Source organism: Diadema antillarum, unplaced genomic scaffold (assembly GCF_040938485.1).
Source record: "Diadema antillarum isolate AM-2024a unplaced genomic scaffold, OU_Dant_1.0 scf00000057, whole genome shotgun sequence".
In the NCBI taxonomy this organism is placed as follows: Eukaryota; Metazoa; Echinodermata; class Echinoidea; order Diadematoida; family Diadematidae; genus Diadema; species Diadema antillarum.
Genome location: NW_027270946.1, coordinates 4,707,388 through 4,779,476, shown reverse-complemented (window position 1 = coordinate 4,779,476; position 72,089 = coordinate 4,707,388). Strand labels below are relative to the sequence as shown.

General features: G+C 37.5%; 2 protein-coding genes across 2 annotated transcripts; one reads left to right on the top strand and one right to left on the bottom strand.

The window, feature by feature from the left end:
* Window positions 1–2,363: 2,363 nt before the first annotated feature.
* LOC139715950 (interleukin-17C-like) lies at window positions 2,364–5,113 on the top strand. The gene is made up of 4 exons (XM_071627499.1): window positions 2,364–2,387; window positions 3,407–3,783; window positions 4,217–4,372; window positions 5,038–5,113. Exons 1-4 carry the CDS (start codon window positions 2,364–2,366, stop codon window positions 5,111–5,113), a joined length of 633 nt encoding a protein of 210 aa, XP_071483600.1.
* Window positions 5,114–30,898: 25,785 nt separating this feature from the next.
* LOC139715948 (uncharacterized) lies at window positions 30,899–52,431 on the bottom strand. The gene is made up of 6 exons (XM_071627498.1): window positions 52,417–52,431; window positions 47,278–47,810; window positions 46,369–46,527; window positions 41,983–44,161; window positions 31,417–31,793; window positions 30,899–30,992 (listed from the first exon to the last, which is right to left on the bottom strand). Exons 1-6 carry the CDS (start codon window positions 52,429–52,431, stop codon window positions 30,899–30,901), a joined length of 3,357 nt encoding a protein of 1,118 aa, XP_071483599.1.
* Between the last annotated feature and the right edge of the window lie 19,658 nt (window positions 52,432–72,089).

Here is a 72,089-nt window from a genome sequence, read left to right as displayed (position 1 = left end):
CTACATCAACAATAAGGGCGAAAGTAAGATCCAAGCGAAAAGCCCTTGAGATTAATGTAGTCCTACACACTTATGACGTCATCCGGCTCCAGTCAAAACTCCTCGACGGTATTACATCCTTGACAGGAAGTAAGGTCACTGGTACTATTTCACTGAAGTATTTTTTATTTGTTATTTTTAGGGCAAGGAACCGGGTAGAGAGAATCTTGCTAAGGGTTTTGCAATATGGATATCATTTTTCCCCTCTTAGTCGATAAGAGTTATAGTCCTGATTTCGGAATTTCTCAATAAGCTCCTTAAAGAGGCCCAATTCTAGTGATGTTTTACATGGCTGTACTCGACATGCGGGGAAATACGCGGGACATTGCTGAACAAGGAAGCCGCCGAGTTGAAATGGACAAGAGACGACTCTGGCTGAGAATTTGATGCCGTAGAATTGGTAACATCATTATCATTTTGTTTGTTTGAGAGAGAGAGAGAGAGAGAGAGAGAGAGAGAGGGAGATCTCGCGGAAACACTCTTCAGAGATGGCTGTCTGATATTTGAATGATTACTTCCGGTATTCCCGATTGTAATCACAGATGAGAAAAAAAAAAAATCCGCGTCCTTTACATTCCATTGACAGCAAAACGGATGTGTGGGAAACTCGTTTACAGCTGTGATGTCGTTTAAACAAAAAAGTACGATGGACACATACGCATTAACAAATGTTCCAAGTAAGACATGTCTTATGTACAGATCAAAGAATACTCAATCTGTGCTCTCAGTGACCATATACCAATGAGATATCTGATTTTGCGGTAACTTTTACTTTCTTTCCATAACCCCCCCCCTCCCAAACAAATAAACTACCTGGCACAACCAAAGAACCAGAAAAAAGAGACGGCTACTACATCATTCAACTTATAAAAAAACGAGCTCGCAATGATGCTCAGGAAGCCGATGATACTGTACAAAACGCACCTTACAGCTTTACAAGCGCTATGCAATGTACTCTGAATAGATACAAAAGTCAAAACATGATAAACAAAGCAAACAATGAGATAAATAACAAGAAAGAGATCTCCAAGAGAAGAAAAAAAAAACACAACAACAACCTTCAGTGACTACAGTAAGTTTGTCGTGAAAATCAGAAGGGGATGAGCTACAATTAATTAAGTCATCCACAAGAATATTAAAGAGAAATCATTCATCTCTGTGTGTTTCTCTCTGGACTCCCGTGTCTATTTTAATTCTATCTTTGGAGATTATTACCTTTTACCACAAAACATAATCCAAAGCTAAGTTCACTATACAACAAGAGAAAGTTCACGACTGCCGTCTGATGACAAACGGAAGCAACTCTGAAGAATTAGTATTTTCTTTGATAGTAAACGAAGAAAATGTCATTGTTTTATGAGGAAATCTGCAGAGTTGTTTCCTTTTTGATGATATGTATTTCTAGTTTTCGCCTATCTATTCTAAAAAAAAAGAAGAAGAAAGAAAACGAATCAATGTTACAACTTGAAAATGAATTTAATAGCTAAAACATTACCGACGATGAACAATTTCTATGTGCCGGAGCTTCCGCACGCCACATCATCACTCCCCCCCCCCCCCCCCCCCACATACGAACACTTTTAATTGAGTGCACCCGTAAGGGTTACGTTGTTTACTCTCTCCATTATGTTCCAAAAGGAAAAGTATGATCCGCAAGATAACATGCTATCGAAGTTCATCATTTGTATTAATAGCATAATGATGCTAAACATTAATATGAGACCTTTATTTAGATATTTGGAACACATTTATCCAAACATTGGGAGCACAGTCCTTTCCTATGATCGAATATGAAGAACAGCTACACATTGATGTTTTATGTCGAAATTGCGGAGTGATGAATCATGCGATAAAAAAAGATATTTTCTAGTATAATTACGCTCGCTAACTGACACAAGTGACGAAATTACTCTTCAAGTACCGCTGCCCTCAATAAAACTACGATAATCACTACTTCAAACAATTAATTGTCATCTCCTTAAAGCAATTATTCCTTCACAGTCAACAATATCAGTATCAATATCAGTAGTTATCAAGAAGTTTCGGCAAGGGCTGTAAGTTGTTACCAATGGTATGGTCCTGAGCAAGCCACTTTCGTTAAGAGTCTACTTCTTATAAAGAGATGAATCTTTATATAAGTCAATAATTCGCCTTCGTTGGTCAGAACTGCTGGACAGAACACATCATTCGCTGGAGAAGAGAATAATTGCTTTCAACAGTAAGAAACTTGTGTTTTAAATTGTATTTCTCTTGAAATTTTAAAGTAAAGTTACTGTTGCTGAAACCTTTCGTGTTGCATTCACCATCATCACCGGGAGTGAAGTATGCGAGTGATGCCCTCAGTCCAGGTGAGTAGTATTAGCTATGTAAAAAACGCAAACAGAAAAACTGGCCAGAAATGAATATAATTTTTTGGTGGAAAATTATCGAATATAATTTTCTTTGCTAAATTTTTCACTAATAGTATAAACTATGATTAAAAAAAGGGATATGATTTTTTATAGTGATGACATTTCATTGTATTAACATTTCATTTTATCAACACAAGATAACTAATTCTATTTCATTATACTCTTCGTTTTAATCAAATACAAAATATACACCTGAAGTCGAAATTTAAACTTTCAAACTGCGCAAAGTACATTCGCAGTCACCTTAAAGAGTATTTCTTCATTTCCTTATCTTTATGTTCAATAGTGCAAAAATTCTCCCGACAATCAATGAATTACAATTACGTTCATATGATTATATGTTTTACATACGTTTTCTTCCATTTTTATTTATCTATGCCGTGGTACAATCCTTCCGTTCTTACACAATGTAGATATGTATGTGCGATTCTCCATATTTTATGAGGCATCTGTAGCACGAGTGAGAACGACTTACTCATTTTTGACACAGACTCCCAGGAAACCTCTCAATCTTCTCTTTAAAAGCTGCCAGCCTTGAGATAAGGTTTTATCAACTTTTCCTTAAGACGTTAACATACTCAAATGTATCAATCGATAATAGAAGATTCTAAAATGTTTCATTCTGCATTCTGCGTTTATGGGCCAATCCGACCTTGCAGAATACTCGCCATTAACTGCGGTGTCCACGTTGCGGTGTCACGCGTATGCTGAATGCATGATATACGTACATTTCGACGGGCTGGTCGCCATAGCAAATCATGCATTCGCCATACGTGCCCGCGCTTCACACACCACAATAATGGCATTTTGTTTGTTTGTTTGTTTGTTTTTCAGCCATAGAAGGCCGGACTGGTCTATAGACTCATAATAGGCACACATTGTTATTGTGTTGTTATGATTATGTCTCTATGAATTCAAGCAAACAATTCTATATCTGATCATTTGTTGTTTATCAGATTTTTAGTTTGATAAGCTTCGTGGGCTTATTCCACGTCCTCGTTCACGCTCCGGCTGGAGGGGATGCAGTCCCCAACAACGTTCGCTCCTTTGCGAAGAGGGGAACAGAATGTGTCGATCCAGACGAGTCTTCACTACGCATCATGCTAGAGGTCGATCTTGCCGAGAACCCGAACGCCTACGATCACTCCCGGATGGCCTTCTCGGCAACCTTCGGGTCCACGAACGAAGCGATTCTCCTCGAGACGTCCAACTTTACGACCCACCGCCATGCACTGAACCAGTGTCCGAGGTACTTCCTGAGCACACTCGATACATCCATGGAGGAGCGCACGCTGTGTCCATGGCGTTACGTCATCAATAACAACCCAGCTAGGTAGGTCAGCAAAAGCAGTCAAAATTCACTCAGTTAGAAACAATCCAAATTAGAATTAAAAAAAGAAATACCGTAAAACATCACGTATTAGTAGGCATATTATTACATACGAGCTTTATTAGTTACGAAATGTACGTTATGCAATCCACAATAATAGAATTCATTTTCATATAATGATTGATGGATAAGCGTTTTCAGAACAAAAGAATGGACACATGTGAAAAATGCAATACACGCTGCAGCAAAGAACTCCCCCCCCCCAAAAAAAAAAGCAATGCCAAAGAAATAAAAGAAAAACAGGAAAAAGAAGCCTATACGAAACAGTGGGTCTCCTTAAAAGAAAAAGAGAAGACACGCAAAACAGATGGAAAGTGGTTACATCAGATCAAATAATTTCCTTTAAACTAATCGTGATTTTTTTTCCCGAAAAAAGGTTGCCGCGGGACATCCCGTATGCTCAGTGCGAGTGTCGGGAATGCATCAACCCTCAGATGGGAGACTTTTCCCGAGATCTCGACTTCTGTCGACCGGTGATTCACGAGATACTCGTTGCAAAGCGCACAGGGGAGTGTGAGAATGGATTGTACACGTGAGTAATAGCTAAACACGAGTCGATCGTAGATAGCTGTCTAGCTCTGTATTTAGTCTTTTGATCAAATTCTTTGACCTGGGGAACAGTTGATTAATTGGTATTACCGCAGCTACCAGGATGTCATACCCGTAGCGCTTTGAGACGATGACAATAACAAAATAGTTTTAAAGAATTTCGGACAAGCCGATCGATATTCCTGTAGCACACGTTTGCTATTAACACCTGTCTGAATGTGCTAAGGACTAGGCTACAGCGTTACTTTCCTCACCAATTTCAGCACTCTCTCCAAAGAAACCAGACCAACTTACTGCGAAGTCATTGAAAACTCGAAATTCAAGTGAGATTCCTATTTGTCTGTTTCTTTGTTCCTTTTCTTTATTAGCTGACTGAATTTCAGTTTTGATTGTTTTTTTCTACAAGTTCCTATTTTCCAATTAAAAAACACGACCAGTGAAACAATAAGTCAAATGCAAAACATTCGCTTCAAGCACGAACGATCATAACAACATTTTTTTGAATTAGGTCTAAATTTTACTTAAGCACAATCACTATCAACGTTAATTACACTCATTATTATACAACTGATAACGTACACACAAAAGCTTTAATATAATGTATACGTGATACAATTATCTCTGTATCTTTCTTTCTTCTTTCCACAGCTACAGGCGAGAGGTTGAACTCATTCCGGTAGCCTGCGTGTGCTCCCGATTCGAATCGCAACTAGACATGTTCTAGGACCAAAGTGAATAATTATTGTACAGTCGTTCTCGCTTGATTGGGACCCGAATAAAGGGGAACATCAACCGGTCTTGTTTTAGATAGCGTGATGGTATATCCAAGACAGGTTATTTATTTTATAGTAGCCTAGAATTTGTCGCCTAATGGCGCACCATATTACGTAGGCTACCAGCACTGTGACACTGAACCCCATTGACCGAATTTCAGCTTTCCGCGATCCGTATTTTTATTACAACTCACAATTAGTGGCAAAGTTTCTTAGGAGCTCATTTTACGATACATATAATTCGAGTGTCTTCAGTTCCTAAGAAAGAAGTGAATTTCCCTGTATTCAAAGATGACCCTGTACGTACAATGTATTATCAACCTTTGTATTGGACAATATCTATTCCAACTGTTGAATTAGGATTTTTTTTTAACGAAAATGATCTTAAATGGGAAGCACGTGCTGATGTCGTAAAGTCATCTCTATTACCAGGGAAAGTCCAATGAAAATATAAGGTATATGATAGGACACGACCGTGTCCTTAACCGAAATATTCACACGATCACGTGATGCAATGTATCCAATCACAAGGCATGTTATACTTAACCTATTTATCATAAAGATGTCCATATCTTGACCTCTTCATTTTAGTGTCAGTCTCCTGGTGACCGCTTTTTCTTTCCCCTTTTTAATCTTTCATTCTCTCTGTTCCTTTTTTTTTCTAATGAAAGAACAGCTAATTTAGATAGGTCGGGACTTTATTCAAGTGTCTGAACTTGGAAACATTATTTCTACTGAAACGTCGCCGTTGGGGACGTTTTTTTGTTTGTTTGTTTGTTTGGTTGTTTTTTTTTTTAATTCTGTTCGCCGTGGGATTTTCGTTGATTTGTTTTCTTATATGAAGAGCTTGCAACCAAAAGGCGCTAAATCCATTGAAAAATGATGGATTTAGCGCCTTTTGGAAGCAAGCTCTTCATATTTATATATATCTGCCCTAAAAAAGAAAAACGATTCCTGCCACTTCAATGAACGTCTGTAGCATCCGTTTTAGCCCTGAATACAGACCAAGCTTGTACGTATGTTGAAAGCGGGGGGGGGGGGGGGGGCACATTATTTAACGATGTTTTGCCTAGCCTGAAAGAACTCCAATGTTTTAACGAGGAAAGTTAAATGTAAATATTTCCCTCATCTTTTAAGAGAAACATACAAATTTGAAGAGTAATTTTCCCTACACAAATCTTTCATAAGCATCTTTTCAGTGATACTGATATATCGCTGTGTTGTGCTGGAGGACGGACGTGCCGGAGCGGAGCTCCATCTTATGCTCTGATTTCAGCGCCTTTTCGCCTCACCAGAGAAACTTTTTCATATGCCTGGATTGCACTCATCGCGCTGATTCCGCGGATGTCCGGTATGTGTTGCGTAACTTGAGTGTTTGCGAGTTTTTCCGGGTTTTTTCTCCGTTTCTGGTCGTTTCTGTCGAAGAGGTATAATAAACTTAGCGTCCAACAATAACAAATATAAACAAAAATACGCTAAGTAGACGCGCAAATAGTCCTACGCAAGGATTTCAGCCTACTATGACGTCACTATAGATATCAACATTAGTATTAGTATCGCGTACCAGTCAACAATTCTCAGTGTGACGTCACCATTTACAGTGCAGTCAACGCAGCTTTACTAAGGAACAAGGCGTATACGCTAGAAACATGCAACAAGTGCGCATCTTCAGCCAACAAACCTTGTTGTGACGTCATCCCCTACAGTCATCGCAGCTAACTTTCAGCAACGCACACAAAGCACCCGTAAGCAGCTAGATATGGGCCACTGAAGGAGCGTTCACGTCGCGGTCCCTGACAGGTGTTTTACACTTGCGAATCCTTCAAACACACTACGCTATCAACGATTATCACACATCATTATCATGACTCAACTAGGCCTTAGAACTGTTGATGATGCCCAAGGTCGCAAGCATGGGCCCTTGTCAGGGCCGGCCTTGAGTATAATATCATCGAACATCGAAGGTCTAACTGGCGCCAAACAAGATCTTTTGGCAGATCTATGCACCAAGCATAGTTGTGATATCCTCTGTCTCCAAGAGACTCATCGCGGACCTTCACGGGTACGTCCTCGCATCTCGGGTATGACCCTCATTGCTGAGAGGCCACATGACCAGTATGGAAGTGCAGTATTCTTACGTAATGGGCTGTCTGCTGACAAGATATCTATTTCTGATACGGATAACACTGAAATCATTACCATCAACACCAAGGGAGTATCTGTCAGTTCGGTGTATAAACCTCCTTCCATCATATTTGACATTCCCCCTGATGTCACCAGCGGTCGCATCAATGTTGTCATCGGAGACTTTAACAGCCATCATGTCAATTGGGGTTATGCTGAAACTAATGAAGATGGTGAGCTAGTCGAGAGCTGGGCAGACTCCAACCAACTGTCTCTCATTCATGATGCCAAGCTCCCCCCTTCCTTCAACAGCTCACGATGGAGGCGGGGGTACAACCCAGATCTGATTTTCACATCCAGTATTGTTGCCAATCAGTGTGAGAAGATTGTTCTGGATCCCATTCCCCACACACAACATCGGCCAATAGGTCTCAAGATCACTGCAGTCATCTCTCCCCGTGCAGTTCCCTTCAGGCGACGTTTCAATCTCAAGAAAGCCGACTGGAAGGGCTTCTCTGATGACCTAGACTCTGCTATTCTAGATCTTCCCGCTACCCCTGACAATTATGATGCTTTTGTAGAATCAGTTAAATCATCATCGCGCCATAACATTCCTCGTGGCTGCCGCACAAGGTACATCCAGGGCTTGACTGATGACTCTAAAGCATTATATGATGACTACATCTTGCGTTTTGAGGATGACCCTTTTAGTGATGACACCATTGAGCTTGGTGAAGCCTTAGCTAATTCCATCACTGAAGAAAGGCGGAAGAAATGGCAAGAGCTCATTGAAAGCACAGATATGACTCATAGTAGCAGGAAAGCCTGGAAGACCATCCGCATCCTAGGAAATGACTACACAAAGCCGCAGCCAAGGCCGCAAGTCACCGCTGACCAGGTTGCCCACCAACTCCTCTTGAATAGCCGGGGAAATCCAAATCACCGTCCTCAGAGGGCTAAACTTCCCAGAGCTGCTAATGCATCCTCACAAGACGCCACAAGTTTCACAAGGCCATTCACAATGAGTGAACTGGAATCTGCAATGAAGTCTATGAAAAACAACAAGGCTGCAGGTCTTGATGATGTCCTAGTGGAACAGATCAAACACTTCGGGCCAGGTGCACGCAGATGGCTTCTTGACATGGTCAACGAATGTGTTAAGTCCAACAAGATCCCAAAGATGTGGAGGAAAGCAAAAGTCATTGCTCTACTGAAACCTGGCAAAGACCCTGCCATCCCTAAGAGCTATAGGCCGATATCCCTACTCTGCCACATGTACAAGCTGTTTGAACGCCTCCTCCTGAACCGCATAGCATTGTTCGTTGATGATCACCTTATCCCGGAGCAGGCGGGTTTCAGACCGGGAAAATCATGTACAGGACAACTACTGAACCTCACGCAGTACATCGAGGATGGTTTTGAGAACAGAAAAATCACTGGTGCTGCCTTTGTCGATCTTTCTGCAGCATACGACACAGTCAATCACCGTATCCTTGCCAAGAAACTGTATGAGATGACCTCAGATGTTAGACTCACAAAGTTGATCTGCAACATGCTATCAAACCGCAGATTCTTCGTAGACCTCGGTGGTAGAAAGAGTAGATGGAGGACACAGAAGAACGGACTTCCTCAAGGGAGTGTGCTTGCCCCTTTGTTGTTTAACATCTACACAAACGATCAACCTACTCAACCAGACACTAGACGCTTCCTCTATGCTGATGACCTTTGCATTGCATCTCAAAAGGACACCTTCGAAGAAGTAGAGGACTCCCTCTCCAGTGCACTGGACTTACTCATTCCCTACTATGCCAACAACCATCTAAGAGCTAACCCAGACAAAACACAAATCAGTGTGTTTCATCTTAAGAATAGGGAAGCCAGCCGTCAACTACGGATTAGTTGGTATGGGAAACGCCTGCAACATGTATCCAAGCCAGTCTACCTGGGGGTGACACTTGACAGGTCCCTCACTTTCAAGGATCACATCATTAAGACCAAGGCAAAGGTGGCATCAAGGAATAGTATCCTCCGAAAGCTCACTTATACGAAGTGGGGTGCTGACGGGAAGACGGTACGTACAACAGCACTGGCTTTATGCTACCCTACAGCTGAGTATGCGTCACCTGTCTGGAGTAGATCAGCTCATGCCACTAAGATTGACACTGTTCTAAACTCTACATGTCGTGCTATTACTGGTTGCCTAAAGCCCACAAAGGTTGAAGACCTCTACCTACTGAGTGGGATTGCTCCTCCAAGCATCCGTAGGACCGTTGCATCCCAGAAGGAAAAGCTGAAGCAAGAAAATGACCCTCGCCATCCTCTCTTCAATCATGATCATTCAAGAAAGAGGCTAAAATCCAGGCGCAGCTTCATGCATTCTGTAAAGGCCCTGAACAAAAGCCCTGACAAGCAGCGTGTATCCATGTGGATTGAACGTCTTACCCATACACCGCATACAGTGTCTACTACCGGCCCTAAGGAAACTACACCATCAGGTGCCAGTGAGGCATGGCCTTTCTGGTCTTGCTGCAATCGCCTAAGAAGTGCTGTCGGCCGCTGCAAATCTAACCTAGCAAAGTGGGGGTATAGTGAGAATGATGACACCACCTGCCTGTGTGGAGAGGAGCAGACTATGCAACATCTCCTGGTCTGTCCACTTCTACCAGAGCCTTGCACAAAGGAGGATCTGGCAGCTCTAACGCCCTGTGCCAGGCAGTGCATCCAACATTGGACTGGACGAATCTAACGTTCCTTTCTGCGTAGTGACTCGAGAAGAAGAAGTGATACTGATCGTGGTTTACTATCTTTTTTGTTGTTGTTTTATCGTAAACCACAAAAATAAAGGTTTTTCTATTTGTCTTTTTGATTTTTTTTTAATGCAAGCACGTCACAAGGGTGTCATTCCCAGGGTCAATTGCAAAGACAACCTGTTGAAGAATTAAAAACAAGAAAAATGTGTTTCTCTGTTTGAATTAAGGGTCGTTATCAAAACCTCGAATAGATTGTGTGGAAGGGACGTCCTTTCGGAGTGACAATTACCAGATTACTTAGTACATTAATCGACACCCTTCAACGTGGCTCATGCAGAAACACAGACACGTCCATCAATGTGTTGCTCATAATCTCCTTCCTGAATTATTCATCGTAGTTCTTTACCTGAAGGAATCTTACGTTAAATTTTGATTGTATTTGAGTTTGAGTTTGAGCTTGATTTTATTTATTCATAATAATAACATGGACACAAAAACTTAAATACATGATGAGAATTGAACATAATACTTTTGAGGTGCCATCAACGTTAATACATAGCACGCATAACAGTATCACCAACTACAAAACATATCAAATACATAATGAATAAATGATTAAGTAATTCAAAACTGTTTATATATAAAAAAGAAGAGCTTCATTGAACATACAATTGATGGTAATAATGTACCTAATGAGGTTGCTAACAAAACCAAGAGATAGCGCAAGCTCCAGTACGTGTGTGTCATTTAGCAAATGTTACACAATGAACAGATGAATATGTAACGAAATATTTTCAGCGTTATTGATTTAGCGTTATAGTACAAATGTCTCTACAGATTTAATGTTATTGTTATGTATTTTTTTGTTATTTTCTCATTTTGATATTTATTTCTGATTTTAATGGAAAGAGTTCAAGGTCCACAGAGAAAATCTAGGCAACTGAAAAACATGTGGTCTATTTATTCATTTTCTATGATTATGGTACAGAATGTATGTATTTGACAGTGTATTATTATAAAGATAGACTTGGAATGGTTCAACATTTCCAAATGACGAAACACTAAACACTTGATAGTTTTCCTTTTGAATAATTAAGATCTTTTCATTGCATTGTTAATCACGATAGTTATTTGCTCTTGATCACTATATCTATTTGAATTCTGCAACGTGACATCAGAATGTTTTTTCATGAGGTCCGTGATCTTTATGTGCTTATTCTTTTGTATCTTTTAATTACATTTCCACTGAGTGAGTGTTGAAACCATTTTTCACATATCCATTTAGAAAGTGTTGAAACTTTCTACAATGAAATTACTCAACATTTATCAAGAGTATTCAAATCTTCCATTAAAATGTATCTATCAGAATGGAAATATCTGATCTTACATATCCATTTTCTTGTTGTGTTGGTTTCTTGTTATAGTTGTTACTGTAACTATTGTTGTAAGGTATAGGTGATAGGGGAGGGTGGAATTTCAACGATTTCCTTACAAACCGAACGAAATTTTGTTCTGATATAAAATGTACTGATATCTGCGGTGAAATCGTCACTGTGATGTCATTATAGGGAAAGACTTGCAAATGTATTTGATCGACGTATCATCGGACGGTCGGCCGGACTTGAGCGGGAGACTGAACTCACCACAGGCGGCGAATAGACGGGTGCAACTCCGGGTGGTCTTCGCTTCCTATTTTCCCCTCTGTTTTTTTTTTTTTCGAGAGAGAAAGACTGGCTGTGTGTGTGTGTGTGTGTGTGTGTGTGTGTTTTATGTGTGTGTGAGTGTGTGTAAGGTGTATGTTGTTTTACCATAGTGGTGCTGATCTATTCAAGAACCTTCTCAATAACTAACTGTTTGATACAATTAACGCTAATTAATAACATATCACATAGCAACTTACGCGCTGATGTAAACATTCTGAAATACATTACAGTCAGGCAATTACATTGTGTTTGTGATTATTCATATTTTTGGTGAAAATGAAAATAAATGCAAGGAAATGAAATTGGTGGAAATAATTCAAGTGATTCAATATCAAAAGACATCAATTAAAGTTTGATGACAATGGGACAATTATTAATTTTAAAAAATAAGCATTTTTAAAGTTTCGGTGTTGTCATTGCTGGATAAGGAAACTACTACACTTCATGACGTCACTACGGACAACAATATAAAGAAAATAAAACAACAACAACAACATGAATCCTCATTCTCTAGCATAATAACAGAGCACTTGACTTACATCTTTCATAAAGCAGGAAGAATAACATCCTCAATATATGCTGTCAGTAACAATTCCATAGAATGTGTACTTTCCATGAAAAAAAAAGAAATTGTGTGGAATTCTCGTTATATTGTCGTCATGAGTTGAAGTAGAGTGTTCTTTAATATCCAGCCATGAGACGTAACTAAGACTCGAAATACACACACACACACACAAACAAACAAACATAATTTTTCAATTGATTGTCCATTTTTCCCAAAGCTTTTACTGACGTGCTCTACTTGTTTGCTTCTTACACTCAATTCACATTTACAATACATAAGAAGAGTTTGTTCGCAAAAACCGATAAGTCCATTTTTGAAGATTGCAAAGTTTGGTCTCTGTCATAAAGTACAAAATAATGCTTTTTAAATTATATATTGGTCACTACATATAAAGGTACATTTTTTTAAGTTATGGTCAAAAGAAGCAAAATTTTTCTTATAATTCTCTTTATTTTTCTTGACCTTTAATCCCAAATATCTCCATTTGGCAAATATGGACTTATCGGTTTTTGCAAACAAACTCTTCATGTATTCCTTTCAACACAGGACAGAAATAAACTCTTCTCTGTACCGAACATAACGTCATATCAAAAGAATTCAACAAAATACGAACGAATAGCTTTCCTTTAGCATCCAGCCTAGCACTTTATTAATAACACATATGTAGTGTACATTAACAATCCATTTGCCATCTCAATATGAAATATCTTAAAAGGTATAAAATACTGAATAACATTCACAAAATGTATTCTGTACACATTAATATGTGCGAGAAAAAATATGCTCATGCATAAACCGATGTCGATTCTAATATAGAATAAATACGTCAGAATGAGATAGATGATTCAGTAGTATACCAATTAACACGAGAGACTTCCCTCAAAATCGCGCAATATGCGCTTTAGGTTTGACATTACCGTCACTTGATTTCAGATGTTGCCTAGTTATAATCCTTGGCTAAATTTCAGCCAATGCGGAATACATGAATAAGGCATGTTATATATCTTAACAAGATAAATACAATGTACATGCAGCAAAGTCGGAATATTTGCATAGCAATAAATAACAATATATGGCGCGAAGATAAAATGTTTAATTAAAGGACAAGTTCACCTTCATAAACATAAGGATTGAGAGAATGTAGCAATATTAGTAGAACACATCATTGAAAGTTTGAGGAAAATCGGACAATCCGTTCAAAAGTTATGAATTTTTGAAGTTTTTGTGCAGTACCCGCTGGATGAGAAGACTACTGCTGTGTATGAATAACTTAGATGTCACATGCGTACAACAATATAAGGAAAATATAAAGAGAATTTCACAAAATGCCATCTTTTGAAAAAAGTACACATTCCCCTGACTCGTTACCGACAAATGGTATGGGTAATATCATTCCCCCTGCCTTTAGAAAGAGGCAAGTCAAGTGCTCTTTTATTATGCGAAAAAAGTGAAAATATGTTGAATTTTCTTTTACATTTTCTTTATACTGTTGTACGCATTTGACTCACAAGCTGTAGTAGTCTTCTCATCCAGCGGTTCTAACACAAAAATTTAAAAAATTCATAACTTTTGCATCGATTGTCCAATTTTCCTCAAACTTTCACTGATGTGTTCTACTAATATTGTTGCATTTTCTCAATCCTTATGTTTATGAAGGTGAACTTGTCCTTTAAGATGAGTTCACATAAACAATGTTTATGTGCAAAAAACACACAATAATACCAACTTTGAGACAATTTACCAAAAGGCTAGAATACCCATCCCGGTAATTGTCGTATGGGTATAATGTTGTGGACATAATCGTGTCAGCAAGTAGTCTTGCTGTCATTCGATATAAATATTATAAAGAAAACAAATACATACACCGCAAGATCAAAATCAAATGTAAGCGTGGAGCGTGAAAGGAGACTGTATACATGAGAGAGAGAGAGAGAGAGAGAGAGAGAGAGAGAGGTTATCAAAACTTACTTATTGACCAGAAGTTCCTGACTGACCAGATTTTTTTTCCACCAAAGATGAATGGCACTATTTCGATGGCCGATAATGATGCGATGAAATCGAAATGTCACAGAGGTCTCAACCTAACCATTATCAACTACCGCGCAATGAAAATCGTATTCTTTTTTTTTATCATTTAACTACAGGTCGGAAAAAAATAACACACTTTATCTCCTGTTCGTTATCAATTGTGTATGAATATAAGAACGACCCAAGTCCAATTTTTGGCCAAATTCAGTTTGACATGGGAAATTGTAGCTTATGCATGGACTCATCTTGTGTATAAATGATAAATCCTAATTACCCCCGGAAGTGCCTGAAATGAATGAGTTAAATCTTATATTAATGTAAGAATGAAGGACTTGGGTCATTCTTACATTCATATAATAGCGCCCTCTCTCATCCTTCTCCCATCTCTATAGCAGAATATCATGTATATGAATCAAAGAACGACCCAAGTCCATATCAATCAAAGAACCACCCAAGTCCACCACACAAAATGGCCTCTCCACAATTAATGTAAATGTTAATTGTCATAATAATATATGTTCTAATTTGTATAGACAATGTTGCCTTCCCATCACAGTTAAATAGAATATTATTGGACAAATAAAAAAGATATGAAGTTTTTTTTAGTTTACTCGAAATGATCTTCCATGGACTTGGGTCGTTTTTATATTCATATACTCAATTAACGATGATTATGAGAATGCCTGATGGAAGATGCTGGCATAGGCATCTCCACAATTTTACCAGGCTCCGAAGATACACTGTATTTATTTCAGCAGTGAATACAAAGTTAGAAACAATGTAATGCTATGACGAAACAGTGAATGAGGTGAGGAGAATTCTCAAAAGTATGTAGACCTACATTAAATTTGATACATATCTGTCAGGTATAAGCAAGAAATGAATAGGAATGAAGAACAATACAAGATTGAAAGCCACAAGACAAAGATGCAGAGAACTTATGCCCAGCCAAAATGGGAGTAAATTACGATTACTAAGTATCAAACTATTTCATGACTTTTCGTTCCTTAATCGATTAAACGCCTACGCTTGATCCGCGCACCAGCTGAGCTACATTTAATGGCAGCAAAATATAGCTGAAGCATTCAACAAATAATGCAATGTAATGGCCAGATTATATCAAGGTGTTTTTTAGCTTGGCAAGCTGTTGTACATTATACTTTCAAAAGGCATTTTCCCCTCCATGGAGAAAGTTGTTGCAATCTTGGAAGGACCGACGTGCGTTTTGTTGGTTTTTAATTTTGTGTTAGCGTATAACGAAAGTTTATAATAAAATTCATAAAACGTCAGGCCACATAAATGGACACACATGTCAATAAATACTTGACTTTGCCAAACTCCGTTGCACTGATTTGTTTAGCAAATACACTTCATCATGGATAGAACTATTGAAATGACATCTCCATGGAAAGACAAAGATATTTCGTTTCTTTTTTCAGAGAGATATCCTCATTGGGCCATTTCGTGGGTTTTTTTTCTAATTCAACCAATTGCAGCTTTTTCCTTTCCTTTGCGTTTTTATTCAACTTTCTCAATGTGGGAAATTACCATTTGAGCAAAAATACATGATTAGATAGCGAGTCTTCAATAGTTTCGATTACATCACATGATGGAAAATTCTAGACGAATCCATGGGATCCACGTTAACACAGCATAGATTCAAGACTCAGACAAACATACAACCTCACATACACAATGATAAATACGGTGGTACTCGCGGAGTAATATATCAATATGATCATCACGCAAGTACCTATAAAGTTGACTTGCTGTACATCAAGGTCTCTTCCAGGAAAGCAGTAGACAAGTGGGAATCGGGTAACATTTCAAACTGATACAAATAAATGGCTATCAATTAAATAATCAACACACAGACGGGTATGACAAAACCGATAAGTCCATATTTGCCAAACGGAGATATTTGCCAAACGGAGATATTTTCGATAATAGGTCAAGAAAAATAAAGAGAATAATAAGAAAATATTTGCTTCTTTTGACCATAACTTCAAAAATGTACCTTTATATGTAGTGACCAATATGTCATTTTAAAAGTATTATTTTGTACTTTATGACAGAGACCGTACCTCAAAATCTTCAAAAATGGACTTATCGGTTTTTGCGAACAAACTCTTCAATTGTGTCTTTTGGTGGTAGTCATTTTGATTTTTTTTTTTTGGTAGCCTCAAAGCGTATAGCTGAGGTAGATATGCGTGTTTTGACGTGATTGTGTCCAGTGCGTCACAGGAAATAGAATCCATTGCAGAAATAAATCATGAAAGAATGTATATGGAAATGTTATCTCACCAGTAGAAAACACCGTAACAAACCTGAGATTAGTTGGTATATCCACTGGGTTCTAGTGCTCAATTGTCTACACTACACCCTTACAGAGCCATTGATTTGAAATACCATTGATATTGCATACAGTGAAGGTGGTGTTGGTGAAGACAACGTTAGGGAAGCCCGAAGCTGTCAGACATCGATTTTTAATCCGGTGATAAAGAGCTGGTATCGCCAGTGAGTCTAGACCAACATGTGTTTATGACACTGACTGCCGGCTGCACACACAGGCAACAGGGATCCTCAGTTTCGTCGCCTTGTACCTACATATGAAAAATGAAGCAAAGTAAAATTAACTTGACAACCTACAAACAAACGTCCTTCACACGCTCCTACTTTCTTTAACTACAGTAGATTTAAATGCACAGAATTAAAGATCATTTCATTCTGTAGTTATTTTTTTTCCTTCAGATTATACACACCAAGTATACTATAGTTCGCAGTTGTATAGGTTGCCCGCAAATTTTTGTTTGTTTATTTGTTTGTTTGTTTGTTTGTTTTATTTTAGGAGAGAGTTTTGCAAACAGTTCGGGCAGCCCTCAAACCACGTGTTCTCAAAAACATTTTGATGTCGGATTGAATTTTATTTTTTTTTTTTTTTGGAATTACGGACAGTACTTCGTGAATCTCATTCAAGTACGTACTCTAGCTAATTCAAAGATGCACATTTGGCGGCACTTTCGTTGGTCAGTGGTAGAAACTGAGATTGTCAATTAAAGGGAAAGTAGAAGGTGGCCGTAGAGGGCGGAATCCACGTACCTGTACACGCCATTCTCACAGTCCCCTCTCGTGAGAACGGTGATCTCCCGCTCGACGGGTTTGCATTGCCTAAAGAGGGCGCTAGTGTCGTAGTTGTATCTCGTTGATGACTCGCTGAACACGGGCGTTGGGTTGATACAACGTCTGCAGCCACACTGAGCGATCGGAATGTCACGTGGAAATCTGACAGTGATGGAAAAGAAAAAGGACCAAAACCTCATAACTTTAAAGCATTATAACTTTCAAATTGAAAACCGTGTCCGTTCTATCTTTCTCTTTATATTAAATTGGTTGCACCTGCTGCTGATTGACATGCAAAAGATTTGAATGTGGTAAGACCATAATATGCATTCCTACGCATTATGCAAGAGAAAAAGTGTATGGGGGAGGGGTCCCCCTCCCCTTTGCACCGGCCCTGTTGAGTGAATGTTATCGTTACACTAAATTCATTTGTTTTCGTGGCCTTCGTACAGCGCCGAGGAATTTCAGGTTATGCATTTCTTCTCCCTCTTTCAAGGCGTACGTCTGTAATTCTCTCTTTCAAAACGATGATTGATAGTAAGTATAGTACCTAGAAAGTTTATTGTAACAGGTGCACGGGGAAAACAAACCAGGAATCTCTTCAAACTTTCTCCACTGGACACTCACCTGCTCGAGTCGTGATCAATGACCGTCTTCCAGGGGCACAGTGCCTTGTTCTGGATGATTTGTAGGTCTCCCGTAAGATAGGTCGTGTTACAGGTGTCAGCAAAGACGTGTCCCAAGTGCCTAGTTGTCCCACTCGTCAGCATATCGAGACTAGCGTTCCGAATGGCTTCCATTTCAGTCGGTTCCTCGCAATGTCCGGTGGACTCGTCCGAAGGGGAAGAGCGCCTTCCACGCCCACCTTTAAGCACCTTTCTGAGCGTGTCATCCGCAGAGACCCTTGTGGCTGCAATGGTCGCTAAGCTCACTATGTCCTCCACGGAACTCCTAGATTCTCCTTCGGCCGCTTGATCCTCGACCCGTGCCTCAGACGTCGAGGTAGACTCACCGTCTCTGCTAGGCTCCACAATCCCCGGTACAGCGTGTGGCATCCTGTCTACTTCTTCATTACGACCGCTGCTTGAAAGCATTGGTTTGTTTTCCCGCACGTTTTCAACACCAAGTTTTTGGTTTTCCGCCAAACTCTGAGACTCCGCCAGCCAGGCGTTGAGCCTAACTCGGGACGACTCAAGCAATGCTTGAACGATTGATGACGACTGGGTAGCAGAGGCTATTCCACTCCTCATCGGATAGCTCTCCTTTTCCTGTTGGTGCTTCGCCTCGTAGTCTGCTACCAGACCATGTTCTGATGATGATGTCGTGAATACACTTTCTGAATCTCTCCCCATGGTGAATGCACTTGTTATTGTCGCCAGCATAAGAGCCAGCAGTGCGGTGCAGATAAGTGAGAAATTACCCTGTTGGAAGATAAACAGAGAAAAGAACTGTGCTGTTGAAACAACAAAGAAAGTTACTTCCACTAGCGTGGAAATGAAGACATAATACACATATCACAACAAAACAAAGCTTCAAATAACCTGTTTATTTGACATACAAGCGTCCACTATTGTGGACTAGCTGCAGTGATTCCAAACATCAGCAGACTAACATCAAATGTGGTAGAAAAAAATAACCTAGAAAGTGTCCGTAGTAGTGAAAGAAAGTTAAAATGTTACGAAGTTCTTGATATGTTTATTTGGCGCCATTCTAATTTTTTTTTGGTGAATGAGTCAATATCACCGAAACTTGCCTCGACTAAAACGAGTAGAATGAAGTGAAGTGTAATCAGAACATGTTTCCACATTGTTTTCATCACTCTTACTATTGATTTTCTTTATATCATTGTATCGTTTCATAACTGTTGTTTTTCAGGTGTTTTTTTTTTTGTTATCTGAAAAGATCCGCATTTGAAGTAACACATTTTTCTTAATCGTATTGAATCGAACAGATAACAGTTCGGTATGGAACATAAAGTTATACCAAAGACAGTAGCTGCATTGATAGGATAATATTCGAAAACGTTCAGCGCAGTAAACTACCACTTTTGAATGCATTCTCCACTAGCAAAATGAAAGTAGAAAAAAAAAATCAAAACACGCACACACACAAACAAAAATGTATACAAAATAAACCTTATCTTACCATTATAGTCTCAAGATGGTTTAAAGGTGAATACAGATAGCAGGGATTTATTCTTTAAATCTCTATCGTTGTTTGTCAGATCTCTAAGACGTGCGGGCGAAACGGCGCTTCTCAAGGTTGGTATGAGACTTATTACGTTCCTTCTTATACACTGTGACGCTGTCTCACGTATTAATGTAGTGGGATCTCTTTGATATCCCTGTAGTCATGAGGACGTTTGGGTAACTGAACAAGTTGTCACTAAGAGTCACATTTTATAGACAAAAATTGACGAGGAAACAATAGTTCTCCTGATCGATTTAGTTACAGCACAAAGTATGAAGCCAAGCTATACTTTTTTTTTTTCAGTCAAGGTTGACATTAGGCTATCGATTCTGTTTTGCCGCTTTCAAGAGTGTCTAAAAATAGCATACGGCGGGACGGGAATGTTCCATGGATGTTTCCGGCTTCTGGTGCGAGCATTATTCAGGCCAGTATAGATATGAGTGTCAAATTGGACTTGATGATACCTGCCGATCATTTTTTTTTTTCTATTATTCTATTTCTTCCTCCTTTTTTTTTTGGGGGGGGGGGGGGATATGAATCCATAAGTCCTGCAAGTATCCCTAATGGAATTTACCTGAAATTCCTCTTCGGGATCCTCCTCAGAAGACGTCATCCATTCAAAACGGATACTTTTAAACGTTTTTGGTTGTTTTTGTGACTTCAACTCCGACTTAAATTTCACTTCAAGTTCATGTTATTTTTCTTTTACTTTCTCCCTATCTCAAGATAATCAATATGCCTAACACATGATGTTTATAAAAGTAATGAAATATCAAAGAATATCACTTCTCAGCTTTTAAATTGGATACCTGAAAATAAGAAGTTCAAATTTGGCTATCGCCTTTGGAAACCATTTACGAAGTCATGCAAATACAGATAATTGTTCAAGTGACTGTTTTATATTCAAATTTATATTAATGACATCCCAATAACTGACAACACTAAAAGCAGTAATAAGTTATTCATTCGTTTCTATTTTTCCTAATTTTCTCTAATGGACTTGATTCGTTCTTATATTCAGGTATTCAATTGTATATGAGAAAAAAAATATTGTATCGCATAAATAAAATTTTTGGAAAACACACGTAGAAGTATAGAACAATTAGCCCTGAGTAAGAGAGGCTCTAGCATGGTAACGTGTCAATAAATTAACAAAATTAACCGGACATGAAGTAAGTTGCTGCAGGTATTAAATGACCGTAGTGTGATTTCAATGTTAAACTGGGTGTATTGTGTGGTGCTCTGTTGCAGTCTTATATACCTAATACACAGGCCACCAGCTTCCGGTAGGGAACGGGTTAAAAGAATGATGGAAAGGGGGTTTTCATAACTCTGCAACCAAAAGAATAACATAAGATGAGGCCAAAATTTAAGACATATTCTTTCCCTACCCAATGAAGCATTGAATTGTATATAAAAAAAAATGGATTGATTCACAACATCGTACCACAGAAATTTGGGGACTAAACACGTTGGAAAAAAGAACCCCGAATTAGCTTCCTATGGTCCGTGAATATATCCTGTTGCAAAATATCATATCCGCAGGTCCTTTTTGAACAAAGTGTATAAATACCTTGGCATCTTTAGATGCCAATAAAAATAACATTGTTTTCCCGAAGCCTGTCCATTTTAATCCATTGAAGACTAGCCCCGGGTGTACTCGGGCGGGTGTCCATGGGAAATTTGTGTTATAGCAAAATCAGCTCATCTTCAACGGGTTAAGTGAAGTGACTACTTTGGCAAATGAGCCCCTCTTACTCTTTTTTTTTAAGCGCTGTCCTCCTCCGCAGAAATAATGGGTATTTTGCGAAACTGCGAACGAAGGTGATTTTCTTATTTCAGTAACGCTGTTATATGGTTTTAAGACACACAATCTTTGCAAAAGCAAAACATCCCAGATTAATCAAATGAATATATCTCAATAAAACATCATGTCAACATGGCCTCAGTGTGTACGTTTGGATAAGACAACGCAGTTGATAAAGTGGTCATACCTTTTGTAACAAATATCTTCAACGGTAATTAAGATGTTATTTCCATATTATATGAATCTTCTTTCCCTGCGCATATCGGCTTGTAAGTTTGAACTTCATTTTTTTCCTCAAAATTGTAGTGCAACCAACTCATTACATGTTTAGAAATGTGAGAAGATAATTTAATGTAGCATTTCTTGAATTGTATGCGTGTTTATGTTTTGTTTGTGTGGTTACATACATGCGCACCAATTATCAATTGCCATCTCTGTGGAAACGTAAAACATAATATACATTTGTGACCCTGCATCACAAAACAAACCGAAAGTCGCCAGAAATGAGATTCTAGTTAAGAGCATATCCTGGAAGAACAGACTTTAAGCTTTAAAATGATGTTTAACTCAAATCAAATAATATCTTCTAATATAAAAAAAAATAATATAAATATTGGAAAGAATGCACACATTCAGGAAAAGTGTGAACTGAGAAAAGAGGCTCTGAAGTACAATGTCTATTCAAGTGCTTAATCTTCACCAAGACGTGTTGGCGGTGCGATGAATGGGATAAAAAAAAAATGTGGTAAACCACCGGAGTAACAACAATGAAGGGATTATCAAATTAAACTGAAATTGAGCATGCCTTATCAATTTATTCTACAGATAATTAATAGCAACATTCAAAGCAGTGGCTTCATTGTTTCAAAAGTTATTAGAGATGAAAGTGAAGAGTGTGTACAGGGTTTTTTTCAGAAATGAAAAGAGGACTATAAAGACACACCTAATCACACTATTCTAACAAAAATGTTCGAGATAAACTGCTAAAAAAACACACTTTCCTGCCCGTTTTATGATCCTTAATTTAAACATGATATAGAAGAAGACTTGCTCTTTAAGAAAAAGTCAAGATCGGTTAGGTTGACCCATTTCACCTATTTTCAGTCCTCACGCAAAATCAGTGTGTGCGACTTTTTGTTCGTTTTGTGATGCACGGTCACATTTATACTTTGATACTCAAATTATCTATCAAACTCTCTCCAACGACCACTCAAGAAAAAAAAAAACCGAACAATAGATTAGTAGAGAATGTAATCAGGTTCGATGCTGTAGCCATTTACACGTTCAATGTCCCAGAACGAGACATGTACAGTAGACCACGACACATTTCAGCACGTGCATAACATATACACACAGTAATGTAGAAGAACGAAAGAAAACACAATGGATAAGATGTAGAGGCTAAAGTGATCTTTTTTTTACTTACCCTTTTCATACTTTTAAGATACGTTATAGATACAATATTTTATGGATACAATATTTTATCAACATTATAATTAACTATACAGTGTGCTTAGCATTTGAATTTGTTTGCGATTAGAAAACTTTATAGAATTTTAGTTTTGCTTTATTTCGTTTAGAGGTATTTTGTGTAGGTATGAATGTTCTGCATCTTTAAGATTTCCCATAGGATTTAATAATTTCGATCATTTCTTGTCACTTTTTGCTTCATTTATTAAAGAGTTAGGTTAGCTCGATTGAAGCAGTCTCAACATTATTAAAACTTCTCACTCAGTGCAATGAGCCATAAAATAGACCATTTTGGATTGTTGGGAAAAAATTTCCACGGGTAGAAATTCCCGGGGAAAGGATGCTGTTGGTTTTGTTGTTGTTGTTGTTTTTTATTTGTTTAACGTTCTTTAAAGAAAAAAAAAATCGAAGTAACCGACGTGCTGCTTGAAGGAATTACACACGCTTTACAAACATCTAATTGATCATTTTGGTCATTTGCTCAAATTGCCAAAGTTCTGGAGCCTCACTTTTTTTTTTTTATGGGAAAGGGGATAGTGGGGAGGGGGATTTGCAAGAAGTTGCCTTATGGGGCACAGCAAAAATGAACCCCGATATATTTTTGTTTGATGATCCAAAAATCTTCACTCTCCAGGTCCGGGAGAAAGTTTGGCCGTGTCTATTTATATATTATTAAGATATTACCGCCTAAGACATACCAAGATTTTTTTTTCTACCATAGGTACAGGCTACCATATTTCAGACATGTATTCACCCGCCTTACCTTATATCCGCTATCATCGTACTTTTCGTTATTTCGTTACACACCACGGATGTCTGCACTTTGGTTTTACTAAGAGGAAATTGCTTTTCGATTTTTTCAATCTCTTAGTTCTGTACTTTTTTATCTAACTTTCATCAGTGGAAAATAAGTTATCTATATTATCTGTAAAGAAAAAAAACAATTGTAAAATATCAGAAAATTTACTTTAATGATTTTTATAAAAGAATACGTATTATGCGATTATGATTATCCCACTTTGCAAAAATATGTTTATAAAAGATGGGACATGATTTATACACTTCTTCCATAATGTGATATGTTTTGATAATGAATGGAAAACATTGGCACAGAATCGATCCTTTTTGGACTACCAGTTTTAATATTTTTTGGTAGAATCAGAGGAAAAGAATAGGATTGTTAGCCTAAACTGTGGGAGTTTTGCCAACTCCAAACTTTTTTTTTCTACCAATAAATGCATCCAGACCGGTAGTTACAAAGTACATCTAGGCACCAAAAGGGGAAACTCCCCTCGAGAATAAACCACTGCAGGTGGATTAGAACCAAAGTACTGAATCAATAATATACTTTCCCTGTTTATATGTCTGTCTGTGTATTTCGCAATTCTGCTAAGATGACGTCAAAACTTACAAACAGATTTGTGACGTACGGTGAATTTTGGTGAGTTGACGGACAGCACTCCATTTGAGTCCATTTTTCTTCTCGTTGGAGTGGAACCTTTGAGAAAACAGGTTGTGGAATAAAGTGTTTATTTGAAGTGATGTAACTAAACGCTACCTTTCTTGAGCGTTACGGAGGAGATCTAAGAGATTTAACGGAATTTAGTACTGTGTCGTTTCTGTGGCAGAAACGCACAGCGAATAGATTGTTGCTTAACCAAAGACATTGCGTTATGTTTTCTAAGTTCCAGTTATTGATGATAGTGTTGATGATAATAATGATAATGAGGGTAATGATGATGATGATGATAATAATGATAATGATGATCATTGTGCGGATGATACTGGTAACGACAATCTTGATGCTGATTGCAATGGCGATGATGATGAGGATAATAATCTATTATGTTGATGATGATGGTGGTGATGGTGATAATGATAAACTTATTTACTCAGAGTAGCCTGTTCAATTTCACCATTGTTTTCAGTGACACTGCCATTGCCATTACCCCCAGCATTGCCAGGTGCGGATTCCCACATCTGGGTTAAGAAAGAGATAGAGGGGGAAAAAGCTCGTCTACTATTAAACGTAAACACTTGGCGGGACCTCTGCTTTATTAAAGTCATACGTCCTTTCTACACAATCCCCCTTCTGATGCTGATCTTATGATAATCGTTCTAGTTCTATTTTAACTCACACTGATGTGTTAAAGATAAGGATATTTCTAAATCTGTAAACGGTATCTGTTGTATGTGCATGCTTGTGTGTAGAGCCTATGTATCATACGATAGTTACACTGCTGTTTGTATTTCTCTTTACTTTATGCCATTTCACCTTCTTTCCCAAATCGTTAGTGTTATTTTGTCATCATTTTGCATTACTTGAACATTGAAAATGATGATTTTTTTTTTCATTGTGTTGATATTCTATTCTTCAGTATAAATTTCTGTAAGGATCAAGGGCAACACTTTCGTTTTCCTCTTCCATGTATAACAAGGATTAAACCTCATACCAGCTAAACACACAAAATACGAGTCTTGAAAATATTTCAAACCACTACGAATCTTTTAAAGTTGAACTAGACAATCTATTGCTTATCGGAGGAAAAGAAAAACCGTGAACATCCATTTTCGCGACTTTAAGTGGGTTCTTAAAGAAAGTACATGTAAATTCCTACTAAAGTGTATGTGTGTGTGTGTGCGTGTGTGTATATGTATGTGTATGCGTCTGTACGTGTGTACTATTTAGTGTATAACTGCGAGGGGAAATCCACCTTACCCTGATGTTTGCACACTTCCCTGTTGTGTTTTCTAGGCTTCAGTGACGCGAATATCCGCCAACGGCTGAGGTTGTCTTCCTCCGGGTCTCTATCAGTTTGTCTGCTAGACTGGTTGGCTATAATATAGCTCCGGTTTGACGTCATTCAACAAACTTTACTGGAGGAACTTAGGACGGAAATACCAGGCTATATTTGAAACGCTTTGCAAGGTACGCACTGTATCCATGTATAAATATGTAAACATATTTGAACATATCTGAACATATAAACATATCTATATTGCCGTAAAGAATGCCAACATCAGCAGTATGGGGCGCCAAGTGTCGCATAGTCTCATTCCTCACGAAATGACAGATTTCGTAACGGAAGTGACCATGCGACACTTGGCGCCCCATACATTAGAGCATTTAAATCAGAAGAACTAGTAAACATTGCAATGTTGCTTTTACATACGACAAGGTTATCACAATTTCCTATATTACAATCAATCAGTTAATAAACGTGAATTATGCCCTTGGCGATAGGACATTTTCCCTGCATAGTTGTGTGTTTCCTTCTTTTACTAGTTGCAAAAACGGAATATCATGGTAAAAGGTACTGTTTACCATTGGGAGCAGCGCTATAAAGAATGCTAAAATAATTGTCACTTGGGCCTACGATGCATAGTGCAAGGCAGCTGTATCACAAAACGTGCTAACATGTATGCACAATTTCCCAATAAAGCCTAAAGATAAGGGAGATATCACTATTTTTTCGCAAAAACTGTGAACGGTGTATTCTGGAAATAATTTCATTATTGCTAGCTGTCATATTTTGTATATCTAACAATACGTTATATTGATTATACTGACTGAAATGTTTAAAAGGTTTTTTTCCCCCTACCTCACATCTTGGAATCATTTTGTTTTATCTGGAAATGGTAAATAATGCCTTAAATATAATAGTTCAAAAAGAAAAGTGCCGATTATTTTTCCGGTAAATCTACGAAAAGCCTCTTACCTTGAATTTGTCATCATTGAGTATTTTTAAACCCTTTTCTATCGCGTTACCTTTTGTTATTCGATATTATTTCCATCCTAAATGTTTCTAGTGTCTTTACTAATTGTTATAAGTATTATCTAATTGTTTCGATATATTATGATTTCGATAACTTGTGTGTATGATTTCGACTTTCGATATTTCTTTTTTCAACAATTACACCATTTTGAAGAAGTTTTTAAGTATATTTTGAATAAAAAAAGAACATAATAGTATCCTTTCAAAAAACATTGACCTCTCAGATCCATCCTTTTTTTATCGATATAGCTTAGTCACGTTCGAGGAATGACTTAGAAAGAGAGAGAGAGAGAGAGAGAGAGAGAAAGGTAGTGAAAGAGGATAGAGTGCAAGAAACCAATTTATAGAAAAAGAATAAAAAGTGTTCCATGAAAAAAAAAAAGGATTTTACTAAAGTACCCAGGGTAGCTGCAATACCACTTTCGTGGTTTCCGCTATGGTAGTACACCGTGGAGTCTTTCCTATGATACCGTAGACAACAACAAAAAAAACCCAAAAAAAAAAAACCGGTGTGTTACTTTTGTATTCTCTAAGTGGTTACCGCGACACTTTGCGGTCCCATAATGCGGACGCGGATGTTAAAAATGGGATGAATCATCGTTTTGGTTTGCAAAGCAAAGATTGATATTGACGTCATAAGTTATATCTCTCTATCTCACTTTCTCTCCAGACTCATTCGTTTTCCCTAGAAACTGGAAAGGTGAAAATCTCTCTGAAAAAAGCACGTGGTGAGGAAATATAATACTTATAATAACTGAGAATACGACGATACAACGAGAAATATATGTAAGGTTAATGTCATTGCATTGAAATAAAAGTAGGATCAGTAAAAATAAAAATGAACAGTACAGGCTTCGCCAACCGTTTATCTCTATAAACTACCAAGTCCCTTCATAATAGTGGATGACCATTTTGGATAGTCTTAACAAAAGTCAATGTTAAGCCGAGATGATAATGTGTGTCTTGGATTATCAATGTGTGGTTATAGCTGTACAATCTATTTATTTTATTTCCTTATCATTTCATTTCCTATATTTGATGCAACAAATATGGAAAAAATTGTATAATATATATAATTTGGAAGCAAAAGAATACTTGGGAGTCTTGCTTAGAGTATTTCAACAGTTTATTAACGTTGATTGCGTGATAATTACCTGTAAGGGATTTTTTTTTTATATGTCTTCTTTTTTTTTTTGCTATGGATCATAAAAACTCTCCCTAGTAGTTACCAAAAACTAGAAATGGACGTTTGAGTGTCTTTCAAACTATATAAAGACTGTTTTGTTTTTAAATCCGACAGCGACAATCTTCGCTCAATCCGGTCAAAAACACCCTTTAAAAACTTTCGAGCTCTTTTTGAGCACAAACAAATACTCCTTTTCTTTTCATGTCAGTTGAATTTGTTCAAGTTGTTTCCACTGTGCTTGATTCACACTTACACACACGGACATAAACACACACACACACACACACACACACACACACACACACACACACACACATACACACACACTTTCTCTCTCTCTCTCTCTCTCTCTCTCTGTGAAAAAGCCGGAGTTTCACCCGTCTCTCCGCCGCTCCTGTGGCGAGTTCACTCTCCCTCTCAAGTCCGGCCGACCATCCGATGACGATCAAATACACATGCAAGTCTTTCCCTATATCATTGCAGTGACGATTTAAACCCAAATATCAGTACATTTAATATCAGAACAAAATTTCATTTGGTTTCACAAGGAAATCATTGAAATTCCACCCTCTCCTTTCACCTACCTTTAGAACAACATTAGCAACAGCAAGAAATATAACCAAAACAACAAGAAAATGAACATTGTGCTCAGACATTTTTTCCCATTTTGATAGGTAGATTTTAATCGAAGATTTCATTACTTTTGATAAATGTTGATTAATTTCATTGGAGAAAGTTTTAACACTCTCTAAATGGAAATGAGAAAAATGGTTCCAGTACTATAATTGGAAATGTAAAAAATACATAAGAACATTGAATAAGCACATAAAGCAAGGACCTCCTGAAAAAAAAAACACAAATTAATCTGATGTCACGTTGCCGAATTCGAATAGATAGTGATCAAGAGCAAATAACTATCATGAATAACAATGCTATCAAAAGAGGTCAACTAAAGGATAAGCATAAAATGTTTTGTCATATCAAAATGTTGAAAAGCAAACAGAGTAATAGAAAGACCTTGATTTCGTTACGATCAAACAACAACAAAAAGATATTAAACCACAATCAGTAAATCTGAGATGATGTCATATGAAAGATTTGTCTAGAGAAAATTAATCTATAGATTTGGATGATTCTCGTGAAATAGGGAAATATTCACCTTTAACGTTTCCCGTCACAAAATTCAAGTTTTTTTTTTTCAAGGTATTAAAGCCAAACCATTTATGAACCCCCCCCCTTTCAACATATATTGCAAGCTTGTTCTGTATTCAGGGCTAAAACGGATGCTACAGACGTTCACTATGAAGTGGTGAGAATCCTAGCTATTTCCTCTTGGCGCAGGTAGCAACTTTCTTTTTAGGGCAGATGTATATATATATATATATATATATATATATATATAAGCAAGCAAATCAACGAGAATCCCACGGCGGACAGAATCAAACAAAAGACACCCCCAAGAGCAAATTTTGGATAGAAATAATGTTTCCAAGTTCAGACACTTGAATACTAGATCCCGGTCCATATAGGTGTGTTTTCATAAGAAAACAAAAAGGGGGGGGGGAAGGAAATATTGAAAAGGGGAAAGAAAAATCGGTTACCAGCAGACTGACACTGAAATGAAGAAGTCAGGATATGGTCATCTTTATAGTAAATAGGTCAAGTATAACATGCCTTGTGATTGGTTACATTGCATCACGTGATCCTGTGAATATTTCGGTTAAGGACACGGCCGTGTCCTATTATATACCCTACATTTTTCACTGGAATTTCCCAGGTAACAGAAAGTAATTATTTTCGACATCAGCGTGTGCTTCCCATTTTAGATGATTTTTTTTAAACTTAATCTAACAGTTTGAATAGATATTGTCCAATGCAAAAGTTGATAATACGTACAGGATTATGTTTGAATATACAGGAAAATGTACTCATTTCTTATGAAATCCTTGCTATTAATTATAAGTTGTAATAAAAATACTAATCGTGGAAGGCTGAAATTCGGTCACTGGGGGCTAAGTGTCACAGTGCTGGTAGCCTACATAATATGGTGCACGATTAGGCGACAAAAAGCTGCTATGAAATGAATAACCCGTCTTGGAGATATCATCCGGCTAAACAAGACCGGCTGGTGCTCTCCTTTACCCGGGTCCCACTCAAACGAGAGGGACTGTCGACCATTCACTTTTGGTCCTGGAGCATGTCTAGCAGCGATTCGAATCGTGAGCACACGCAAGCTACCGGAATAAGTTCCACCTCTCGCCTGTAGCTGTAGAAAAAAGAAAGAAAATTACAGAGATAATTGTATCACATACATTGTATCAAAACATCTCTGTACGTTATCAGTTGTATAGAAATGAGTGTAATTAACGTTGATAGTGATTGTTATTTTTTTAAGGGGGTCCTGCTTACGTAAAATTTAGGCCTACTTCTAAAACTTTTTGTCATGATCGTTCGTGCGTAAAGCGAACGTTTTGCAGTTGACATATGATTTCATTGGTTGTGGGTTTTTTTTTTGTTGGAAAGTAGGAACTTAGAAATAAGAATCAAAAACTGAATTACAATCAGCTAATAAACAAAAAAGAATAAAGAAACAGACAAATACTAATCTGACTTGAAATTAGAGTTTACAATGACTTCGCATTACGTCGGCCTGGTTTCTTTTTAGAGAATGTTGAAAGTGGTGAGAAAAGTGACGCTGTAGCCTGACAGTCCTTAGTACATTTAGACAGGTGTTTATAGGAAACATGTTCTACAGCAAGATTGGTCAGCTCATCCGACATTCTTTAAACCTAATTTTGTTACTGTCATTGTCTCAAAGCGCTACGGGTATAACGCCCTGGCAGTTGCGGTAATACCAATCAACTATACCCCGAGTCAAAGAATTTGATCCAAAGACTTTCTGATTACAGAGCTAGACAGCTGTGTACGATCAACACGTGTTCAGCTAATACTCACGTGTACAATCCATTCTCACACTCCCCTGTGCGCTTTGCAACGAGTATCTCGTGAATCACCGGTCAACAGAAGTCGAGATCCCGGGAAATGTCTCCTCTCTGAGGGTTGATGCATTCCCAACACTCGCACTGAGCGTACGGGATGTCCCGCGGCAACCTGTGGTAGAAAAGAAAATAATCACGATTAGTTTAAAGGAAATTACGTGATCTGAAGTAACCACTTTTTATTTGTTTTGTTTTGTCTTTGTTTTTTCGATTTTTTAAGTAGGCCAAGTGATTCCTGGACTTCTTTCCCCTCGGCTTTATTTGTGTTTCGTTTCAGATTGCTTTCCTCTAAATTTTTCTTTTCTGCACTGTTTATTTTTGCTCTTTGTTGGAATACTCAGAATTCATTTTTTTCCAATCTTTTCAACGCGTCCGTCTAAACGCGCTCATCCACAAAATATTACATGTAAATAAATGGAACTCGCGTTCGTATGTAATACTTATATACGTGAAGTTTTCTCTTTATCAAATTCTAAAATGGGTTTGATTCTATCTGTTTTGACTGAGTGAATTTTCGATTGCTATTGCTGACCTACCTAGCAGGGTTGTTATTGATGACGTAACGCCATGGACACAGCGTGCGCTCCTCCATGGATGTATCGAGTGTGCTCAGGAAGTACCTCGGACACTGGTTCAGTGCATGGCGGTGGGTCGTAAAGTTGGACGTCTCGAGGAGAATCGCTTCGTTCGTTGACCCGAAGGTTGCCGAGAAGGCCATCCGGGAGTGATCGTAGACGTTCGGGTGTTCGGCGAGATCGGCCTCTAGCATGATGCGTAGTGAAGATTCGTCTGGATCGACACATTCTGTTCCCCTCTTCGCAAAGGAGCTAACGTTGTTGGGAACTGCATCACCTCCAGCAGGAGCGTAAACGAGGACGTGGAATAAGCCCAGGAAGCTTATCAAACTCAAATTCTGTTCAAAATAAATAAGCAGATATAGACCTATTTTCGTGAGTTGGTAGGAACATGATAACAATAATGCAAAAATAATATGCGACTACAGGCCTATGAAAGCTTCGTCTACGATGAAACATTTTAAAAACTTCTTAATGAGTCATATTCTTAATGAAAAATTGAGAGATCTTTGTCTCAAGGCTGGCAGCGTTTATACGAGAAGATGAGAAGTTTTCTTTTGAGTTTGTGTCCAATGTTGCTAAGTTCGTTTCACTTGTGCTATAGAAAAAAAGTGCATCATAAATTAATGCATATGCAAATGGAGATTCGACTGAAACCGATTTTCGGTACGGGATAATTACACATACATATCTAAATGATCTACGAGCCGACAAATTGCACCAATACAAAACAAGAAACAGGTATACCTATATATTTACGCACATGTACGTATATATGATTATATGTGACCGTGCACCTCAAAACGAACATAAAGTCGCACACACTGATTTTGCGGGAGGACTGAAAATAAGTTAAACGGGTCAACCTAGCCGAACTTGACTTTTTCATATTTTCTGAAAGAGCGGGTCTTCTTTTACATTATGCTAAAATTTGGTATCATAAAACGGGCAGGAAAGTGTGTTTTTTTTAGCAGTTTATCTCGAACATATTGGGTAGATAGTGTGATTAGGTGTGTCTTTAGAATCCCTTTTTCATTTCTGAAAAACCTTGTCCACACTCTTCACTTTCAACTCTAATAACTTTTGAAAGGATAGTGCTAGTGCTTTAAAAGTTGGCATTTATTATGGACAGAATGTGTTAATGAGGCATGCTTAATTTCAGTTTAATCTGATAATCCCTTCATTGTTGTTACTCTGGTGGTTTACTTCCTGTTTTTTTGTCCCATTCATACCACGGCCAGCACGGTTTGGTAAAGATTAAGCGCTTCAATAGACACTGTACTTCAGAGCCTCTTTTCTCAGTTCACACTTTTCCTGAGTTTGTGCTTTCTTTCCAATATTTAGATAGGTTAGGAGAGTCCATTTGACTTGAGTTATATATCATTGTAATGCTTAAAGTCTGCTCTTTCAGAAAATGGTCTAAACTAAAAATTCATGCCTGGCGACTTTTTGTTTGTTTTGAGGTGCACTGTCACATATATATATATATATATATATATATATATATATGTGTGTGTGTGTGTGTGTGCGTGTGTGTGTGTGTGTGTTTTTATATATTCGTCAGAAGATATGAAATGTCACATAATGAAGAACAGACAAGAACTTTCCTTAATTGTTTCACACTGCCATAAAAAATGAAAAAAAAAATGAAGGGGAACAAACGACTTCACTTTCAAGTAAGTACGAAAGGGCTGCAGTGTATGTACTTTGGGCAATTTGAAAGAATATATGACCAATTTAGATGTATATTTTGCATTCAGTTTAAAAGAAAAATACTCTTGAATAGGTTTAATTATTTCATGTTATTTAAAGAAAATATCATTATTATCAATTTTTAAATCATTCTTTATCATTTTCTTTTCATAGGTTATAATCATGTACTCACCTGGACTGTGGACATCACTTCAGGTGATGATGGTCAATGCAACACTATCATGCAAGAAAAGTGTCAGCCACAGCAACTTTACTTAAAAGATTAATTAATTCAAGAGAAATACAATTTAAAGCACAATTTTAAATTCTCTTCTCCCGCGAATCGTGTGTTCTGTCCAGCAGTTCTGACCAACAAAGGCGAATTATTGATTTATATAAAGATCCATCTCTTTATAATAAGAAGACTCTTAACGAAAGTGGCTTGCTCAGGACCATACCACTGGTAACAGCTTACAGTCCTTGCCAAAACTTCTTGATAATTACTGATATTGATACTGATATTGTTGACTGTGAAAAATAATTGCTTTAAAGAGATGGCAATTAATTGATTGAAGTAGTGATTATCGTAGTTTTATTACGGACAAGGGTACTTGAAGAGTAATTTCATCACTTGCGTCAGTTATCGAGCGTACTTTTATAAGGCGAAAGTGAAAATATTTCAACGCGTGATTCACCACTCCGCAATTTCGACATAAAACGTAAATGTTTAGCTGTTATTCAAATATTTGATGAAAGGAAAGGACTGTGCTCCCAAGATTTAAATAAATGTGCTCCAAATGTCTAAATGTAGGTCTCATATCAATGTTTGGCATCAGTATGCTATTAATACAAATGATGAACCTCGATAGCATGTTATCATGCGGATCGTACTTTTCCTTTCGGAACAAAATGGAGAGAGTAAAAACGTAACACTTTACTACGGGTGCCCTCAATTAAAAGTGGGTGTGGGTGGGTGTGGCGTGCAAATGCCGCCCGCCGAAGAGTCAGCACATAGAAATCGCTGATCAATGGTGATATTTTAAGTATTAACTTTATTTGCAAGGTATGGTATAATTCGTGTTTTTTTTTTTTCTTGGAATGGGCAGGTGAAAACTAGTCTGTCTTCCCATGACAAAAAAACGCAACTTTGAATTTTATCAAAATGTATTTTTCTCAGTTTTCTTAATTTGTTTCCACGATGTAATGATGGTGAGGAAATTGAGTTCTCATGACCTCAACTTTTTTGAAATATAGACATATCAAAAGAAAACAATTCTACAAATTGTCTCATGAAACAAGAACATTTTTCTTCGTTTACTAAGAAACTCATTCTTAAGAGTTGATTCCTTTTCCTAGTGTTGCACCAAGTCTCTGGAATAACCTCTGTCTCTCAATCAGACATACATCATCAATCGACATTTTCAAAAATCTTCTTAAAACACATCTATAGTTTCCTATCGTCACGTTTTAATACATCTCTGCATGTTTTCCAGATGTCAGATATCTTTAAAAATTATGATTGATTATCTAATTATCACTCCTTTAATTTCATAATTTCATTACGTTGTAAGATTTCCAGTTAAGAATTAGCTTGTATTACTTTTTCACTAATGTATTTGTTCTGAAGGTTTTTTTTTTTTTTAATATCATACTGTTATGCGCAGTTGAGTATATATTTCATGATTGATAGAAACTGCACAGTACAAATTCACAATTATTATTCCTTTGTCATCGGATGGCAGTAGTGACTTTTCTCCTGTGGTGAATGTAGCTTTCGGTTATGTTTTGTGGTAAAATGCAATAATCTCAAAAAGTAGAATTAAAGTAGAGAGGGGAGTCCAAAGAGGGACATTATTCTTGAGACATACAGAAATAAATGACTTTTCTTCAATATTCTTGTGGATGACTTAATTATTTGTAGTTCATCCCTTTCTGATTTTCACAACAAACTTAGAATAATGTAGTCAACGATGATTGTTGTTGTGTTTTTTCTTCTCTTTAAGATCACTTTCATCTTGTTATTCATCTTTTTGTTAGCTTTGTTTATCATGTTTTGACTTATGTATTTATTCAGAGTACATTGCACAGCGCCAAGAAAGCTGTAGCCTATTAAAGGTGCGTTTTCTATAGTATTATCGGCTTGCTGAGCACCAGCTGAGCACCATTGCGAGGTCGTTTTTTTTTTTTACACAAAAGTTGAATGATGTAATAACCGTGCCTTTTTGTTTGTTTTTTGTTTGTGTCACGTAGTTTGTTTGCTTGGGGGGGGGGGGGGGCGGGGGTGGCTGGGTTATAGAAAGACAGTAACAGTTACCACAATACCAGATAGCTCATTAGTATAGCCACTGAGAGCACAGATTGAGTATTCTTTTATCTGTAAATACGACATTATTTCTTACTTGGAACATTTTGTTCATGCGTATGTGTCCATTGTACATTTTTTTTTTTACAACATCACAGCTGTAAACGAGTTTCCCACTCATCCGTTTTGCTGACAATGGAATATAAAGGACACGGATTTTTTTTTTTCTCATCTGTGATTACAATCGGGAATACCAGAAGTAATCATTCAAATATCAGACAGCCATCTCTAAAGAGTGTTTCGGCCGAGATCTCTCTCTCTCTCTCTCTCTCTCTCTCTCTCGCTCTCTCTCAAACAAAACGATAATGATGTTACCATTTTTACGGCATCACATTCTCTGCCAGAGTCGTTTCTTGTCTATTTCGACTAGGCGGCTTCCTTGTTCAGCAATTTCCCGCGTATTTCCCTGCGTGTCGAGTATAGACATGTAAACATCACTAGATTTTGGCCTCTTAAGGAGCTCATTGAGAAATTCCGAAATCAGGATTTAACTCCTATTAATTATGAGGGGAAAAATTCATATTGCAAAACTCTTTATTCTGTCTACCCAGCTCCTTAATTTATGTATATATTTTATATATATACATATTTTCATATATATATATATATACTACCATTGACCTTACTTGCTTTCGAGGATGTAAATGCCATCGAGGAGTTTTCACTGGAGCCGGATGACGTCATAAGTATTTGGGACTATTTTACTCTTAAAGTCTTTTTGCTTGGATCTTTCTTTCATCCTTATCATTGTTGTCGTAGCGCCTACGCAGACAGCTATAACAGATTATGTCCAGTTTTGTACGTCAGAGGTGTTAAATAAAACAAGTAATGATTGGTCCTGATGATTCCGCAAGGATTTTGCAATGGTTTACAATGAGATGAAGTCAGTTCTCTGATCATTGACATGATTGAATATTGTGTCTCGTGTTTACCACGTGATCTCTTACAAAGGCATCATTTACTGTCTGTAATATCAAAGATAACACATGTGGGCGAAATCCTCTAATAATGCAATATCCCAGTTGCTATACATAGCAAAACACATTAAAGTTATACTTAGGCATTTACACAGCAGATGATTTCAACTCCATTCCCTTCCAGATTCGTTTGTTCGAGATAACTACATCTTAAGAACAATTTAACGAGAAGGAAATAAGTTTCCTTTCTTGACCTATTCAAAAAATGGGAAAGTAGTGAATACTACATTAAAAACATTTTTCGCTCAAAAGTTGTTTGCTCAAAAGAAAACAACACCCAAAGATACACTCCGTAACCCTGCAAATAAGTAACTACTTAATTTAAAAATCTATCCAAATCAGTTTATCCATATTCAGCATATTGAAAAGATTGTGACCCTGCACCACAAAACGAACAAAAAATCGCCAGAGATGGCTTTTCAGTTAAGGTCAGATTCTGAAAGAGCAGACTCTAAGCTTTTCAATGATATATAACTCAATTCATATGGACTCTCCTTACCTATCTAAATATCAAAACGAAAGTACACATCCTGGATAAGTGTAAACTGAGAAAAGAGGCTTTGAAAAACAGGTTCTATTCAAGAGTTTAATCTTTCCCAAGCCGCGCTAGCTGTGCGATAAATGGAACAAATAACAGGTCGATAACAACCAGAGCAACAAGAACGAAGGGATTAACAAATTAAGCTGAAATTGTGCATGCTTTACTAACACATTCTGTTGGTGATCAATGCAAACTTTCAAAGCAGTAGCTTTGTCCCTTCTAAAGTTATCGGAGTTTAAAGCGATGAACATGAAAATGGTTTTTAAGAAATGAAAAGAAGACTCTTTCAGAAACACCTAATCCACACTATTCCATTAAAATGTGTTCCAGAAAAACTGCTAATAACCCAACTTCCTTTTCTTTTTATGATTCCAAACTTTAGTATGATGTAGAAGAAGACTCGCTCTCTCTTAAAATACGAAAAAATCAAGATAGGCTAGGTTGACCTATTTCACATATTTTCAGCTCTCACACACAATTAGTGTGTGCAACTTTTTGTTCGTTTTGTGATGCACGGTCACATATGATAAGTAGAGTGTACAAATTCACATGGACGAAATATGTCAATTGGTGTGATTCTTGAGTACCGGTACATCAAAAGGGAAAAATTAATTAAGTTTTTATTGTTCTTGTAAATTTTCATAAAAATGTGTAAAGAAAAAAAATAATCTAATTTGCATGACTCATATCGTACTTAATCAAGGAGGGAATTTCGAAATACGCTGTTTTGTTGTGTATTGTTGAGTTATGTAGCACAAATATTTTTGGGTCAGATGGACATTATTCAATCAAACTGACTTCAAGTCTATAAAATTACATTAACAGATAGTACAGGTAATACACATTGAATAATTACATCATTTATTTTTGCACAGCTGGAATAGGTATTATCTATGTGTTACAATTTTATTGCAGGAATGGAATTGAGGAAAAAGAAAATATCCAAACGACGCAAAATATCTTGCCTATTTTTTGTAATCTGCACAAAAAAGCTACAGAAATGAAATTTAAGATCAAGAAGCTAACCTATAATCTTGATTTCCTTGAAATGTAATTCAGCAATATGAACTTTTGCCATCTTTGGTCTCTTTTTGGCAAGCTTTCTTACTTTGCCAAGGGGAAGCTGTTCATTCAATATCTTGCATAAATCATTTAGTTCATGCCTGATAATAGACCTTGACTTCTTTATATCATACGCATAACTTGTCATTCCTTTACTGGTAACAATCATTGGGTAGGCCCTACATATTCTGCGTTTCCAAGGGCAAAATTCTGAACAATAATCTAATATTTATTGTATATTTCCCCTTTGCCTTATCAATTGAATTTTTATAATAAATGTTCTGTTGAAATGTAATAATTGTTGACGGGGTCATTTCCAACGAGCCTCTTGTGTGCTTTCTATGATCACTCCATTCCAAATGTATAAATTATACCAAGGCAATTGCATTTTGATTTTTGTAAATGCTATGTTCTGATATGGAAATAAATGAATGAATGAATGAGTGAATGAATGAATGAATGAATGAATGAAGGAAGGAATGAATACTCGTATGTAAGATATGTTGATTTACCCCTAATAAACCATAGAGCTGCCCATCTGATTGGTCAGTTTTGACAACATTTTCAAGTTTTCGTTGTTTTCGTTGTTGTTGTTTTTAATGTGAATTACAAATATTTGTTTTGGTTTAGAGTTTCTCAGTCTGTTCGCTGCTAAATAGACAACACATTTGGCAATTATATCACGATCAGAGGATCAATTCTGCAACGAATGTCGCTCAAGTATTGATGATTCCAATTCGTCAGTGGATGGAAACATGCGCGAAGTATTTGAAGAGTTTGTTTGCAAAAACCGATAAGTCCATATTTGCCAAATGGAGATATTTGCGATTAAAGGTCAAGAAAAATAAAGAGAATAATAAGAAAATTTTTGAGTCTGTTGACCATAACTTCAAAAATGTACCTTTATATGTAGTGACCAATATATAATTTGAAAGGTATTATTTTGTACTTTATGACAGCGACCGTACTTCAAAATCTTCAAAAATGGACTTATCGGTTTTTGCGAACAAACTCTTCAGTTGTACCTTGCACGTGTGCATGTTTGTCTTAGCGTTTTGTTTTTCGGTTTTTTTTTTCTATTTTCTCACCTTTGCTCTGGATTGTATCTTTGTATATGTGACAAAATCAAATCTAGTTGCCAGACTTCAATGACACCTGAGCAAACATTTGAATATAGTCATTTCTCCAATCTTTAATTAAGAATGAAGAGTTAGAATGTTGAACTACCATTTTAAAAGAGGAAAACGCATAAAACGTGTGGACGAGTGATAGCATTTAAAATGTTTATTTACCATTTATTTCTAAAGTGTATTGCTTTCTTTGTTTTAATGGTAATCGCAGACAAGAAAGCGTCAACTTTTATCATGAAATATTGCATAAGAACTCCAACAACAAGAAAACTACACAATTGCATGTGAATCCTTTTACCTGATAGCCTAGCAAAGACTGAGTAGGCGAACGTACGTGTGAAATGTTCCAGAGATCTGCATGATCGCATTCGACATTGTTCGAATACATTTGCATACAAGAATAAACATGCACATAATGACATTTCTATTCTTGCGGTCGGCTACACGTCACTTCCGGTTGACTGGAGTGAAAACAAACAGCTTGCACGCGCTAAGCCTGCATATGCTATGCATAATGCGCATACTGCATGCTGTACCTGCATGTGCGACGCGTTTTATGTGCAACTCTACGCAGACATGGGGACTGTTTTTCATTACTAGTATTCATTTTGTCATTTATTCATGAGATACATACATCATGTCTTGCCAGCAATATTCTAAAAATCTGGATCCTGTCGATCGATCGGTCGGATCCCGGTATTTTGCCAAGTTGAAGGCAGTCGGACTGGACCTGTGCCCGTATGAAATCGCGGCAGGACTCTGGATCAACGACCCGAAAATGGCCAGATGTGCTGTAGAACCTCATTGAGTAGGCCCTTTATACCCCGATATCTACGTTTACTTAGTACCTCATAGAAACTTCAGGTAGGTCTTATAGGCCTATATAACGTTAGTACTGTAGTAGGCTTAAGGTAGGGCCTAATTTAGGGTAGGCCTAGTCTAGGGCCTAATCCTGTTGCCCGCACAGCTACAGTAGTACAGCTTGTGCTCGCGGGGCGCCCCGGCAGAAAACACGTACAGCGTTACCCCTCCAGGCTCACGCGACTGTTTGTTTTCACTCCACCGCTATCCATGACCCCGTGACACGCAAAATACCCGGATGTCCGACCATGAGAATACTCAAGAAATTACGCGTAATCATATTGTAGCAACACCATTCAAATGAGATACTGACACAGGCAACACATTACTCACTTTGCTAGTGAATTCATGCTTTAATGAAATAACAAATCACTGACATTATAACACACAATTTATGAAAATGGCATGCTCTATAAAAATGAATATTTATTCCATCATTCGAATGCAACACATTTTGACAGGGGAATTTCTTCAATTAAAAGTTCTTTCGCAATCATATTTCTCTGAAATCAACATTTCAATGCAGTCACTTTAAGAAGAGTCTTTTTAAGGAAAGGGTACCTTACATCCATTTTACTTCGATCTTTTTTGTTTACATGTTGATTAATGTATTCTGATGTGACAATAATATTCCAGTGCTACATTGAAATACCCAAAATGAAAATAATGTCAATTAGAATAGCAACTCAACTGCATGAGAACGCAGTGGAAAAGTTTACATTTCCAATGACTTCGGAGAAAAATTGCAATGATTGCGTTGCCATGAACAACTGCAGAAGTTACAGGGATGGCAGTGTTTCGTTTGAGATTGGGCTCCAGGTTTCCAACATTTTTTTAATGATGATTTTTTTTTTCGAGAAAATGAGAAGAAATCTCTTATGGAATAAGAAAGAGCATGTAATTCTAAGCGGGATTCAAAGTTTTATTCACTAAAATTGATCTTGAAATAGCTGAAATAGCCAAGAAGAGGGATATCAATGAAAGGTGGGATCCAGCTTTTATTAACATAGCTTTTTTGTTTACTTTGTTTTGGATATCTCAGCTATTTCACGACCAATTTTCACCATACATTGAGATCTTCTAAGAATCGTCAGCTCTTTTAGCATTTTATAAAGTGGTTTCTTAGTATGTCGCAAAAAGGTAAATTCCTATTCCTCTTCTCAACAAATACTATATTACCCCTTTAAAGCAACCGTAAATATAAATATTTCGTAAGCAATGAAATTACTTTTTATGCGAATAATTCTGGAGAACAGTTCAGTATTCTCTTAATATTGTCTCAGTTCATTTGATTTTATCTTATCATTAGACAAAAAAAAAAATCCACAGACATCAGATAAGATGGCAACGATCCAATAGAGTGGTTAGCCATATATCTAAACTGACTGGAAAAGTGAGCAAACGATATCAACCTGAAACATTGTGTTGTACGAATAAACTAACTTGTAAACTCCTAGTTACAACGCTATCCCTCTTTATGGATGGCTATGAATTTCACATCAAACTCCGATGACTGAGCTTTAATCCAGAGATATTTAGTCTATTATCAGGTGGTTTTATTCACACCATTTTTGTGGTTCTTCTAAGTAAAAGTACTAGCCTATAAGCAAAACGCCTTGGATTGCCCTGAAACATTTTTTGTGAGAATATTATGTAAACATGACTATATGAATGCGATTTTAAGGTACATTCGTACATATGAATAACAATTATATACATAAAAGCGTGTAAATTAAATCTGTTCGACTGGACTTACTTGTGAAAATCACGGAGAAAACAGTTTCGTGACTCGTCCGAGTCACTTCTTCAGCTCTGTCTGGCTGGCGAGCATTCACCCGTGGAGGGTGAATGGGCGATGTTACTGCCTTTATTGTCTGTACGTCGAGGAATTTTCCGGATCACCGACTTGTATGTTGGTGAAAGGTTGTGTCGGAGTCCCCCTCCCCTGTTGAGTGAAGGATTTTCCGCATTCACATACACAGCTTCACGGACTCCTCTTTCAAACCATCTGGTTTCCTTGTCAATGATGTCGACCTCTTTGTCTTCAAAATGGTGCCCCGTGTTCTTCAGGTGGGTGAACACGGCCGACTCGTTCCCAGCTGAGCCGGATCTACGATGTTGGTAGAGACGTTTGTGGAGAGGTTGTTTGGTTTCGCCGATGTAGTTTTCTTTGCAGTCTTTTCCCTGACACTTTATCCTGTAAATTACATTGTTCCGTTTGTGTTTTGGGATTTTGTCTTTAGGATGAACTAGTCTCTGTCGAAGAGTGTTGGTCGGCTTGAAATATACAGGAATTCGGTAGAAGCTGAAAATCCGTTGGATTTTCTCCGACAGTCCTTGGCAGTATGGGACTGAAACCCCTCTGCCTCGTTGCTGGGTTGTGCTACTGGAAGCCCTGTCTCTGACGTCCCGTTTTCGAGGGTGAAGGGCTTTCTCAATGCTCCAGTGTTTGTAACCACAGTTTTTCAGGACGGTTCGTAGGTGTTGATGTTCCTTTTCCTTTGTCTCTTCAGAGGAAGGGAGGTAGGATGCTCTGTGAAACAGAGTTCTTACAACTCCAAGTTTGTGAATAAGTGGGTGGTGGGAGTCGAACAACAAGTACTGGTCTGTGTGTGTGGGTTTGCGATAAACTGAAGAACATAAGGTGCCGTCCTTGTTGACCGTGATCAAGCAATCCAAGAAAGGGAGACTGTTGTCCCTGATGTTCTCCACGGTGAACTTAATGAACGGATCACAGTTGTTAATGTGCTGAAAGAAACTGTCCAGTTCGGTAGACTGTATCTTGACCCATGTATCGTCAACGTACCTGTACCAGTGGGAGGGCCCTGTTCCATTAAATGAGTCTAGAGCTGATGTTTCAAAGTGTTCCATGTACAGGTTGGCTATGACTGGAGATATGGGTGAGCCCATGGCGCAGCCATGCTTCTGTTTGAAGAAGGCGCCATTGTACACAAAATACGTTGTGGAAAGACACAGTTCTAACAGCTGGCAAATTTGTTCTGGGCTCAGTTTGGTCCTTTGATGTAAGCTGGTGTCACTGCTCAGGCGTTCCCTTACTACTTCAATAGCTTTGTCAGGAGGTACACTCGTGAACAGTGCGGACACATCAAAGGAGGCAATGGTCTCATTCTCCTCAACCTTAATGTCCCGCACTTTCTCGATGAAGTCCCCCGAGTTCTGGATGTGATGGTCCGACAAACCAACTAATGGGCTCAAGACGGATGTTAGTTGTTTGGCGATGTTGTAGGTGACACTATTGATACTGCTGACGATGGGTCTGAGGGGTGTATCCGTCTTGTGGATCTTTGGGAGACCATAGAAGGCTGGGATGTCATCCCCAGGGTAGAGACTGTAGTACAGTGGTTTGTCTATGTGACCCCCCTTCTCTAGTTGTTGTAGGCATTCAAGTGCTCTCTTCTTGAAGGCTGCTGACGGATCTCGTTTGAGCCGTTCATAGGTGCTGTTGTCGCTCAAGAGACTGTTAACTTTCTTATCATAGTCAGTCTTATTCAAAACCACGGTACATCTACCTTTGTCTGCTGGTAAAATGACAATATCCTTACCCTTTGAAAGTTGATGAAGGGCCTTCTTTTCCTCTTTGGATATATTAGATGCTGGAGGCTTGGCGCTAGAAAGACAAGCCGTTACCTTAGCTCTCACTTCCTCGGCTGTAGTCTGGTCGACCTTGTTAGATCTAATGGCCGATTCCGTTGCAGTTATGTAGTCTACGTACGGCACGGAGTCGGGAGAGACTGCAAAATTTAAGCCCCGAGCTAACACTGCGATTTCTGATTTATTAAGCTGTTTATCTGATAAATTTTTCACCCACACGTCTGTCTGAGAATGAGAATCACGGTTCGACTTACGATTCCTCCAGTTTGTGTCGGAGTCTGCTGAGAGTTGCGCCCCGCCTTGCTGAGTTAGAAGTCGGGTGTATTTACGTTGTTGACGAACTTTGGAGCGGTCATGTTGGCTAAGTTGTATGTTTTGTGTGAACTCCGAAACTCTCTCGAATCCACGCTGTGCTTTGTGAACGATGCTGTTGGCGCGAAATCCTTTCACTGGCGGTCTAATCCATAGGCTGCGCGGTATGATGTCCGAATGTAGGCAGCGTAGATTAAACCGGAGATGGTTACGATAGTCGGCTACTTTCCTCGACGTCTTTTCATAATCTCGCACAAGCGATAGGCAATCCTTGCCGAAATGAGTCCGGAAAATTCCTCGACGTACAGACAATAAAGGCAGTAACATCGCCCATTCACCCTCCACGGGTGAATGCTCGCCAGCCAGACAGAGCTGAAGAAGTGACTCGGACGAGTCACGAAACTGTTTTCTCCGTGATTTTCACAAGTAAGTCCAGTCGAACAGATTTAATTTACACGCTTTTAGCATACTACCTGGATGAATCAAAATCTACATCGATAAATTATATACATAGTTTTTCTTAAAGTTTTGTAGTAACTTATGAAATTCCATTTACTTTGTTCACTTTTCCACTAATAGCTTCTATATTAACGAAGGTCATATTCTGACAAACAATAGTCTGATGACTGTCTAGTATCAATATCAATAGGAAAATGCTGGTAATATACCATGACGGTGTAGAAATGTGAAATCGATGAATTATGATAATCACTATTACAGAGCAAAGCATCGTATAATAAGTATCATACATCAAAGTGTTGTATGAATGTAAAGTAATATTTTACAGTGTACTATGCAAATTGTGTAGTATCAGTTGTATACACTGTAATGATGATTTTATCTTATCTCCAATAGGAGTTACTAGTATTGACTAAGTTATGTGTCAACAATATTACACTAAGTATTTACTCCTATTACAGATTGTGATATAAGGAAAATAGCACTCAACGTGCTTACATTATTCCAAAAGTCCAAAATGGCGCCTCGGAATTAAATCTTTTCTCTGACTGAGAATGTGACTGTATGGAACTTAAAAAGTTCAGCGATATTAAGATGAAAAAAAAAAAAAAATCCATCTAGTTCATTCCGCCACTGGATATTCGTGGTCTGACACATGCGCAGGCGACTGGTACGGGTTCCACGGCTGGTTCATACCTACACAGGAAGAAGATGTATTAGAAGAGAGAGAGAAAATAGCGGGAAAAAATGTTTCAAAATCATCTTTTCATTTCTGTGTGCAACGTTATGGTGATGGACAGACTGTTGTTTCGCAAACAAGTTATAAGTGTTCATGTCCCTGCATGACATGTTCTTTTTCATGTAAATAGGGTATATCTGTAAATGACATTTACATAGAACAGCTTCAATGATAATATACTCTACATTATCAACAATAGTTTATCATAAAACTACAAAGTTCAACAGAAAACGGCCATAGCATAATGAATTCAAATAAAGCATAAAAAACATTATTCCATTCTACAGCTACTGTATAACGCCGATTGCTTTACAAAGAGAAGGAGATTACTCCTTAACTTTTGAGAAGAACTTTTTTGTGTTATGATATTCTTTATTTCAATTTCATTCAATATCAGGTTCATGTTAACAACGAAATTAATATGGACTAAAATAAGCAGCTGTATTCTTCTCTCTTGTGCTGCTAAATCATTCCCCCCTACATACAGTACAACATGTATACTTAAAGATCTGAAATGATATCTATGTATTATTTTACATGATTATGTATTTGTGATGCGGCATTTTGTTTATATTTTCATGACTTGTAAATAATATGTTCGATATTGTTATACTTTTCTTCCGTTATGTACAAGTGGAGAAATAAAACTTACTGAAACTGAAACTTAAAAACATATTTGGGTGGTTTTTTTTTCTTCAAATCACACCATGTATTAAAGAGAAATGACATAAAATTCTACATGACTCTATGAAAAAGCTATCTTGATCAACCTAATCAAGCCAATACATATCTGCCTCATTACACAACATTAATGAAGACTATGCTAATTAAGTTAACATTTTCCCCGGAAGGATATTTCAACACATGTATTTTGAACTTGGGAAAGTGAGGTGTGAGCTCAATGTGGAGATTTTTCAATATGACTAATTGCTTTAGTTTGGAATTAAAAGTGTTTGCCCATTATAACATTGCAATACAACAAATGAGGTAAAATGAAAGAATTGTAAAGAGAAAATAAAACAAAGGATGGTAATTCAAACTTCAAACGATTTAAAACATCTACAAACCTAGCAACATACATTTTCTACGTGTTCACGCCAGTCAATATTTTCATCCAAAATAATACCTAAAAAACAATCGAAGAATTTTGATTGAACAATACTTACATGTATTCTCCGGACGGCCCACAGGTTGATCCATTTCGGCGCAGAACTTTGACATGTGTGATCACGGGTCGACACTCGTTCAGCAAGTCGAAGGAGTTTCCGTTCAGCGAGGCACATCTTTGGCAAGCGCACTGGGCGTATGGAATGTCGACTGGGTATCTGTGTAATATCAGCGAGATATCGCAAGTGAGTAACCGAGTTTCGGGTCGACTCTTCAAAATGATGTCAACATTTATACAAACAACTAGTTTAAAATCACAGGTTTTCAATAGGTAAACCTCTTGCTCTTCTAATTGCAGCTTCAGCACACTATTAATTTGTGTACAGGCGGATGGAATTGTCGAGTTTGGCAAATCTCCAAAAGGTAGAGGAGTAGACACTTAATGGACTTAGTGTAAAAAAAAAAACCTTTTAAAAAGGCTTAGCTCAATTCCTCTTGATTTGAAATATTTGCGATTTAACCTGCTAAAACGTGAAATATAAGAAGAGAATGATTATGCGATATTCTTCCAGAGTATTCCTTGTTACGCAAGTGATTCATCATTGGAAAGATTGTATTGTGCTGGATTAAGTTCATCTATTGTTAAACTATTAAATGATTCAAAAATTGAGTATAACCTACTTTGCGATCAAACCTTCATCCTATTTTTAATCCATCTCTAGATGTTTTTCATTTCTAATTCATATGCACCAAGGTCGTATAAATGAGGGTTTTTTTTTTCTTTAAAAGATCATTAAATTTTAGTATCCTAACATTGATCAAGGTGAGAAAATTCAATTATGCTTCAAATGCAATTATGCATTATGCAATTTACTCCTAAGCAGATTCAATAGTGAGGGACAAACATAGAAAGTGCTCTGTTTTCAAATTCATTAAAATCATTCAAAATCTATCCAAGCAATACAAACCTGTCGATGTTCGAGTCGATGACTACCCTCCATGGACACGTAGCTCGACCTTCGAGGGAATTTAGAGGAAACTCTTCGTGAAGGGCCGAAGGTGCGACCGAACACTCGACTTGGCCCCAGTATGTCACGTATCCGGTCGTTCTGAGAAATTCGGCAGGATCTGTCGGACTCGTCGTAGAAGATTCCCAGGCTTGGCCACTACGCAACAGGGCCAGCCGAAGATGAAGTTCGGAATCGCTCGGCGACACGCAGACTGATCTTCGGGTGAGACGGAGGACTCCTTCGGCCGTTGTCCCATTAGCCTCTTCAGTGACGTCATCTATCCTCAGGAACTCGAGATCAGAAAGACCTTCCCCTGGTTTTGTGCCATCCATGGAAAAATTCGTTAGAGTGACGTCATCAGGTACACCTGTTCCCATCATGCCTTGCCATTCAGTCTCAGTGTTGATGACGGTGGACAGTGTAGAAGGCTCGAGAACAAACCCTCCACTTAGAGTTGTGACGATGAGTATACTACCTATTACGAGGAATATCTGATGGCATGGAAAAACACAACAAAATGAAATGATATAAGGTTTGGGTTTTAACATGATATATTCGATCCTAATACGTATACGGTCATCGCCATTCTAAAAACACAATGCTCATTCCTGTTTTATTCTATGCGGAAGTATATAATGCTAAAAAGTTATGAAATTGTGAAGTTTCTACAGATATTCTAAGCATGTCCACCGCATGATGCAACTGATTTTATGCGAAGAAAATTACATTTGTATACATAACGCTTGTTTACTTTATTTGCACTATATTTGTCCTCACAATTTTATTATTCACATAGAAAATGAGAGCTTGAATGTTTTACGGTAACACTGCCATGCTGTGATAAGTATATCTTCCCCGCGATTAAAAAAGAAATGCACTTTAATCTGTCAATCAAAGGAATTGTTCTGTCTTCCATCACTTTGTTTGATGTTTCTAAATACGACAGTATTAAGTAGATCAACTTGGACGCAAAAACAAAGAATATAGAAGAAAGGAGTGTGCGCTGCTCAATAGACGGCAACTCATACTCTTGACATTTTCAATCTCTTAAGATAATCAAGTCATAGGCGTACCCAGGATTTTTTAGAGGGGGGTGTTCAGTGGCGTACCGTGGGTCAAGACATTGGGGGGGGGGCGCACCTCATGGAAGCAACATCAGAATTGCATAACTGTACAATTAAATGCGAGCGAGCGGAGCGAGCGAGCTTGAAAATTTTGACATTTTACAGTCCCCAAACTGCCGTTTGTAGGTATATGTAATAATATACGTATATATATATATATATATATATATATTTGCTTTGGAAATTAAGGGGGTTGCACCGGGTGCAACTGCTGGCAGTTGCTGGCAGTAACATCAGGAGAATGGCATAACGATTAAATGCGAGCGAGCGAAGCGAGCGAGCTTGAAAATTTTGACATTTTAAGTCCCCAAACTGCCGTTTGCAGCTACATGTATATTTTTTCGCTTTAGAAATTAAGGGGAGGGGGCGCACCGGGCGCAATAGCTGCTGGTAATTACTGACAGCAACATCAGGAGAATTGCATGACGATTATATGCGAGCGAGCGAAGCGAGCGAGCATGAAAATTTTGACATTTTACAGTCCCCAAAAGTACTGCCGTTTGTAGCTATATTTTTTTCGCTTTAGAAATTAAGGGGAGGGGGCGCACCGGGCGCAACTGCTGGCAATTACTGATAGCAACATCAGGAGAATTGCATAACGATTAAATGTGAGCGAGCGAAGCGAGCGAGCTTGAAAATTTTGACATTTTACAGTCCCCAAACTGCCGTTTGTAGCTATATTTTTTCGCTTTAGAAATTAAGGGGAGGGGGCGCACCGGGCGCAACTGCTGGCAATTACTGACAGCAACATCAGGAGAATTGCATAACGATTAAATGCGAGCGAGCGAAGCGAGCGAGCTTGAAAATTTTGACATTTTACAGTCCCAAAACTGCTGTTTGTAGCTATATTTTTTCGCTTTGGAAATTCGGGGGGGGGGGGGGGCGCACCGGGCGCAACTGCTGGCAATTACTGGCAGTAACATCAGGAGAATGGCATATAACGGTTAAATGCGATTGAGCGAAGCGAGCGAGCTTGAAAATTTTGACATTTTACCGTCCAAAAACTGTCGTTTGTAGCTACATGTATATTTTTTTTTCGCATTGGAGGGAGGGGGCGCCCGGTGCGCCCCCTGGATCCGCCACTGGTAGTCAAGGGTGTCGGTTTATGTTCATGATTGGGGGAGGTATGACCAGCGAGGGGGCGTCGAAGTGACCAAGCGGGAGAAGGATGTCCAAAATCTGCACTTTATATAGAGCATCCCCTAATTTGTTTGTGTTTGTGAGTGTGTGTGTTTCATATAGATGGAAAAGTTAGGAAATAGCCAAGGTCAAGTCTTATTATTGGCAATGCAAGGCATTTTGATATAGACTAGTATGTAAAGCAACACTGCAAAATCAATGATCAAGCTTTGATAGCAAATGTGTACAACCTATCACACATTGCGCAACATTGCAGCGACTCTTTTTGCCATTCCGATATTCTGAGTACACTGCGCACATCCTGCTTGTATTCAAACTGCCAACCAGGAATCACGCTGAATCACAATCTTTTGTCGTCTCCGGGCTTTTTGAACAATGTTATACCTCTTAGATTATATGGTTAAAAGAAATCTTAGAAAAATATCTTTTTTTCTTGACCATCCTTTCATGTCGATTTCAAAAGCAGTTTACTAACCCTTGAATTACCATTTTCGTAGGTTTTTTTTATTTTTTTTATTTTTTTCTTTTTTTTAAAACCAGCGGATTGGGGGGGGGGGGGGGGGGGCACGTGCCCCCCATGCCCCCGTAGTTACTCCACTGTTCCTAGACCTAGATATCTAGTGAATTTTAGGCGCAATAAAGTCATCCAACCACAATTTGTAGACTCACACTCAGTTATCTTTCAGTTTTAACTTTCAGTCATTGAAAAAATTCATATCTACTATTACTAAAGATTACCAAGTCCATGTGCTATTACTAATCACATTGAGTAGCAAGTAACTTGCTACTCCCAGAGCTTCCAGAGCTTGCTGCTTCCAGTAGGCTACTATACTGACTGTACTTGGTAGTCAGTGGCGTATCTAGGGAAAACGGCGCCCGTGGCAAGCGCGAAAATTGCGCCCCTAATTTCTGAAAAAGTGTTCAACCCCAACCCCATCCCGGTAGGGACTTAAAAAAAGTCCTCATGATATGCTTTTTGAAGCACTTAAGAGGGGTCTTTTGAGGGTGATTTAATAGGCAACCCTAAATTTTGATATATTTTGGCGAGCGAGCTCAGCAAGCGAGCCGAAAATTTTTATATTTCAGCTTTATACATAACATGGAATTCTTGTCATTTTTGGTTATTAAATCTTCGAATTACAATTCTAATCATAGTGACGGCCTTATAGATAACGATTTATACCAACAGTGTCCAACCCCATCCCGGTAGGGACTTTAAAAAAGTCCACATGATATGCTTTTTCAAGCACTTAGAAGGGGTCTTTTGAGGGTGTTTAAATGTAATAGATATTGAAGAATTTTGGCGAGCGAGTGCAGCGAGCGAGCCGAAAATTTTTGTATTTCAGCTTACAAAACATGGAATTCTTGTCATTTTTGGTTATTAAATCTTCGAATGACAATTCTAATCAAGATATAGTGACGGTCTTATAGATAACGATTTATACCAACAGTGTTCAACCCCAATCCCATCCCGGTAGGGACTTTAAAAAAAGTCCACTTGATATGCTTTTTCGAGCACTAAAAAGTTTTTTTTTGAGGGTGATATAAAATCTGATAAATTTTGATAAATTTTGGCGAGCGAGCGCAGCGAGCGAGCCGACAATTTTTGTATTTCACCTTACAAAACATGGAATTCTTGTCATTTTTTTGGTTATTAAATCTTACAATTCTAATCAAGATATAGTGACGGCTTCATAGATAACGATTTATGCCAACAAACTAAGGACTTGGAAAAATACTCTAAATTACTACGAGTGAGTGAGTCGAAATTTTTATATTTCCACGTCATCATTACGTTTTGTTCTTCTTCTTTCTTTCTTTTTTAAATAAATTTTGGCGAGCGGGCGCAGCGAGCGAGCCGAAAATGTTTATATTTCAGCGTTACAAAACATGGAATTCATGTTTTGTTTTTATCTTGTTTGATTTGGTTTTCTGCCCCCCTCCCCCCATTCTCCTTCCCCCCGTCCGGGTGAGTTTTTTTTTTTTTTTTTTTTCCTTCTTCTTCTTTTTTCACGTGCCCCCTTGCCCCCCCCCCCCCCCCAGATACGCCACTGTTCGTAGTTGATACTACTAACTTAGCATGCAATGTGCCTACAATAGGCTGCAGCGCAGCATGCATTGTACACACATGATATTATGCATCACACACAATTTGCGGTACCGCGTACAGTATAATACCGGTAAACGGTGAACATTATGCGCAATGTATCTTCGCGATTCGGTCAGAAACACATTGTGGTCAGAAAGCAAAGCAGGGATCGGGAATGTCTACGGTTTGCGCGTCAGCTTCGCGCGCGGTGCAGTAACGTAGTATCAACACATACTGTACACGAGTTCTTTAGTGCGTATGATATCAGGTAACTCCATAATGTATCATCATCCACACAAACATTAAAACAAGGAAGAGAGAGAGAGAGAAAATGAACGCAAAAGAAAGGAAAGGCGGAATTCAAAACGGAAATAAAAGCGGTAAAGACAGCTTTTGTTTCATTTGTCAACATCTAAACATTGCTGAAGAGGAGTGTTGAATACCTCAAACACCTCCCTTTTGCCCAAGGGAGGTGTTTGAACACCTTAAACACCCCCCTTTTGGCAAAGGGGGGTGTTTGAACACCCAAAACACCCCCCCCCTCGGTACGCCCTTGAATCAAGTCATATATCTTCGGTAAAATTGATGTAAAAAGTAAAGAAAATTAAGTTGTCCTGAAAAATTGCTTCTAAGAAGCACAATAAGTTCGGTAGAAGTAAGATGTGCTATCTGTTTTATAATTTCTTTTTGGACTGCAATAAACGCGTGAATAACCAAGTGGAGTAATCGACTGTGAATACATACCTGGGTAGGAGCCATTATCACTGGATTTGAAGTTGTTGGAGAGAGTCAGGAACACTCTTTCTTTGTAAAGGGGATAAGAAGATTATCCGAGCCAGATGAGATGATGAAGAATGTGTGGCGTTGCGATTGTGATGGTCCTAACATGTCCAAGCAAAACAATATATACACATTTTGACTTTGCCATTTCCGTGTCGGTCTCCTGTTCACCGTATTTTATTTTCCCTTTCAGAATTTCCTTCTCTCTTCTCTCTTTCTCTCTATCTTTCTTGTAACATGTCTAGATAGGCTTGGACTTCAGTCTAATGAGGAAAAAAAAGTCTCTGCATGTACTTAGTATCTAAAAATGGAAACATTATTTCTACGCGGACGTTCCCCGTTATGACTTTTTTTTTCTTGCAGTGTTTTCATTTCTGCCGTTAAAGAAAAAAAGAATGCTACCGGGACAGGAGGAAAAAGCATCACGCCACGTCAATGAATGTCCAGAACAATCATCCGTTTTGGTCCTAAATACAGACTACACTTGCAACATTATGTTGGAAAGGGGGATGGGTGATGTAATTTGAGCAGGATCTTTAATTAACACAATAAGAAAATAAATCGCAGGAATTTCGGCAGGGGGCATAAACATCTTTGTCCCACCTGGCATGACTTTAGGTTTGGATTTTCAGCAATGATAAAGATACAGAAAGGGAGGATTATTATATCCTTGATTTGCCCTTAGTAAAAGATTGAATTTTCCTATGACAATTATTTGTAAACAATTCAACTTCACTTTTAAAGACGTCTGACCGTTGCGTAAATGTCTTAATGCATTACTTTTGTATCTTTAGTGCATGAAATCTCATTCCAAGAATTTAACCTGTTTTGTCTCTAAAACTATGACAACAAAACATTAAGAGTGGGAAATCGTGATCCCGGGCTATAATCAAAAGTGGTTAAAACTCGATTATAATAGTAGTTCCATAAAACGTTTCTATCCAACGCAGGTAATTCAAAAACATGCATAAGCGAATTGTTCACAGTTCTGTAACTGATGGAAAGCAGATATGTACTTGAGAATTTAACGTTGATAAAATATGTAAAAAAGACAGCAACTTTAAAGTCATGTTACTTATTCCTTCCCTTTTATTAGAGAACATTATTCATATTTTCTTACAAACCACTTCATCGGATAATGTGCCGTGAATTTTTTTTTTTGAAAAGTACAATAGATTTGAACTGGTTGAGCATCTCCAATACGAATGGACACTTGATAAATTTTCGCTCTGAAATTTCGCTTGATTTACCCATTTCATAGATTCATTCTTTAACAATATACTTATGTTATTGATAACCGTGGCATCACATTCTGTTTCTCCTATAGATTCCGATCTTTATCTAATAACCCTAATCGAAATCCTTCATGTGATTGTTTTTTAAGCTCCATTTCGTGGATGTCACAGATTTACATGATCAAACTGACCTAAATCCATCAGGAAGCAACGGTGTTTTCATAAAATCATGTTTTACAATGAGAGAAACTTTCTAGTGCTTGTTACATAATACTCACTGTTTGCATGGACAAAATTGTGTCATAGTTGCTATTCTAAGATTTCAAAATTAAACATAAAAGGTAGCTCTCTTTCGCGGAATAGATTGCGATTGAGTAATGTGTTTGCGTTTGCCGGAAAAAAAAAAGTAAGGGAAAATAGTAATACCAGCAGATACACAAAATCGCATTTCACGAGTTTGATCGAAAATCGATCTAACTCCATTCTTGTTAACTATAACATGTTTGTGATTACTTCCGAGAAAAACAAAGAAAATAAGAAGAAAATTTTGTATATTTGTAAACAAAGCTTCAAGCATTCCTTGCCATGTAACAGGCGAGGTATCAGTGAAACTGTTTAATTTTTTTTTTTGTTATCTAATAATTTAGTCACTTTAGAATGTTAAAAAGTGGTGCTTGATCCGTTCAGCGATCGAAATCTACGTTTGCTCCAATAGATGTTTCAAAACTTTTCGATCATTTGAAAAATTATCGTTAACAAATCTACTTTATTCTGCTTACTCAGAATCGTTCAGGACAGTGTTGCAAAATAGGGTTAAGGAGTTCTTGCTTTTTATTAATAATCGTCTTTGCTATCTTTTCTTTTTTTCTGTAGGGTAAATGGATGAGTATAGGGGACTGTTCCCTTTTCCTTATTCTCCCGAAAGAGCCGAAAATGTGACATTTGCGGTGGAATCTTCACTGTTACGTCACAGGGAAAGTCTTTACTTGACGTAACCATCGGATGGTCGGGCGGACTTGAGCGGACTAGTCAACTAGCCAGAAACGACGAAGAGACGGGTGCAAATCCGGGTGGTCTTCGCTTTTCAATTTTCCCTTTATTTTTTTTTCTTCAGATTTCGACAAAGAGAGCGTGCGTATGCATATATTTTTAAATGCATATACTATATATAAATGCATATACTATATATAAAGAATATATATATATATATATATTTATATGTTTACCTATATGCTTATCTATTCGTCTATTCGTTTATTCATTTATTCATTTATGTGTACATTGCTTTGTAAAATCTAGTAGAAATTCAGCCGACATGAGTCGGAAGAAATGTCAGTTCTTCCGGTTTTCACAGTCCGTAATTTTAACGATTTGAACATCTCGTTTAATCGAAAGGAAATAAAGAAACAAACTTTTACTGGTTTATGATTTGTAGATTGTACATGAACGCCATATTAACCCATTAGAGTATTATTTTTCATATACGTTTTGACATATTGTAAAAGTATACAAGATGTATCTAATAATGTCGCAAACACACACACGCAAACACACACACACACACACACACACACACACACTAGAAGGCAAGCTCGCAAAGATCGTCTTCATTTTCATCATTGAACGATACGTGCTATTGATCGCACTAAAGAGTTGTAAGTATTAAAGGGATAAAAGAAATGGATTTACAAGAATTAGCACGTCAGAACTTTTTCTTCAGATACAAATGTCCCCTAGTAATGTTATTTCGATGCCAATATCTAGTCGAATAGACTGGCGTATTACGTGATTTCTGAGGTATAATACTACACGTAGAAATGACATTTGTTAATGAAAAGCCCTCCGCACTATTTCATCGAACACCGTGACCTGAAATTATATGTAGCTATATCCGCACTTGAATTGCAAGATGAAATTGCTCTATCGGGGTTGTCATCGTTTCACCAGTTATGCGGAACAAGATGCTAATGTGGAAGTGATGTATTATGCGGTAAAATAAGAAGAGTATTATGTGACCATGCATCACAAAACGAACAAAAAGTCGCACGCAGTGATTTTGTGTGGGCTGATGTGAAAACGCCCCAAGATGGTAATTGCTCCTCGTTCTTTCTTTCTTTATCTCTCTCCCTCTCTTTCTCTTTCTCTCTCTCTTTCTCTCTCTCTCTCTCTCTCTCTCTCTTCAAAGTTGCAATTCGTCGTATACATGGCAAATAATTGTGGTTAACACGCTTTACTGCACACGACACATTAGGCGTTTTCATATCAGCCCGATAAAATCCCAAGCTCGAGATATTTTTCACGATCGCAAATTATCGCTATTTCGTGATCGGGTTAATTTCCCAAGTGAGAAAATAGCGCGCTATTTCGAAACATGGGGCTGATGTGAAAACGCCTATTGTCGTTAGGGTGTTGGAGTGAGCATAACGGTAACATTTTACATTCTCCATACGCGCTAATATAGGTTTTCCCGGTCAATTTCATACTTTTGTCATTCAAGTTCCTATTCCGAGCATTCGATTTCACGCATCCCACGCTCGCTTGCAGCACTGAATCAGCAATCAAATTCAAAATCCGGTCATTCGAATTCACTATCCGAGCATTCAAATTCACTCTCGGAGCATTCAAATTCACTAACGGAGCATTCAAATTCACTATCGGAACATTCAAATTCACTCTCGGAGCATTCAAATTTAAGAGAGGAGCACACATTTCATCAAAGAGCATTCAAATTCATGTCAAGCTGGAGACGGAATCTCGTCGGTCATTCAAATTCGTGAATAGGCAACCATGTTCCAAATAACTGCATTCAATTTAAAAGAAATCCTGAATTTAGTTACTTTGGGCCGTGTATGCATGTGTTTCTCACTTGGCTTTGAATATATTGGGATTTATGTTGATTATATTTTATTTTGAGGTCCACCTGTTAATTGACAATTTTGAACTCGCGCTTAGCAAATAGGAATATACAGGCACATTTCCCTGGGATTGGACATAAAATGGAGGTCCCACGCGTAAAAGAGTCACAACTCATGATCCCACTTCATTTATTCATCGCAAAGAGCAAAACATCTAAACTGGATCCCATATGGAAGACCAGCTTTTCCAGCTGAATATGGGTTATCCAGCCATCTTCTTTGATAGAAAATATTTAAAAACAACAAAAATTAGGCACTGTTTAGGCCTACAGACGAGCATAATACGGAGGGTTGAGTGACACTTTCGAGGAAAAAAAAAAACAATTTTGACTATATTGAAACTGATACATGAGCATTTTATACGTGTTGTCTGTTGTGTATTGCTGTCTTAAGCATTGATGAATTGTCATTATATGGTTGGTGTTGGGGCGTTGTCAGCATGCAGTATCATCAAGAAATATGATTACTAGTCGTTGTGTTGTTTGGATGCACTGCTGATTGGACATTTCAATTTGAAATTTATTGAGATGAAAAACAAAGAACACATGTTCAGAGAACAATGTAGAACATGTAAAGAATCCTAATTACACTATATGCACGCTTTCATTGGTTGTGTTGGCTCTTTTTCCTTTCTTAAAAGTCTCCCCCGTTTTCCTCGTTAAATTGATTGCACGAAGTAGGAACTTGATCGTCTAAAAATGAATTTGAACGCTCCAAACAAGCTCATTGGGACTATCACGTGATTATCGTATGAATTTGAATGCACGAGTAGGAAAGTCGGTGCTCGCATTTTGAAATTGAGTGCCCAATCGTGAATTTGATTTCACGAAAACGAAGTAGAACGCTCATAGATGAAATTGAACGCTCGGATTCTGAATTTGAATGCCCCAATATTTTCGCGTGCGTGCGCTGCGTGAATTTGAATGCACATTAATGAATTTGAGTGACAAAAGTATGAAATTGACCGGTAAAACCTATAACAACCAGCCATGCGCAGGGCGGCGCGTTTACGACAATGTACCATGCGCACGAAGTAGTGATTAAGCACACATGAGGTATACAGGAAGTACATTTCTTGCAATCTCAACTGTTGTTACGTTTACATCATTCTGATTGATGGGAGGGAGCGATTAGGATAAGAGAATTATATTCATAAACCTCAGTTGTATGGAGTCTGATATAAAACAAGGTTATACAGGATCCCCTAATAGTAGTTACAAGGAAAGATCTTCAACTAGGCCACGTTGGGAAATAGAAATCAAATAAAATCCATCTGCACACACCAAACATCGGAAAGAATGTCCTGCCGGCTCCCGCGATTTCACATTAGACCTGTATGGATTAACAGGAATTCATTTTCTTGAGACTGTTTGGTGTTTAGTTAAAAGCTGACCTTAAGATTTTCAGACTTTTATAGTTGAGCAAATATAAATAAATTATACTGAGTACAGAGTTTCAGAATTTATAGTGACTGCGAAGATAAATAATACTGTTTTCAAAATTCATAACAGATTGCAATGAACAAGGATGGTGACATGGCAGCCTCACCATGAGAATTCATGAGTTTGGGCTAAAAAAAAAAATAACAAAAGAAGAAGGCTTTCAGAGATTCTACATAAGTGAACTTGTTAAGCAAAATTATTGTAATGGTTTACACTGTTACATTTCTGAAATAAGTGAGGCTCCTATTGTGATCAACACTCTTCAGTGTGTAATTTGACTAAGATTTTCAGGTTACTAGTATTTGTTTCTCTTCTCAAGAGCCACTATTATTCCACAAATCTATACATAGAGCTGTTAGTTTATGTACTACATGATGTGAAAGTATGGACATCGTCCGGAATGCCCTTTTAAGTGTGTGAATCATGAAAGCAGGATAAAAGAAAACGCTGGTGGAGTCCGACAGAATGATGATCGCCAACATCTTGAAGCCACCGCACAGACGGCACAGATTGGGGCATGGCGCGTGTTAAACCTATGGGAAAAACGTTGGGTTAGGGTTTATGGTTAGGGTTAGGGTTAGGGTTAGGGTTAGGGTTGGGGTCAGGGTTAGGGTTAGGGTTAGGGTTAGGGTTTGATGGTTAGGGTTAGGATTAGGATTAGGATTAGGATTAGGATTAGGATTAGGGTTAGGTTTAGGGATAGGGTCCCCAATCTGTGCCGTCTAAAAAAAAACACGCTGCCGGGAAATGCGAGTGAGCGTGGTAACATTGCGGCGCTGCAGCTTCAATATTGTCTGTATAGCCTGAACGAACAATTCAGATATGAAGAGTTTGTTCGCAAAAACCGATAAGTCCATATTTGCCAAATGGAGATATTTGCAATTAAAGGTCAAGAAAAATAAAGAGAATAATAAGACAATTTTTGTTTCTTTTGACAGCTTCAAAAATGTACCTTTATATGTAGTGACCAATATATCATTCAAAAGGTATTATTTTGTACTTTATGACAGAGACCTTACTTCAAAATCTTCAAAAATGGACTTATAGGTTTTTGCGAACAAACTCTTCATATCCATATACCTCCTATAGAAATATTTGTTTAAGGTAAAAAACTGCGTACGCTCTTTTTAACTAGTGTCAATCAATATAGTCTACTTGCCAACGAGTATTAGTCAACTACAATCAATAGTCTTTCACTGGTCAGAGAAAGCAAGCGTAGTACGTCCCAATGGGGCGCCAAGTGTTGCATGGTCTCTTTCATTACGAAATCAATAAATTTTGTCGACGAAATGGTCATTTCATTACGAAATATAGTCATTTCGTTAGGAAATAACAACAAATATTCTTTACGAAATGCTCCCCATACTTGCACGTTGAAAAGGACCGATCATATCGATCTTCAGTAGATTAAGATCTAGTCGTACACTTAAACTTACAGCATTAACGACCTCTTGATTTGTTACTTTAATATTTCCGTGGATGGTAAATTTATACTTCTCTCTTTGCTATGAAGGATTCGTTACGAAATAGGGTGGTTCCACAATATCAGCAATGACGGCCGAATGGAGAGAAGACCTGAGATTGACATTATTTTCGACTATTTTCGACACATTCGGTTCTATTCGGAAGGTTCGGAACATGGCAGAATTGATTTGTATAATCGTGAGTCCCTGTATACCCGACGCCCTCCTGAGTTCTGTTACCGCTTTCTTAAACGTCGAAAGTCTCTTACGTCATAACAGCTACACATTCAATCTATCGCATATCCGTTGCATAGGCACTTATTTATGCATTATATTCCTCTTGTTTTAGTATACTCAATCGAGAAATGAGGAATTTGAGGGAAAATCATGAAAACAATTCAAATCATTTCAAAGTAATGTCATCCTCAGAGGAAAATGACATTTTCAAAGACACTGCACGAGTTGCATGATTATGTGTTTTTAACATTATTGATATCATCATAATTATTTCTCCAATTACTTTCTCTTTATCCGCATATTAAATAACACATTTCTCAAGGTAATTTATAAACTAAATGTTGTTTTGCATTAGTCGGAAGATATTTATTTGCGATCAAACCCAAACATTTAAAAAGACAAACATTCATTGAAAAGAGATACTTTTTTTATTGACAAAATATACATTAATCTTATCATACCGTCAACGCAAGTTATTTTCGGTCTTAATTATCCATTCATTAGTTTACTTTTGCAATACTGATATATTCTCAGATTGGTATAGCTCTAGTAGTATGAAAAGATGAGGAAAGAGACAAACATTATTACCTGCACTTCGGCCGTAATCTGGCAGAACTCCCTAAGTCGATTTTGGTCGATTTTCAGGTTTTGAGTGTTTTGTGTGTTTTTTCTCATGCTCTTTCAAGTGGGCCAAAAAATAAGTTGTGAATCGGTACAGAAAGTTATTTTTAGAAAGTGATTTTGGCAAAATTCCTGAGGAGAGAGGGCGATTAATCTGGCAGAACTGCGTAAGTCGAGATTCGAAATGAATTTTCCGATGTTAATCAGGCAGAACTGCGTAAGTCGACTTACGACAACGCTTGGACCAAGGTGTTCCTGCATCCCGCACGGACATGGTATATCTTAACACGCGCGTGCGCGACCTTGGTAGTGACGAACGCGCTGCGCGTTCAGGTTAGCAGTGCCTAGCTAGCTAGCTAGCTAGCTAGACACGTCGTGCGGCTACGTGTATTGTACACGACGACAGTCACGCTAAAGCAATAACCCTCGTTACTCTTGGGGGAAATTGCCACTTTCTTTCCCTTCATAGACTGGCAGGCTTCAAAACAGGTCAATATGCGGTATGCCTTACTATTAAGTTTTGCTACAATCTAGTGTTTTTTAAGCCTAGAGCATTTTTAGATCTAACAAACGTTATAGTTTGCATCTTGTCTGACATCACGCTCCAGTCAACTTTAGGCCTACTTGGTACTGCTGCAGCACTTGTCCATTGTTAGTGTACGTGAAATCAATGTACTGTGCGGTAGCGTAGGTCACGCGAACAACAATATCTGTAATCCATTGACCATAGCTTCTTATTTTATTTTTCATTGTAATAAGCGGTTAGTGGGCTTGGATCTATGGGATTGATCTCGAGAAGTTTAATGAATATCTAGGATACCGTCTATAACGATGGCATTTTCGATCCAATCCTACAGACGTCAGAAATTGACCAATACTAACACTTTTACAGTTTACTTTTTAATACCGGTACCGTACCGGTACTCCCAGTAAATTGTGCAGTAGGGGCCTACTACTAGTAGACTACTGGGGCCTACCGTTACTTAACTTAGGCTGAATCGCCGGTTATTCTGTCTTTACTCAGTTTTCTATTTTTCTAGATTTGATTCGGCCAGACATTCTTGAAGTCTGTAATATGAAGAATCTAGAATCTACAGGTTAAACGCTAAATTATAAACATTTAGCCCTAGAAATAGATCTGAAACTTAGATTTAGATCTGTGTTCTATACATTACTACTAGTACTAGGGGCCTACTACTAGACATTATAGGCTATAGACTTTATAGACTTACCGTTAGTCATTGTAGATAGGCATGTTAGGCTTTATGTTGTTCTTAGATCTACAACATTAGTACCTTCTAGGCCTAGATCCCCAATAAACAGTCTAGCTGTAACGCTAGATTTAGCCCCTACCTGGATATCTAGAGTCTAGCGTTAGATCTAGAGTCTAGACTAGAAAATCTAGAAACTAATTTTCATTGATCTACTAGTCTGTTATAATGACGCCCCAAAATAGACGTCTGGATGTTACATAGACCTAGACAATCGAGTAGACAGAGTTCGAGAGTTCTCGTACGTTTTTAATAGGCCTGCGTAGAAATAGATAGTAACGGTTAGAACACTACTACCCTAACGTTAGTACTGTAAGTAGTTAGTGACAATAAGGCCTACAGTAGGACTAGGAGTCGACACAAACGAGAACTAGGGTCTATTTTTTTATTTTCTAATAAAGCTGTGAATAAACTTTTAGTCAGGCCTAGCTCCTCGTATTCTTTAGTTTAAATAGAGTTTAGGCCTTCAGCCAAAAGGGTCTAGGCTTACTCTTACTTTGGGCATAGAGTAGGAATACTAGGATAATGATGAGATCAGTAGGCCTATCGTATGCAGATTCCTACGTACCGCACTAGTCTCTAGATGTCTAGTGTATCGTTAGGCCTGAATAGACTACGGTCTAGACGGTCTACAGTGTAGTATATACCTGTAGTCTTGATGAACAATATAGCTTAACATCTAGAACCTAGTCTAATATTATTCTTAGTCCAAATGTAATGCTTCATGAGATCGACAATAACCCAAGCAGCAGCCAGGCTTTTGATGTAGCAGTACTTCTTGTGCCGCTAAATAATACTGAAACATGAACACAGACTGACAACATTTGGGGAAAGCAAGTTATTTTCCATATACAAATGAATGGATAAAATGAAATTAAATGTGAATCAATAATGATGACTTTATACAATACAAATATTTCAAAAAAATTGTACTCGATCTAAAATATTCATTGTTTTGACACTGCATCCGCTGAATAGTAAGAGGGTGGATGGTAAAATACGATAGACAACCCGCAGAAAATAGACCGAGATACGTAGTTCTGGTTGATAAACCACGTGTTTATCAGCCAGAACTGCGTATCTCTAGGAGATACGCAGTTCTGGCTGATAAGCACGTGGTTGACGACAAAAAGAGATACGTAGTTCTGCCTGATGAAACACGTGCTTATCAGGCAGAACTGCGTATCTCCTAGAGATACGCAGTTCTGCCTGAAAAACCCCCCGCATGGCCAAAAACTTACGCAGTTCTGGCTGATCAACCCGGGCACGTGACCAGAGATACGCAGTTATGCCAGATTACGATCGCAAAAATTTGGCGACGATTAATCTGGCAGAACTGCGTAAGTTTTTAAAATTGGTAATTTTTACTACTTAAAAAGGTCAAATTGTCATTTTTTTGCTGGAAATAAATTCTTTAGACCAATTATGACCGAGAAAAGAGGAAAAATGCAACTCATCGTATCTCAGTTTAGAAAGGTGTAACATTGAATCTTTAAACCCGATTTCTGGCGTAATGTGTTAAAGGAGATACGCAGTTCTGCCAGATTACGGCCGACTTGTCTGGTGCTTTAAAATAACGTTGTTAATGTTGAATTCATTGAAGTTATTAAGGTGTATTCAATACGCAGTTCAAAGGAGAATCAAGGAGCACGTAGCGATCTGCAATCACTTATCATTTCTCATCGTTATCATTATCATCAGTGAGTCATCACAACAGAATAGTGATGTAACCAAACTTTCTTTAATTGCCATGACATTGACCTGAAAATATGGTTTGATTTATCACAGTTTGCAATCATAATCTTAGTTTTTTCCATCGCATTTTCTCACCACAGACTGTTTTTTATATTTATATTTATTCATTTATTTATTTGGTTTTATTTATTTATTTATTTTTTTTTTTTGGGGGGGGGGAGGGGGAGAAATGCACATTAGTTCCTGGGAGAAAACAAAAGCGTCGAGAGAAAAAGTGAGATTAGACTTTAAAAGTACTGTAACGTTCTGGTTGAGGTTAGGATTTAGCTTTTAACGTTTTGTGAGATATCCAGAAACCACTCTATAAGATGTCAAAGAGCATGCAATTCTAAGAGGAATCAAAAGTTTATTTGATAAAAATCGGTTCTGAAAAGGCTGAGATATCCAAAAACAAGGTGAAATGAAGAAATCCTAATAAAAGACGTGACCTGTCGCCTTATATTATTCTCACTTTTTTTAAAGAATATCTCAGCTATTTCAAAACCATTTTTTTAATGATTGAAGTTGAATCCTTCACAAAGTCACTTGCTCTTTCATATTTCATAATATGTTTATCATTCTCTCACTTTAGGAATGTTATAAACCTGAATCCCCACCTCAACCAGTACTGTATAGTCTCTCTAAGAAAGAGATAGATAGATAGATAGATAGATAGAGAGAGAGAGAGAGAGAGAGAGAGAGAGAGAGAGAGAGAGGGAAATAGCTTATGACGTCAATATCAATCTTTGCTGTGCTAACGAAAACGACAGATCATTTTGATCTTTTACATCCGTGTCCGCATTTGAACCGCAGGGTGATTGGCTAGACCACTAGAGGGAACAGTTCACCAATAGCGGTGACAACAAAACGTAATACTGTGGTAAAAAGCGTCCACCAGTGCAGTAGCTACTCTGCATACTTTGTGAAAGCGGACGCATTTCCAGGGAAGACGTAGATGGCGCTAATCAAAGTTTTCTCTGTATCACTTTTTCTTTCTTTCTCCTACTCTCCTTTTCACCTACTCTCACGTGACTTAACTCATATCCATTTTTGATTGGCACTGATTGGATAACATTCTCCTTGAATCATCTTAATCTCCACAAAATCGTTTTCGAATATCTTCCATGGATAAGTATATCTAATCGTAACAGAAATAGATATCTAATTTCGCAAATTTTGTTAATGCGATTCACAGATTACATCAATATCATCTAAGCAATTGAGTATATGAATATAAGAACGACCCAAGTCCAATTTGTGGCCAAATTTAGTTTGACATGGGAAATTGTAGCTTATGCATGGACTCATGTTGTGTATAAATGATAAATCCTAATTACCCCCGGAAGTGCCTGAAATAAATGAATTAAATCTTATATGAATGTAAACATAAAGGACTTGGGTCGTTCTTACATTCATATTATAGCGCCCTCTCTCGTCCTTCTCTCATCTCTATAGCAGACTATCATGTGTATGAATCAAAGAACGACCCAAGTCCATCACACAAAATGGCGTCTCCACAATTAATGTTAATGTTAATTGTCATAATAATATATGTTCTAATTTGTATTATAAATGTTGCCTTCCCATCACAGTTACATAGAATATTATTTGGACAAACAAAAAAAAATATGAACTTTTTTTTAGTTTACTCGAAATGATCTTCCATGGACTTGGGTCATTCTTATATTCATATACTTAATTACCTGAGCATAATTGTATACAAATAACGATATATCATACATGAAGAGTTAAACCGTAAAAATGGCTAGGCACCATCTTGAAATAATTTCATGTTAGTCCGTCATCAGACCACCTGACCAGCGATAAAAACCTTCCAGTCATACCTCACATAAAGATAAGAAGAATCTTTTTTTTATAGTTATGATTAAACAATCATATTCTGCACTTTTCTATCTCTTCGTTGCCTTTAGTAGCTTAATCGTAAATATTTCCACTTACAACAAGTATCGAGTTGGCTCACTATGCGATGAAACTCTTCGAAATAACCCGCAATTCCGCTTTTGGACTATTACAAGCCTATTTCCGTTTTTGCTGCAAATACACACACACACACACACACACACACACACACACACATACACACATACAAAGAAGCTTAAAACTATGCGGGGAAAAATGACCTAGTGCCAAGGGCATTCTCCACGGCTGTTAACTGAGCAATTAAGGAAGTTATCATAACCTTGAAGTATCTAAAAACAGCAATGCACATTGCAGTGTTTATGTTTCATCCTAATTTAGAAGATTCCTTGGTGGCCTTGTATTTACGTCCGTCGTGTCCTTTTCCTACACTACTACACTGCCAAAAGTCCGGTGTTAAATATGAAACACCGAGTTGGTGGTAAATTTCCGGTGCTCATTTATTCTGTTAGATTGACACCTCCGGGTGTCATTCAAAAATATAAAACTGCTTTTTCAATAGTTTCTTAGTTACTATTCTAATCGCTGATTTTGAACTTCAACAAGACGATGAAGAATTTTCCCATAAAGTGTTTGATTTTAAAAAAATGTGAACACATTTACACCATAGTAGCAGCAGTTGTTTTTGTTTGTTTGTGTTTTATTGTTCCATATTCAACATTTCAACAAATACATAAAACATAAACATCACAATACAAAAGCACGGATGAATTGTCAAGTACAGCTTATAAGACAATAAAACATGTGAAATAATACATGAGAAATCTACATAGAACCATTGCTTGTAGGGTGTAGATTCCCAGATGAGGATGTGAGATCAGTTCTTATACTTGGTATATGCCATCTGCTACATAGCAGTTGGTGTGGTCTCATAGTAAAGCTGGACGGGTGTTATACCATTGACATGAACACCAGCGATATCAAATCAACATCATGCGGTGTCATTGTTGAATTAAAACCAGCGCATTGTCAAAAATATCCCCATGCACTTACAGTGTTAAATTAACACCGTCAACGAAGTGCCAGGTGAACTCTGTTCAACACCATCATAACATATTTTCTACACCAGTGTGGGTGTCAGTGGCCCTCTATTGACACTTGATGGGTGTTAGATTTAACACCCATAGTTAAGAATGAGAATATCCAGCAATAAGGGGAAATGCGGAATGAATCATAGTTTCGGAGAATTGTAAATAAAGCATAATATTCAGAAAAATGCAAATATTGCTCTTTTTGTAAAAAGAAAAAAAGATGGGTTAATATGGGTTTAAAAGGCAAATGAAAAAGCATCTTACAGCATTTAAATCTGTATGTTTATGAGAAAATACAGCTTTTCTTCTTTTTCTATTAGGAGTAAAAGTAGATATTATACCAACATTCCCCCAAATTACCTTTTTTAAATGCACATCCGATAGATTCACCCATTTTGTTTGTTTGTTTGTTTTCTACATCGCTGACAATCTCCCCTAAATTGTGTTGAGGGTACAGTCCTCAATCTACACACACTACGCCATCTGTGTCCTACTGTGAAGTAGTCTTTAGGCCCCAGATCACTGATAAGGTGAAAAACATTGTCAAAACCTTAGGGGGAATAAAACAAATCCCCTTTGGTCCAAATTTCCCATTAGATACCTCGTTTTCGGACGTATTATCGCCCTATGGACCGTTAAATATACATGAGATTGTATATCATGTATACTAATTATGTATCATTTATGTATATTCAATGCTGTGTGATCATCTTTCTGCATGACATTCTCTCATACCATAATCTAATCTGTGTGTAGTATTCTTATAAGAAACCGGAATTCACAAAAACCAAAAGCATGGGCGACATATAATGTAGATTTATATACAAAGATATCATTATGCGCACCTCTATACTAGCATGGGACATGAATATTCAAATAATGTATCTAAATATATATATATATATATATATATATATATATATATATATATATATTATATTATTTTGTTTGTACACACATATAGTGCTCCTTATCAGTCATTCCAAAAATAGCGTGGTATTTCCGTCCTTTCCTGTAGTTAAGTCTGTTGGATGACGTCAAACCAGAGCCAGTCTACCACTGTATGAGACCAGCCGATAGAATGGAAGACTGCCTGAGTCGATGGCGGATATTTGGGTCACCGACAGCTGTAAAGCGCTACAGGGAAGTATATCAACATCACTAATGGTATGGGTTTCCCCTGATAAAACAGAACCATACACCAAATGCAGCACACACACACAAACACACACACAAACACACACAAACACTCACACACACACACACACACACAAACGCACACGCACACATACACAGTAATAAAGAAACAACAGCGTCAGCAGCAACAACACCATCAACAACAAAACCGAATAAAGAAAATCCTGGAATATTAGTCTCTTGGAAGCAGGATATTGAGAGGTCGTTTACAAAAACAGTTCCCCCCCACCTTTTATTTGTGTGTGTGTGAGTGTGTGTGTGTGTGTGTGTGTGTGTGTGTGTGTGTGTGTTATGTCCGTTCATGTCAATCCTGGAGCTGGTGTTCTCGATGCTAAATCATGTTCTAATTTGGTCTTTTCGAGTTCCATGGCAATAGCGTCAGTGGAAACTTTGTTAAAAAATATAAACTAATTGCCCAATTGATCGTCCAAGCTTTTAATACGAAAATCAGAAGCTCTTAGGATAAAATTACGCATTGGTGACACTTTTAGGCAACCAACTTTTTCTTTCCACCGATTAAAAGTCTGAAAATGATTAATTTTACTTGCCCGAGGGACAAATGGGGTTCCAATTTAACAGTCGGACCAGGGATATGTGATTTAGCTATTCAGGTTATTTCGGCTCCTTCAGAGTAGACTATACCCCCCAACTAGAACTATTGTACAGTTTTGGAAGATGTCATGAGGGTGTCAGTAAACTTTGTCTTTTTGGAAGAGTTTGTTCTCGAAATGGGTTTAGTGCCATCTTCAAACATTTTAAATTAAGTCAATTATCAGGCAGAGTTAAACGGAACTTTTCAGTGATATGTCACGTGTTACATGACAAGGAATATTCTTGAAATTATGACTAAAAATATCCTAAGAAAATATTTTTTCTTTTATTTTCTTTGTTTTTACCAACTTTAATTCTCCATGTCTCGTAATACCTAGTCTTAACTCGTTTTTAAGACTAAACTCTGAATTTCTTCCACCAGTGCAATTTGTCTGTGAGGTATGGACCTTAGTTTGCTTGGACAGGTTGTTGTAGTGCTCTGTGTATCTGTGACAGGGCTTGTACCCCACCACTTCAAAAAAAAAAGAGGCATGTATTGTGAGTCATTGTTCCCTGTTACTCAATACGTAGGAAATTTAATCACAGAGACACACACACATAAACATACACACTCACTGAAATTCATAAATGGCGACAATATTATAGTTCGTGGTTAAAACAGAAAAAAAAAATGTTTGTGGCTTATAACAGGAAGGAATTTAATCATTGCCGGGAAGTTCCCTTTGTATTAGTGGAAAAAAAAAAAAAACGTGACTTTTTTTGACGGTAGGATTTCATGGGTGTTATTTCAGAAATTCATGAACTAATGATCACCACACAAATGATAAAACGAGATCACTTTTTTTTTCAAACCCGGAAACATTCCGTTTACATCAAGCGCTAAATTCATTTCTCTTAGCAGTGAACATTAATCGCAAATCCCCTTGGTTTACTTCCCTTTAGTAAACTGACAGTAAAAAACAAAAGAAAACACGTACAAAATTTATTTTGCAAAATGTCTACCGTAATCCATGCATTCATGGCAAATCTTGTATAATTCCACCTGGGGTAAGCTTAAAATTTTGGCACAAATATTGCGTAGCCGTGGGGAGGTAGGAATGATTTTATCCATGGATAATGTGTATTGTCTTCGGATATACAAAAAAAAAAAGACAAGCAGGGACGTTTACAGTACTAATTCAACCTTTCTCGGAGGTAACCCCAAATATCACCATCATCATTATTGGTTATGGCAACATGCACGAAATGGGGATATTCCGCGTCAAAATCACATCGATGTAAAATGATAACCATTATAGAATACGTCGTTAAATTCAAATACAAATTGAAGAGAACCCCGCATGGGTATAAGCGTTGGCCCCACAGAAAACATCTACGCAATTTTTCGTTTCAATACTTACCTTCTATAATGTACGACACGTTATATTAGCTTTAATGATATATATATTTTTTTATTACTTCGATCTAAACAGGAAACAAAGCCCTGTTGTAGACTAATATTGTTACAAATATAATATAAATGAACAGCGTTTGTTCCTTTGTAACTCGTTCTCAAATAGATGTGTTTTGGTCGGTACATGGATGTCCGTGTATGTTTATTCCAACTAATAGGCCTATACGCTTTCCATGTATCCTACGTGGGTTATAGTGCCTACAGGAACAGAAATCCCCCTCAGCGTTTAACACAAACACTGTATGAAATTCTTGGCACAGGAGGGGTTTATGCATGCAGATATTTGAACAGAGTCATTATTCGGACCAAACTAACCTTTATACGTTGGTATCTGTGGGATTGCAAGAAGAAGACTCTAAGATCGTAATCAGAAAGTCTAGGGTTCAAACCCAGCTCGATGTGCTCATCTTTTGACAAGATGTTCAGCTCACAATACATGAATACCTCTCTTGATCCGCGCGGGTGGCATTTAAATGGATTGAATACTTGTTGACATTGGGGACTCAGATTCTAACTCTATGCGAGGTAATTAAATACCTCTTACGAAATATTGAAGAACATATAATAAAAAAAAATGAAATTTATTTGATGAAAGTCGCTTTTAAAATGACTGAGAAATCCCCCCAAAAAGCGGTCCTAAAAGAAGGCGGTTCCCACCTTTTATTAGGACCTCTTTCTTTTATTTTCTTTTTTTGATATCTGAGCAATTTCAAGACTACTTTTTATCAGATATGCTGTGAATTCTGCATAGAATTGTATATCCGCTTTCGTATTTCATAAGATATTTCTCGTAATCACACAAACAAGTTGGAAACCTGAAGCCCCATCTAAACCAAAACTTTAAGCTAACAATCCTTTCAATACCTAAAATCATTAATTATCATCGGATCTGTGTTAATAAAGAAGATGCCTTAGACATAGTTTGATATTGTTACAATTGTACCTATATAATGATATATATATATATATATATATATATATATATATATGTATATATATATATATATAGATATATATAAACATACATACATATATTTAGTGTATGAATTATTATCATGTGCGTGTGTGTGTGTGTGTGTGATAGGACTGTGGCGCCAAAGAAAAAAAAACACAAAATAGCTTAAAGTATTAATGCTTCATTAAAATTAGTTAAATTCGAATGAGTTTTTTTTTTTTATTCCAGCCATTGAATGACAACGTAATGTACAAATCATCTTCCCACAGTTATAATTTTTTTGCTATGTCTGCAAAATTCAGTTTTGTTCCACCGAATACCTGAATTAGAAATGAAAAAAAAAACTGTAAAGGAATATGGTTCCTGTTTAATGGAAAGTTATACTTTTTATTGTATCGTGGTGACATGAGATTTGAATGATACACATTATAAGATCAAACAAGATTTTTTTTTTCTGCATTCTCTGCACTGAAATATGTGTCCTGATTTAATATCTTTCTTTCAGTCTTTGCATTGATTGCACGAATTGTGCATAATATAAAATCACTGCTCTTTAGTGTATCCCTTATGTTTTTTTTTCTCTCTCTCAGTATACATAATGCAACATTGGTTGCATTCATTGGGTGGAAATATGTATCCGTGGTTTCAATTCGTCAAGAATTCTACATTTTTCATTTTGCAGTAACAAAAACGAAAACGAAACAAAACAAAATATACATCATTACTATCAGTAATTTTCTGTTATCATAACGGGGGGGGGGGGTAAAATAAGGACAGATAAATTGAAGTGAATTGACTTACAGTGAAATCTTTAGTTTCTGTGTGAGTTTTGGTAAAACAATGATGGTAAGATCAACAGAGAAATCAATTCATAAGATACGTGGCAGGAAATTCCTTTAAATCGGACCTATGCATAAAATTACCAGAAAAAAGGAGTGACAATACGGCGTTTGTCCCGTCTTATACTGGAACCTGGTGGCGTGTGTATTAAAAAGTCTATGGGGATTTCAGAATTATATATAAAACCGTGATTTAGCTATATACCATTTTAATTCTTAGACCTTGCTTTTGTGTGTCAACCCTCCCACTGGTCTCATTAAATGTTTTTGGTGAACAGGTTAATCTTTTTAAAATGACCTTTTTTTTTTTCAAAATTTATTTGACTGTTTCTTACTATGTGCGTTCAGCTAAATTCAGCTGATTTAACTTAACGTATGAATTACTTATCACTATATTATACCACATGCTTGAAAAAGTGACTATAAATTACCTAAGAGTTCCTCTTGTATATTTTACTGCCTTTAGTCTTTAGAGTCCAACAGGTATACTTGTACATTTCTTATCATTGTTCAATGCAATAGGCGCTGTACATCAAAGGCAATAATGCATAGAAAATTCGATTTGAAGAAAAATCAGAACAAATTGATTAAAATGAATTTGTAGCAAGCACTTCAACATGCGCTCATCTCTTTACTTGCGTGAAGATTTTTACCGAGAAGAATAAAAGAGGCAAATGAATCAGAATTAATTGTCAAAACGGACAATCATGTGCAATTTGTTAGGAACCACGAGCACATTCTGTCAATGAGAATC

Coding starts and splice junctions, on each gene's coding strand:
- LOC139715950 (XM_071627499.1), top strand. CDS start 2,364: ATGCGAGTGATGCCCTCAGTCCAG. Junction 3,784..4,216: donor ATCAATAACAACCCAGCTAG/GTAGGTCAGCAA, acceptor TCCCGAAAAAAG/GTTGCCGCGGGACATCCCGT. Junction 4,373..5,037: donor TGTGAGAATGGATTGTACAC/GTGAGTAATAGC, acceptor TTCTTTCCACAG/CTACAGGCGAGAGGTTGAAC.
- LOC139715948 (XM_071627498.1), bottom strand. Junction 46,528..47,277: donor ATCGACTCGAACATCGACAG/GTTTGTATTGCT, acceptor GATATTACACAG/ATACCCAGTCGACATTCCAT. Junction 31,794..41,982: donor TTTCACCAACATACAAGTCG/GTGATCCGGAAA, acceptor TATTTTGAACAG/AATTTGAGTTTGATAAGCTT.